We start from the raw sequence: 72,089 nt of genomic DNA, 5'->3' as shown, positions 1-72,089 counted from the left end.
AGAGAGAGAGAGAGAGAGGTGTGTGTGTGTGTGTGTGTGTGTGTGTGTGTGTGTGTGTGTGTGTGTGTGTGTGTGTGTGTGTCAGCTTTAGTTTATGACTGATAAAGCAGGTGTTGATTTTCCCAAAGCTTATTAATGATCAAATTATCCCTCATGCTTTTGTTTATGGGAAGTCTGCAGTTGAGATGAGAAAAGACAATAACTCAATTGCTCATTTCCCAGTCTTGTGTAAAGAGAGGAGCTTCATTACCAGAGTCATAAACCTGGGCCACTGGGTCTAGTGTTGTTTCCTAAGGAAGAATTGGATGGTGGAAAAATGGTATGAAGTAAAGGTAATTGTATGAAATATAATACAGTGTGTAAAGCCTTCTGTGGCTGTCAGAGGTCACAAGGAAGTATGAAATCCCATTTCCGCTGCAAAAGAAATTAGTTAATGTATTATTAACATGAAAAACAATTAGAGAATTACATTTATTTAGTTAATTTATGAGTTTAGTTAATATTATTTAAGTTAAACATTGTTAGTTCATGTTAATTCTCTTTTAAATAACTATACTGTAAAAAATCCTGGTTGCCTTAAATGTTTGACTGAATCAAATTAACCGTATGAGTCCATTAAACTTATGTTAAACTGACTTAAAACAGCTTGAGTAACTTAAGTTAAATTAAGTTAGAACATGAATAACTTAGTTTAAGAAGTTATAATGACCTAAAAACATATGCTGTCAGGACTAATTGATCATGTAATATGTCACAGTGTAATGTTAACAAGCACCGATTATAAAATTGCATTAGGTAATGTTGAACTATGATTAAGAAACGCCTTACAAAATTATTCATACTTTAATTAACATTAACTTAAGTGTTTACTGGTGTTACCCAGAAAAAAAGATCATTATGACATAGTAAAGTCCTATTTATAAATAAAAAAGTAAAAAAGAGAACAAACAAACAAATAATTAAAGAGATTTCAGTTACATTTAAAGTGCTAATTAAGACATTTTGAAAGAAATAGAATAGGCACTGTACAGTTTTACAGACATTTAATATCATAGTTTTGACTTTTTATCTAAAAATTGACTTATAGTTAAAGGCAAATTGATTAGCCCTCCTGTAAAAACTTCCTGTGAAGTGCTGTTTAGCAAAGCAAGGAAAGTTTCACAGTATTTCCTATTATATACAGTTGCAATCAGAATTACTAAACCCCCTGAATTATTAAACCCCCTGAATTATTAAACCGTTTATTGTTTCCCCAATTTCTGATAAACAAAGAGAAGATTTTTTTATAATTTAATAATTAATATAGTTAATATAGTAATAGTAATATAGTAATAGTAATATAGTAATATTTAATATAGTTTTAATAACTCATCTCTAATAACTGATTTATTTTATCTTTGCCATGATGACAGTAAATAATATTTTACTAGATATTTTGCAAGACACTTCTATACAGCTTAAAGTGACATTTAAAGGCTTAACTATGTTAATTAGGTTAACTAGGCAGGTTAGGGTAATTAGGCAAGTTATTGTATGTCAACGGTTTGTTCTAGACTATCAAAAAAAAAAATGCTTAAAGGGGCAAATAATTTTGACCTTGAAATGGTTTATAAAAATTTAAAACTGCTTTTATTCTTGCCGAAATAAAACAAATAAGACTTTCTCCATAAGAAAAAAATATTATCTGACATACTGTGAACAATTCCTTGCTCCGTTAAACATCATTTGTGAAATATATAAAAAAAAAGAAAAATCAAAGGAGAGCTAATAATTCTGACTTCAACCATATATATATATATATATATATATATATATATATATATATATATATATATATATATATATATATATATATATATATATATATATATATATATATATATATACTTTAAAAAGTTAATGAAACTTGATAATTAAAAGAATTTTAAATTTTTTATAAATTAATAATAATTAATAAAAATAATCGAAAAAAGTGAGAAATTAAGCAGATGCACTTATTGATTATACTAAAGAAAAAAAAGGTTGATTATTACAGATTTGTAAATTGATCAATGACACCAAAATATACAGTCTTCATGGCATAGATTCAACAAGGTACTGGAAATATTTCTAAGAGATTGTGGTCCATATTGACGTGATGGCATCACACAGTTGATGCAGCTTTGTTGGCTGCACATCCATGATGTCAATCTCCCATTTCACCGCATCCTAAAGGGGCTCTACTGGATTGAGATCTGGTGACTGTGCAAGCCATTTCAGTACAGTGAACTCATTGTCATGTTCAAGAAACCAGTTTAAGATGATTTGTGCTTTATGACATGGTGCACTATCCTGCTGGAAGTAGTGATCAGAAGATGGTACATTGGTCATAAAGGGATAGACATGGTCAGCAACAATACTCAGGTAGGCTGTGGCATTGACACAATGCTCAATTGGTACTAATGGGCCTAAAGTGTGCCTAGAAAATATCTCCACATCATTACACCAGCCTGAACCATTGATACAAGGCAGGATGGCTCCATGCTCTCATGTTGTTTCAAACCTCTAAAAGTCTTTTTTTCTGCTAAACACAAAATAAGATATTGTGACGAATAGCCCTTTATTTTTTAAAAAAGGTAAAAAACAATCAGCATTCTTTAGAACTTCTTCTTTTGTTTTCAACAGAAGAAAAAACTCAAGCAGGAGGTTTGAAACAAACAGAGGATGTGTACAGTAAATAATGACAGAATTTTCATCTGTGGATGAGCTATCTCTTTAAAATGGCACCTTTAGTTGTTTACACTCCCCTGAACACTTTCCAAAGGAAAGGCCCTGTCGTGTTTAGTTATATCAGGACTCAGAGTGCCATCTCAGGTGTCGGCTGGTTTGTGTGTCAGTGTGTGCTCACCCGCAGTATGGTGGTTAGCCACAGGAACTTACAATAATAACAGACCAAAACCCGCCGCACTGTCATGTTCACTGCAGATCATCTCTACGGCCGGGCTGGCATTCAGCAATTCAGCAGAGGAGTCAAAGAAATGGATCCGGCGCTCTTTTCTGCAGTCCTGGACTCTCCATCTTTTGCACTTGACATGCAGGGATCACCACATCAGACCTGAGCTGGTGAAAATCAAGAGTGGTGTGAATGTGCAGTCATGCTGCTGTAAGCACTAGCAGTGAGACGCTCTACAGGAAATGATAAATGGCACGTCACAACCTGTCGAGGCACAGGTCAAAAGCCTGACATGAGCCACTTCAGTGAATGTGACACACACACACACACACACACACAGTGCGATACATATGCACTACATACTAGTGTTCACTCATGAATTGCAAAGGAATATTATTATAGGGTTGAGTCTGCCTGGTCACCAGATTTCTAGGACTGCCATAGTGACTAGTCAACACTGCAGTGTGTTCTGGGGAAGAAATGCATAATTAAACAGGAAGCAGGGACCACTCATTTTGACTAGTTTGTGTTTGAATAGTCTGAAGATCAAGTGTGTGACTCATGTAAATGACCGAATGACTAATGTGTAAATGACCGCATGACAAACTCAACACAACATACATACCGCTACATTTGTTAGCGAATACAGTATAAAGTATGGTCGGTTGGTTGCAACACAGGCTCAATCTGAAAACGTAGCCCTATATACATTTCTGGAGATTGAGAATTATGTAGTCAGAAATACGTATGGCTGCATTTAGTCTTTAAAACAAACACTACGGGGCAGTATGACATCATTCTTTTCCTTACTTACCAGCTTAGCGCTTAAGCCGCCTTTCCACTGCACACGACATTCGGACAGGACTGTCGGAACACGCCCCCTTGTGGCAGTCACACAGAATTTTCAGTTTTGTCATCTCATGGTGTCCGAAATAAAGGAGTGCAAAAGCAAGAGCCATTACACCATGGTTGAATGAATGAATGAATGAATGAATGAATGAATCAGGGGTGCAAATTTGCTCTTGACAATGGTGGGGGCATACATCACTAGAGCTGCATTAAACAGCACAAATTTTGTTTCACACTTATAAAAAACATGAATAAAGTACTTATAATATAAAATAAAACACTTAATAATACGAATAAAAAAATTGCAAAAAAGTACCTCCCAGGAGGTATTTGGGACTCTCCAGAAATGTATATAGCGGTACGTTTTCAGAACAAGCCTTGGTTGGTATTGTTTGCAACAATTTTGGTTCTCAGAGAAGTGTAAATTTCTGCAGGTATTTGCTAGTTTTATGAACCACAGGAAAAAAAATAGCAATTTATAGTAAATTCTGTAGTGTTTTTTTTTACGTGTGCTGTACTGTATATTTGCTCAGTTGTGAGACATTCATGTAGTCAAACCCTAATAAAACAAAATAAATAGAAATACTAATGTTACATTAAGAAGAGTCAATAGAGACCCAGGTTATCGACTAGAGGCAGAACTAATGAACTAGTCAGCAGCTCCTAATGGGAGTAGATTGTTTGACTGACGTGTGAAGTGATTAAGCTTGCTAAATGTAAATGTGTGGTGTAAATGTAAAATCCTTACGTCTACATTTGCACTATATGTTTCAGGAAGACAACCACATATAAACATGGGAGTGAGCACCTAACTCTTATTATGTTCTGCATTTTAAACTGTCATAGGGTTTGAAATGTTGTCAGATTGAGCTATTAAAGTTATCCACTGATAATGTGGTATTATTTTCATTTGGATTTATTTTGGATTGTTATGGACTCATTCATGTCTCCAGTACTTGCTAGACAGAAAGTTAAACAAGAGTAAGCCAAATTTTGCACCTCTTTGACTTCTATTTCTTGCTTTGTTTGGTTGGTTATGATTATGATACAGATAAGAAACATCTCTGATATGTGTTAATATCACTTTGACTAGCTACTATAGTTATTCAGTTCAATTCAGCTTTGAATTCACTGTGTGGCATTTCTATAAATGCAGATGTCACTTGTCTACTTGCTTTTTTATTTAATTTGTAGCTTGTCTATCTAGTAAATGACTGAACGGTCTGTGTGTGAACAGAATAGAATTAAGCATTAAAAGGTGAGCTGAGAATAACCGAAAGGTAACTGCAGTTTGTGCAAAGTCTAATATTATTCCATAAAATAAGATATTTTTCTGCAATTGTAATAGACAAGAATATGAAAACAGGGTTAATTAGGTCTCAAAAATTAAAATTATGTTATTAATTAGTTTCACTCATGTCGTTTCAGTCTCAACCCTTTGAGACCTTCAGACACAAATTAAGATATTTTAGATTAAATCTGAGAGCTCTCTCATCCTTCATAGACAGCATAGATGTTCAAAGTTTTAAAAAGGAACCAAAAACATAGTCCAAAAAAATAATAAAAAATTTGAATATCTGTAAAAACAACATTGCTCGCCTTTGTCTTTTGTGTTATATCAGGGAGTGCGTTGACTGGCCCTAAAGCCTGGTTTATAATTCTGCGTCAAGTGATCAGCGTGACCCACGGTGCATGCAACACACGTAGCTGTGCATTTATACTTCTGCACGCTGTTTCTGTTGCTTTGCAATAACACTTTCAAAACACTAGTTGGCAGTGATGTGTTAATGTTCCAATTTGTCGAGTTTCTTCGCTGGTGTTTTGTTTTTCTGAACACTTCCTTTATGTACAAGTGGTTCAAACTCGCTCATTTTGAGGCAGGAACCGGCAGACGTGCAACAACTTTAACCATAAGGTAAACACAATACAAAAATTTCCATCTGGAGCTTCTTCCAGGACTCCACGCTTGTAAACAAACGCTCCATCGTGCTCGCGTGGCTCTCGGTCCCGCCCACCAAGCCGGCCAATCACAGAGCTTGCGCTACGCATCGTTGCCAGGTCTGACGGTCACTGCGAGGGCTATGCATCCATGTGTAGGCCACGCCGTAGCATACGTATAAATCAGCCTCAATAGTAATACCTTCCACTCCCCATAATACAGACACACACACTGACAACTTGACGCATGGGAGAAGATTTAGGTGAACAAATTCAATATATACTATAATTGTTTCATAGAACTAACACAAATAAACTCTAATGGTGAACTGGTTAATAGAGATTAGCAGATTTGAAGAGGCTGATTACCCCACCAAGCATTTTTGTTTAATAGATGTCTAATAGACATCCATTTATTCATTCATTTTCTTTTCGGCTTAGTCCCTTTATTAATCAGGGGTCGCCACAGCAGAATGAAACGCCAACTTATCCAGTTTTATGCAGCTGATGCCCTTCCAGCTGCAACCCATCTCTGGGAAACACCCATACAAACTCATTCACACTCATACACTAAGGACAAATTAGGCAGCCCAATTCACCTGTACCACATGTGTTTAGACTATAGGGGAAACCAGAGCACCCAGAAAAAAAACACGCGAACGCAAGGAGAACATGCAAACTCCGCATAGAAAAGGCAACTGACCCAGCCAAGGCTCGAACCAGCAACCTTCTTGCTGTGAGGTGACAGCACTACCTACTGCACCACTGCATCACCCTTACAGACATCCAAACATTGAATTCTTAATTAAAACAAGACTAAAACTGTCAGTGAAAACATAATAGATGCCTAACAGTCTACATGTATATATGTTTTGACTATTAGACAGATTAGATCGATTTCACCAACACAGGCTCATTGTGAAAATGTGTCCATGAATATGTTTTTGAGAACCAATAAATGTGTGCTTGTGGGTACATATGGCTCCATTTAGTATGTAAAAACGATGCTTTGAAGGAATACTTACCTTAGTATGGACGTCTTTCTGGTCTGACTGGTTTTCTCTGTAGCTCACCAAGAACAATGTGAGACTTGGGAAGCGGAGTAGATCAGGGTTCGAGTTTGGTGATCTAAGTAAAACCTTGTTAAAAAAGAAGGCAGTTAAGATACCCAGAAATGTACATGGCAGCCTCTAGTAGATTTAGCACAAATGGCATGCAAGACAAAACATGCTCCAGTAACAGATTTGAGATCATCAAAAACGTACATGGCGGCCTCTAGTGGATTTGTGAAAATAAAAACTGCAAGGCGTGGCACCCGATACATATTTTTCAGTTCTCAGAAATGTATCCCTGGGCACATAATTCCAATAAGTCTGGGTTGGACTTCACGTGTAGTCATTCATTGTATATTGATGACTGGTGTATTTTCGGAGCTCTTTTTTCTATCTATTTAGCCTTGTTTATACAAGATATCTATTAAGACACCTCTTAAACACACACAAAAAGCTTGCTAGTTATTAGGGCTGCACAATATATCATTTGAGCATCGGTACCACAATGTGTGCAACCACAATAGTCACATAGCAACATGCGATGTTGAGTTGGAATTACAGATGACCAGAAATCACAGGTCAAAACACGAAAGATCTGTGGAGACACTGCAGAATTGGATTAGAATTTGAAAGAGTGAAAGTTTATCATCTGCATGTGTTTTAAAGGCATGTGACTGTGTGAGCATTTTAAAGTGCATAAAGTTATGCATTAGGAAGTTGAAATGATTTATTTTATTAAATTATTTATATGATAAAGATTATACACTGCAATTTTACATTTGATTATTAATTTTTTGTACCTGAATACAGCTGCTCTCTCCAGAAAACCACAAAGCATGGTTTGTTTTACTTTAATATTTGCTCCAATGTGTTTATGACTGTAGTTTGATTATTATATGTGTACAGTTGAATTCAGAATTATTAGCCCCCCCCCCCCCCATTCATTTTTTTCCTTGTTTTTGTTTAACGGAGCATTTCCAGAACAAAAAAAATAATCAGAAATACTGTGGAAATTTCTTTGCTCTGTTAAACATTATTTGGGAAATTATTAAAAAAGAGAACAGAATTCAAAGGGGGGGGGGTAATAATTCTGACTTCAACTGTATATGCATATAATAAATTACATGAAAATATATTTATATTTCACTCCCCTATACAAAATCATACCAAGTCATAACAAATTAAGCTATTTAAGTCATCTTGTGAAATTATATCGCAATATCATGCCGTCCTACTAGTTATTATTACTAATTATTTATCATGCAGATTATCTCAAACAAAACCCTAACATATATTTTGAAGATTCAATTTCACAAATCCTACAACTTGCTTTAAAATCCAGGATCCATGTCATCCCTTAGAAGCAGCAACCTGCCAACCAGCAGACTGACAGAAACCTGCACACACAGACTCCTGGAAATAAACCAGACAATCAGTTTGACTTGTGCATGAATTTACAACAAGACGTTCACCCTTCAAGAAAAGTTCTCTATATGAAGGCGAAATGTGTCAAATCAGCCATGTTATTATTTAGCAAAAAAATAAAAATATTAATAATAAATTCTGCTTTGTGTGGCATATGTGTAAAAAGTCACCTTCAGTGAGTGTCCATCTGTCCCTCTCGGACACTCATATCAGAGATACTGTACGCATGTGTGTGTGTGTGTGTGTGTGTGTGTGTGTGTGTGTGTGTGTGTGTGTGTGTGTGTGTGTGTGTATGAGTTATAGAGTGTTAAGTATGCAGGGTGTTTATCAGCAGGCATTTGAACTCCCCTGCCCTTCCTGGAAACAAGCCACGGAGAGAGAGAGCAGTGTAAAATCTTAGAGTCATGAATTATAGAGCAACCCAAGCTTTAAGAGAATGCTGACTTGTTAGACTCTGATGCAGCACAGACACATCAAGTACAAGACAAACTGAAGCAGACTTTAAAGAGGTCATGACATGTGAAATCAAAGTTGCCTTAATCTTATGACATGTAAGAGGTTTTTGTTTCGGTAAAACACAAGCTGCAAATCTTACAATGGTCTTGTTTTTAACAACACATTTAAGTCATTTCATTTGCAGGGTAGTTTATCACCTTTTCATAAGCAGGGCAGTTTCATAAGCAAGGCAGTTATGAATTTATGACATGTGTCAAAACAGCCATGCTATAATTTAACAAAAAAAAAAAAAAAAAAAAAAATCACACTTAAACTGCACTAAAACTATAAAACAAAAAGATTTGTAAAGTAGCCTATGTTAAGACATGACACTTATTTAAGTAAAAAAAAAAAAAAGTTTGATTACTCTTTACTTTATATCATTGTTACAGGGTAAAGTCTAGATAGGATACCGCTGTGGATACGCACATCAATATATCATCAATTTGTGGCGGTATATAACAATAATTCATATTTTTACAGTACTGTAATGGATACAAAATTATATTAATTGGGTAATTTAATAAATAACATAAATAATACTTGGAACAACTACTGTTTTTACATATTGTGATGGTTGGTTTAAGGGCTGGGGTAGGGGTAGAAAATACAATTAATGGGAAATTTAATAAATAATATAAATAATTCTCGTTAACAACCGGCCGCAAACTAATCTGATTTAACAACAATGTTGTTTCAGTGTTACTATTTAACTGAGTAATATTAAATTCGTACTTACATAAGGGAAAAAGAGCAAAAAAGAGGTTGCCATTACAGAATAAAGGGCAAATGATTCTGAAGTGCTTTATTTGATAAAAAACAACTGTTCTAGATGTACTTTATCCCACTTATTACACAGCTACTTGCCTCAAAATCTAACAATTAGACACAAGACATTGTTCTGAGTGTAATGGTTGTTGAACCGAAGGTGCAACAGCACCTTCCAAAATTAATTCTTAGTGTTTCTTTATTCTAAGAAACAAATCAAATCACATGAAACAGCAATATACTGCACATAAAATGAAATAAACAAAAGAGATAAAATAAACAACACTTTCATGTTAAGGACGGTCTCATGTAATACATTCCATAATACAATACCATGATGGTATTGGGGAAAGTTGCTTTAAAAAAGTACCCATTGTGATTTGTTGAAAGTGCTCGTTGAAAAAAAAAATAAAATAAATAAATAAATAAATATATATATATATATATATATATATATATATATATATATATATATATATATATATATATATATATATATTTTTTTTTTTTTTTTTTTTTTTTTTTTTAAGGTAAATTTTTTTAAGGTATTTTTTTTTAGGGCTACGCTAATAAAAAAGAATTTTTCTATATATTTTCTTTTGCGTTTAACAAAATAAATAAATTCAAATACATTTGGAACAATAGAACAAATAAAAACCTTCATTATCATTATAGAAAACCCTCAAGTGACACATTAATGCAATAATATTAATATTATTTATAATATTAATAAATCTATGTCATACATTGCCTGTTTCAATATTGTCTGGAAGCCTCTGAGACTTTTTTTCCCTGTTTGTTTAAGGTTATGTAATGTCACAGCGATTAAAATGAACTTTGGTCTCTAAACATTCCAGGAATTATGGGCAAAGGATCTGTTTGAAGAAATGGAGAAACAAGCATTCTGTGTTATGAATGAGTTTGTTGTTGTTGTTTTGATTAACTATAATACAGCATGTGGGCCAAAAACAGACAAGCAATCTTTCAGATAAATTGAATCTTTCATCTGATCTTACACTGCAGGAATTACTTTGTCATTATAATTTTGATCACGAGAACAGTCTTTCAAGGCTGCATAACTACATTATGGTGCATTTTATTGAATTATATAGAAGGGTCAAAGAGGTTTTCAACCACCAATACAAACAATACAAGTTTATTTGATTCTTCTATAGATTGACTGTGTCCTGTTTAATACGCTTTTACTTTGATTTACAGAAGACACACAGTAAAATGTAACAATAGTTTATAAACTAAACTAAACATGCAGGACAAGAACCATTTGATGACATATTATTAGAACCTGTTTAATGGATTAAATGTGCAGCCTGTAAATACTATTAAATTGTCATTTTAAACCTTTATACCTTGCCAATATCCTTCTTTGACATTTTTTTTTCCAGCAATAATTTTTAAATAGTTTATGATTTTGTGTTTTATAACTAAAACAGATTGTTTTATTTATACTTCATATACAGTTTTATGCTGAATGATGATGGAACATGTTTTCATCCATATGTTAACGATTTATTTTTAAAAAAACATTTTTTTTAACATTGAAGTAGACACTCATATGCTTTCCACATGGTTTTATTTCATTTAATATGTTTATGTAATACAGGGATCATATTCATTCATTCATTTTTTTGTATTTACCTTCTTCTTTTCTTTCTTTCTTTCTCTCTTTCTTTCTTTCTTTCTTTCTTTCTTTCTTTATTAGGAACTTTAAGTCAATGTTTCAATATCTTTCACATTTACACATCGCCATGTTTTCCATTGCAAGCATTCAGGTGCTTATTTTGCATACGATTTGTTACATTTGACATTGTTGTAATAAATTTAATACACCTTGTGTTAAAAAGATTGTATGCCTTTCTTTGTATTTATTGGATGCATAAACACTCAACATCCTGTGTGTGCTAAACAAGTTGAGATGACCTAAAATAACCTAAAACCAGTCATCTACAATACATTACCAAACATCAGTTTTCATTATGCATTGTATATTTAGCAAAAAATAAAATTTTACAGCAAACCACTCAGTCATGGTTGTTTTTCAGATTTCTATTCATCCAAAAAATCTTGAAATGAAGTAGTTAATAATTTAGCAGAATTGTTTAACTAATGATGATGATGATGATACTACTACTACTACTACTACTACTACTAATAATAATAATGTTTAATCTGATTTGTATCACCAAGTCATCTAAATAAATTTATTTCTGAAGGATGATGTGACTCTGAAGACTTTGCATCACAAAAAAACAACTGAAAATGTCTATTTTTTACAGTATATGCAAAAATATTTAATTTCCAGTAATATTTCAGATACAATTTGTTGTATTTTTGATCAATTACATGCCTTGTGGAACATAAAAAACATATTTAGAAACTAAAAAAATAATATGAACAAAATGTTTATTTTACCCAAAACATGCTTCGTAGGTGGGTTAGCTATCCTTTCTAATGAACTGTGAAGAATGCGGCAGAAAATGAATGGCATGAATTATTTACGAGCAGTTAATTGAATAGCAAAAATCCATTGAGTAATGTGTGTTGCTGTAACACCAGTAGTGTTGGCTCAGCGCCTGACAGAGACTGCCAGAAATGGTAAATTGTCTATGTGAGACAGCCTACTATGTGTGTGTGTGTATGTGTTCTTGCTCTGTAGTGCTATTTAAATAAGAAAAGTGGCCATGCTTTGGCAAGTTCCTGGCCGTGATTAACGACTGTACAGATGGTTTGCAGCTGCCATTTACCATGGGAATTAACCTCAGTATTTACAATGGAGAGAGTGTGAACACCCTCATGCATATACACACAAATGAGTGTTTGATAGCTTAACTAGTTCTAACATGCTTTTATTTTTTTAACAAAGCTACCGCCTGCTACCTGTACTTTCGGCACACTTTTACTTAGCTATGCAATAAGAGGCATATCATATGACTTCTATTGTGTGAGTTATGTAATTTAATATGAGTGAGGACATTCCTACTGTAAATGTTTCTAAATAATGATTAAAGTTACTTCCGGGGGCAAAGAATAGCAAAATAAACATATATATGCTACATAAACTATAAATGCACTCAGTTGTATAGACAGTAATCCATCAAATGTCAGTCTGTAAAAATAATATTCACAACATCCATGTACTGCTATCATAACTCCAAATAAATGTTTTAAAAATTAACTCAGCACAGGATTTTAGTTCATTAAATTATTAAATAGGAAATCTAAAGTTTGGAATAAGACACTAAAAGGTCCAAAAATTAGTTTGGTCTATCAACAATATAATTTTGGCAGTTTTTAATCACTGGGATGTTTTTTTTTTTTTTTAATAGTTGCTATTTTGCCTCAGTTTACAGAATTATAGTTATAGTTCTAATACTCACATTTCATATGCCTTTCTTTATTAAAGGAATAGTTCACCCAAAACTGAAAATTCTGTCATCACTTAATCTCCATCCATTTTTTTTCTGTTGAACACAAGGGAAGATATACACAATAATGTTAAAAAACAGCCATTAATTTCCTACTATGTTGTTCCTACTATAGGTGCTTTTTTATGACACTCATCAGAATACCTTGCTTTTTGTTCAACAGAAGGTTATTCATAAATGTTTCCACTTGAGTGGAAGTACACTATTGGATATTTTTGGGTTAACTACCCCTTTAACACACTAGCTTCAGATCATCAGCTCATTACCAAAGGAGTAGAGCTCATTAACATTCCTGACCCTTCCAAATATGGTCAAAAGTGAGCTTTTCGTTTCAGGGGTAATGTCTTTGGTAATAAATGAGCATCTAAAAATGTTTATGGCAATGTTTTGAACTTATCAAAGTCACAAACTTGCTATGTAGGTATCAGAGAACAGTTAAAAAAAGGTTTGGTGACACTTTAGTTTAGGTCACAATTCATGGTGAATACAAACCAACAGCTAACACTACTAGCTTAATAAACTACTAATTAGATGTTTATTAATAGTTAGTAAGTTAGAAGTTACTAATGAACAGTTAATATCTTATTAATAGGAAGGTATAAGTCAGTGGTTAATAGCATGAGTTGTGACCTAAACTAAACTAAACTTTGACTCTTACCTTGTTTTGTTTGTTTATTCCTGTATGCTGCATGCCTTTTGACCATCTGCCTGTTACTTTGACTATGATTCTGGATTGCCTGTATACATCTGTTTGCTAAAGTGTTGACTGTTGCTTATCTGACCTTTTTAATAAATCCTGCATATATAATCCCAGGAGCTACGTTTTTCTCATTATACTGAATGTATGTGATTTACTTTGGATATTGCACCCTGAAAATGAAAAAAAATCTAACGCTATTCTTCAGGCATAAAAAAAACTGAGGGGAAAAATGATAACAAGAAGCGCATTTTTAGCATCGCTTTTAAATGCTAATGATGATATTAAAGACAAAATCTAGTAGCACATTTATCAAAAAAAGGCAATAACAAAATTATAAACTTTGTCAACTGATACATTTAATGTTTTCCTGGTTTTACAGACACAGTTTTTTAAACTTTGTCTAAAACGCATTTAACTGAAATGCAATAAGTGTCTTTCACTGATATATTTTGCACACTGGTAATATATTTTTTTCTTAGATATGTTTATAAAAGTTATGCCCTAGTTTAAATAATCATAGTTTAATATAAGCTCTGCACCCTGCATCTTAAATGTACTGAACAGGGAAAGAGACTGAAGGGAATAGTAAAGTTTTTAATATATATATTTTTTCAAATTTACTTTATTCTACACTCTCAGAAAAAAGGTACACTGTGGTACAAATAATGTTCCTAGAAGAACAGTTTTGTAGCTTTGCAAAAGTTGTACCTTATAAGGTACAGAAAAGACCTCTTATGATACTGTTCTGTACTTTTTATGGTACAATTGATATGAAGGTATACAATTGTTCACATATAAAAGGTACAAACGTGCTCTTTCATTCATTCACTCCTTTTCCTGTCGGCTTAGTCCCTTTATTAATCCGGGGTCGCCACAGTGGAATAAGCCACCAACTTATCCAGCACGTTTTTACAAAACGGATGCCCTTCCAGCCGCAACCCATCTCTGGGAAACATCCATAAACACTTATTCACACACACTCATACACTACGGACAATTTAGGCTACCCAATTCACCTGTACCGCATGTCTTTGGACTGCAGGGCAAACCGTAGCACCCAGAGGAAACCCACGCAAACGCAGGGAGAACATACAAACTCCACAGGATCGAACCAGCGACCCAGGGACCTTTTTGCTGTGAGGCAACAGCACTATACTGCGCCACTGCTTCGCCCTACAAACGTGTTGAACTTCTTTATTACAAATCAATTATGACTGGAAAGGCAAAGTTATTTATGAATGATTTCCACATTATAACATGAATCATCATTTAAAAGTATATAAAGAAACTAAAATTAAAAATTAAAAAAATAATTATTAAGCTCAATAATACAATAATACAAAAAAACAAGTATAACATAAAACTATGGGTATTGTAAACCAAACATTTAAGGCGTTTTGAATAAATGTTTGGTATGAATTTTTTGACACTGTTAAGGTACAAAAGTGTCTTGTCACTGTAGGGGTACCTTTATGGCTCAGATTTATTCCTTTGATGAAGGTACAAAATTGTATCTGCAGATTTAAAAAACCAAAGGTATATTTTGGTTTTCCATGGTACAAATCATGTACTTAAAGGTACAAACTGCAATGGTACAATTTGGGTTCTTTGTCTTAAAGAGCCCATATTATGAGTTTTTGAAAATTCCCCTCCATGTAGTGTGTAACACAGCTCTAAGTGAAGTGGAGTATCCAGCTAAGACTTAAATCTGTAAGAGTATTGTGTTTAAAACGGTTGATTCTTCTATAAAAGAGTCGACTCATAGTGCTTCAAACGAGTTGCCTTGATACCGAGTCATTAGTTGTTTCGCCATGACGTACAAACGAAACCAAGTTATTCACGTGCACGCGCAAACCCGGGAGATTTCAAACCTGAGGCCCCGCCCTCTGACGCAGAAACCCAGAAACACACACACCCAGAAACACACACACCCACAAACACACGCACACAAACATGCCGGTTGATTGAAGTCACACTGCAGATGGATATCATCAAGTCTCTACCCAAAGATGAAACCTCAGCATTATAACCAAGCAGTTGGAAACTACTGGAAACTTCTGCAAACTACATGCTACAAAGAATACTTCATCGGCGTTTGTTAAAGGAAGGATCAGTAAAGAGTAACTTACTGATGGACGTCAGGATGGGTTTTTTCCTCCATTTCTCAAGTGTAAGTACGTGCGATTAAAGTTGTTGCCTTGTTGACTCTAGCTTGCAAATGTATTTAGTTGTGTTTTGTTACTTGTAACCGCGTGTACTGTATCAGGTTAACTGGCTATATTCTCTTATCACGTGCAAAGTCACGTTAAAAACGCGACGCGTGCTGCTTTGTTTACGGAGCTCCGTGGACGAGGGTAGTGTGTGTGTGCGTGCGCGCGTTGTCGCCCGGAGGTGTGTGTGTGCGCGGACGAGGGCAATGTGTGTGTGTGTGTTTCTGTCTGTGAAAAGAGCAGAGTGAGACAAGCTATGAGATCTCCTCGACAGTTTTTGGAGTTTTTGCTCAATAAAATAGTTAGTCGTCTGAATTTTCAAGTCCATCGACTGTATTTACATTGACCCACTGGCAGCTTAAATCCACGCCTACACTATCGAGCGTGTATGAACTGATTACTTTTATATTGCTGATTAGCTGTTGTGCATTTCACTCTCTGACTGAAGGCAGTCGACCAATCGCAACAGGCTGTCATTGGTCCAATCAGCGCAGATTAGCTTCGCGCTAAGGAGGGGTTTGGGAACAAATGAATCACTGGACGATTCATACAGGAGTCGCTGGGATAATTAGGTAAAAATAAATGCAGATTATAAGACCATGAAAGTGTTTTTTGACCTTGCATACATATTAGACTGTTGTTGGAGACCCTTACAACCAAGATATGACCCTATTTCATGTATAATATGGGCTCTTTAAGGTACAATTCTGTCCCATGAAAAGGTACTGCCCCAGTGACAAGGGTTTGTACCTTCTTTGGTACAACATTGTACCATTTTTTTTTCTGAGAGTGTACTTGATTTTACTATTTATCTTTTCATTAATGTTTTTTCTTTTCAAGTAATGCATTTTCACTTTTGGCAAATTATTGTTCACTATTGGTTCATTGCAGGGTTTATATTTACGAGCAGTTATATAGTTATATAGCAGTTATATATATATATATATATATATATATATATATATATATATATATATATATATATATATATATAAAAATCTAGAACTGTTTATAGATTCTTCAATCTGTTTGTTTAATTAATAGGATATGTTTTAAACAGCCCAGAAGGACGCAAAGTAGGAATTAATGGTCCCTTCATTAAAGATAGTTTAATTATTAATTTTTGAAGCTGCTAGTTGACAAAAACAGTGCTGTTTTAAAATGTCCAAGTCATTCAGACAGGTATTAAGTAGAAGAAAGCAGGCTTTACATTTCCGTTTCATTGATTGTATTTAATAAGCAATAAAGTCATTGTAGACCGGTTTGCAATGGCAATTCTCCACTATTTAGAGCAAGGTAGGGCCCCAAAATTATTCTGCTTAGGGCCCCCAAATGTACAGGGCCGGCCCTGACTTCAGCTACTGAGAAACCCAGAAACGTGAAAAGGGTTCATTTCATTTTTTATTTTTTTTATTTACGAGTGCATATTATCCCATAGACATTTTTTCTTGTGTAGTTTAAACAAACCAACAAGCGGTTTGTCAAGCATCTAAACACATCCAGCAATTAGAAATGAATGCAAGAGAGCGAGAGTCCTTTATCTCCCTGCCACACTCCACAAACTCCAATGCAATCAGTCGCTCGCAGTGACTACAGCAGATGAGAGACGCCAGAAACAGAACAGAGCGAGGGACAGAGAAAGAGATGAAAGGGAAAGCAAAATGCCACCCATGCAATATAAATGCAGAGAAAGCTTGTAGCTGCTGAGCCTAATAACTATCGGCCCAGGCTCAGTCCTGCTTTGATGGGCCAATCTTCTAAAGTGAAACAGGTCAGGACGAGGAATCCACAGGGAATTAGAGAGGCTGACAATCTTGTCAAAGACTTACAAGTGCGCAAACAAACAAACACGCTCGCAGAAAGAATATACTCATCACACAAGGAGCCTGAGGGGGCAGAATACAGAGAAATAATATCTCCAGTGTGTGTCTGCTCTTATGGATCAATGAGAAACGTCTCACACTGAAGATTTAATCGTTTGTTGCCAGCACAATACTTGGGAAATATATAGCCCACAAGTCATCTGTGCTTCTTTTTAAATGAAATGATTGTTTTATGGAGCTTCGTCAGATGGAGTTTTTGTTCATGTATAAAATGAGCAGCGGGAACATTCTGCTAAACGTGTATTTTTGTTGTATGGAGCAATAAAAGTCACATAGGGGTGAGTGAATGATGACACACTTCTTGTCTCTGTTAACTGTCATTTTGACTGATTATTGGAAACACAGGTGAACTCTTTAACAAGATGGATTACCGGGTGTGCTAAGGAGTGCAAAGCAAATAAACAACATTGAAGGCAAAGTGCACACACAAACACACACACTAAATATCACTGCATTTAATCACAATCATAAAGCATCAACAGTTGCATTTATTAAAATGAAGATGTCTTCAGCATTAATGATGTAGAGGTGCATTTTAGTTTAAAACACATCCTGGATCGGTTGATTGAATGATTGAATCATTCATTTATTCATTAATTAATGACTTCATTCATTCATTCATTCATCCATCCATCCATCCATCCATCCATCCATCCATCCATCCATCCATAAATCCATCCATTCATTCTATTAGAAAGAGGTCTCAACCTCACTAAGGGTGTTTTACTTGTTCTATAAAATACAGTTTAACTATAATATTGGGAAAGGTGATACTAATTTAAATATCACAAATTTTTCTTCCTCCAATTGTATTTGCAACTTTTTAAAAATTAATTTAATAATGAACTGTCTTATTTATTTGTTAATAAGTTTATATATATATATATATATATATATATATATATATATATATATATATATATATATATATATATATATATATATATATATATTTATTTATTTATTTATTTTAAAAAAGCCTGAATTTATCTCACAATTTCAACTTTTCTCCTTGAGAATCTGAGTTTATGACTTACAATTCTTTGTTTATATCCTACAATTCTGACTTTGATTGAATTTGATTGTATTTTTCTGGGTATTGAGTTATATCTCACAATTTTTCGAGTTTCCAAATTGCAAATTTTATTTCTTCTAAATTTGAAATTTGAAATTCTGGCTTTTTTATAATACTCATATGTAGGCTTACAACTATGGTGCTGTATGTAAGTTTTTGACTCTTCTAAAGCATAAAAAGTACCATAATAAGTTTGCACATATTTAAAAACATGTTAAGTGAACACTCTTCTTTATCTAAAAAACAAGGCTGAAGTCAGTTATTTTGCTTTGAAAATGTGCAATACGTGCTGAAACATCGGTCTCTATTTTGATCATATAACACTTCAATGGCAGTTTAGCCAATTAGATTTTTGTTTGGTGTGCTTCATTTAGTCAGGAAGGCTCTTAAAGCATGCATTTGTGATCGAAATGCAACCTCCGGTGGAAAGTAGCAGTCTTCGAAGTGAGACACAGATTCAGAGTTCCACCTTAGGTGGTTATTCATTAGCAAATAACAAAAATATTACAAATGTAAAGTGATGTGGGTGAGCAGGTTAAATCGTAACCCCGTGTCATAATAACATGCCACGTGACGAGACTTGCAGGGATAAGCAATTTGGCTGTTTGCACCACATGAAACACAACAGAAATTTAAATGCAGCCATTCAGAAGCACAGAATATTGCACTCACTGCACTCCAACAAAATGGTAAGGTCTATAATCTACCTGTATTTGTTATATATTAAACCTCTTTAACATTAATAAATGTGCATACTGAATCACTGATATGTGTTGGCTGGTTCAATTTCAAATGTTTTTATTTTTATTTTCAAGATCTGAAGTAAACTGTCTGCTGCTGCTAGTATGGCAATAAACGGTATATAAAATGATAATAATGAGAGTTTGAATGTCATTTAACACTGAATAAAGCACATGAGGTGTACCTAAAGAGAACATTGTCAATTCTCTGTTGTCCAACAGCAAGAAATAGCCATTTTTAATATATAAATTTCAGGTGTTGGTTAAGACAAAAACTTTTAATATGGAAATATTCCTTCTTTCGTGTGTTATTAATTTTGTTTAGAACACGATTTAAATCAGCCTTTGTTTGTGTCATCAATCAGGCAACCTGCTCTAGTGTGTGTTTTGAACCAGAGATGCAATACATAGTTCAACCACTAGGTATCAAACTTACATACTTTACCTTTAACACAGATTATTATTTAAAACAATACTGTTTTGTCTATGATGTTATACAGCCTAGGGACTGTTGTTCTGCTTTTGCTGGTTTCGTTTTACTTTATTTACCTTATTCTCCGCAGACGAGCGGGCGCTGCCATTTGAATCTTTTTGGCACGAGACTTCCGGTCTCATTCACTTCCATTCACTTTTAGACATTAAAAACTGCTCGTTTCGCTGTTTGATGTTGCAAACTGATATTTTCTTGTTATATTATTCTACTTGATCTGTATAGTCATGCAAACATTTGTTTGTAGAGCAAGTAGTTTGACCGTTTTTTGCCGTTTATTATTCCTTGTCATTTCTTCCATAGGCGACTTAAACGGAAGTTCTAAGACAATCGCGAAAACAGGCGCACTTCCGCATTTTAGAATAAGGTCAATAGGATACGCGGGTCGGCTGTGTTGGATGTCAATCATTCGGGAATCGGGACACGGACTGACATGCTGTGACGCAATTGAGAAGAGCCCCAATGGTTGCGCTGCAGGATGGTGGGACACTATATAAGGAAAACTCTGCATTAGTTCAGGATAGTCGGATTTCGAGTGAACTTGAGCTGTTTGGCATTTTGTTTTTGTGTGTTTCTTCCCCTTTTGCTTCGATCCCTCATTGTTTGATTAACTTCTGTTGGTGTGCTTTGTTTGCCATGTAAATACTGAAACGTTTTTGTTTCAAACTCTTGTGAACTGGTGTGTGAACATTGTATCTGTGTAATATTTTAGACTGAGGAGAGGGAATAGGTAATCTCTGTCACATTTCTTTAGTTATACACACTAGGTTACGAATTTGTGCCACACTTGTAAGTTTTGCTTTGGAAAGAGAGAGTACTTTTTGTTTTATTATTAATATTATTATTATTTGTTCTAGGGGAAGAGATTAATGGGTTATTTTAGGGGTGTCCAAAGTCGGTCCTGGAGGGTCGGTGTCTTGCTGACTTTACCTCTAACTAGCTTCAACACACCTGCCTGAAAGTTTTAAGCATACCTAGTAAGAGCTTGATTAGCTTGTTCGGGTGTTTGATTAGGGTTGGATCTAAACTCCCCAGGACACTGGCCCTCCAGGGCAGAATGTGGACACCCCTGGGTTAGTTAGTTGATTTTTGTTTTATTTTATTTTTCTTTTGTTTGGCACAGTCCCTTCAGTAGTCCTCCTTATATCTGTTAAGCTTGGTAATAGTTTTTGTTTTTTTGTGAAATTGTTGTCTTAATTTTAACTACTTTTGTGTGGAACTTTATTTTTCCATAAACATTTAAAAATAGAAAGCTTGTTTATTATAAACAAGTTCACTTAAATAGCACTTTCGTGTCTTGTTGTTCCACATCTATTGTAAATGGCAGCAATTTATACAGCTGGCTTAATGTTTTCCTTTTCGTTCCCCCTTTGCCCATAAAAAGACAGAGGAGATGCAACAGAAATACTCAATTATAAGATACAAAGGCACAATTCTAATATTATGTCTTAAGAATCAATTATCAGAACATCCAAAAAAACTGATCAAATCATAAAAAAGTTCCAATTTTGTAGCCCTAAAGAACCTTTGATGAGCAATTCTTTAAACAACTCTTTTTTTCTTAGTGTGAATAGCTTTTATAAACCTGAATCTTTCAAAAAAAAGGAACGATTATTTTGATGTTCTTCATGGAACCAGCTTTGCCAATTAAGTTATTTTTTCCTTATCTGTAAGCTTTGCAATCTCATAGATGCTACAGGCTATGATGTTAGCATCCAAGTTGAATCCTCATGCAGAAACAAAGTTATTTAGGTGACACATTCTTTACACAAATTGGAAATTACAAGTTGAAACCATAATACAACATGACAGATTATATTGTCTATGCCACTTTATAACCATAACAGCTAATCAGCCCTTTAGCTAAATAGCTCTGTTCATGTGTCAGGGATTACAAAATGAGAAACCTATGTCAGAGGCAATGTGACTAAACGGAACACAATGCGGCACAATAAAACAAAGCAGGATGATAAATATTTCTCCATCCTCTCTGATGTATTGTGTCTCTGTCAAAACAAAACAGGAGCTACGAGCCAGAAACAGGAAACCGGCTGATGAGATTTGCACACTGTGCTGTTATTGGTTTAAACAATGGGGCTGAACAGATGAGAGCGGCCTATAGTCATTCTTCACTGTGAGGAGTACATTTTACACATCATTACAGTAAACAAGCTGAATTCTATAGGAGATCACAGATTAAATGTTAACACTAGTTAAAGCACCCATTATCACTATGAACTGGTGGCTCTTTAATGGCCTATTATTAATATATTGGATATTTGTTAGTATTTATAAAGCACAAATTCTGCATGAATTTATTTTACATACCAAATCCTAATATCTAAACCCAACTACTACTTTAATAACTATTAATTAGCAGCAAATTATTAATAATTTTTTATGCAAAAGTCAAAAAAGGAGATGTTTTATTAATATTTTTTTTAACAGCCAGAAGTGCACCTTAAAATAAAGTGGGACTGATTAAATAAATAAATAAATACATAAATAAAAAAAAATAAAAAATAAAATAAATAAATAAATAAATTAATTAATAAATACATTTTGTGGATAATATTAGATAATAATTGAGGACTTAACTTGATGTGCTTAAATAGAACAAATATAGTAGAAAATTATTAGGAAAATATTAAGTAAAAAAAAACAACAACTAAAAGACAATTTTATGTTTTATTAAATCTTATTTCGTTCTTTTGTAACATTTCTAATAGTATTTTTCAACCGTGTTGTAATTTTTCTCTCCTCTCGTGTTTTCAATAGGCTCCCTTATTAAAGTTATTAGATAAGGTATTTACAAAATTCTATAGACAGTTAGTCATATAGACATACTGTATTATAAGAAAATATACAGATGATAGATAGATAGATAGATAGATAGATAGATAGATAGATAGATAGATAGATTTTAATAATCCCATAGAAAACCATATTACAAAGGTTGAGTTTTTGATGCAGCTAAAGTTTATTTCAAGAGTTCACACTTAGCTGCTCATTGATAATAAAGCTAGTTTGGCATGCTGTCCTGGGAAAGTCCCCTGAGCTCATAAAATCCTCAAGCTCAGGGCTCCCTCCCGTTTGCAGGGCAAGAGGGGGGTTGAGCTCAGGTAGAGCTGCAGGTAGAGAAAGAGAATGAGAGGGGGTGTAAGGGGGGGATCTTTAAGACGAAGATGACTAAGGTAAGATGCTTTGGTTATTTAAACTAAGTTAGGAATTGTCTAATTGGTGGATCATACATAAGCTTACCTCGGGGCCAGCTTCACTTATTGTTTTTTTGTTTGTATGTATGTGTGTGTGTGTGAACTGTACTTAATATTCTTATGATACTTGGCATTAAATAAATACAATGCTATTGCCTATACAGTGCTATTGCCAAAAATATACCTAAACTAATTAAGATTTTGTACAGCCACTTATAGTTTGTACAATATACATATTTATATGAAATCTGAAAAAAATGTCTTACCTCTTTAAGGAATCAGAACTGCAAGGTGTGACATTGAAGAACAGGCCCATTGAACGCATATGATCTCTAGAATAAACCCACTTCTATGGAGACAGATTAGACTCAGTAATAATTTGCATTTGTGAAACGTATTTTATAAAAATGTATTTTTATTTTGAGCACGTGAAAATTTTTTGTGAATATAAATATTTTACGCACGTGAATTTGATTTTATGCACGTGAATTTGGCTACGCATGTGTACATCGTGTCTTTTGCGTGAATTTCTTTTGAGACTAATCTGATTCCATACACTTCAGCTGTAGAGAAATAAAACAGAAGAGAGGAACTGTTCTGTTTCTCTGGATGAAGTCGTGAAGTCGGTAGAGTATGTATCACTGAGCCAAATTTCCTCTCATACTTGGATGAAGTCCAGACTCTTTCCAAGACACATATTTCAGGATCTTGAGCTGTGAGACAGAACAAATGTCACCGACTAGCAGCACCATCAGCTCATTTTACCATACACATTTCCTTTTAAATTAGGCTGTAAAGTTTCCACAGAAAGGGCAAGTTCAGCTATTAGATGTAGTCGCTGCCAGTATTATTAGTTTATACTGTTTAGGTGGCTTTTATGGTAGATATACATTAAGTCTATATAGCAGATGGGCAAAATGGGCAGCAGTTATTCATTCATTAATTTTCTTGTCAGCTTAGTACCTTTATTAATCTGGGGTCGCCACAGCAGAATGAACCGCCAACTTATCCAGTATGTTTTTACGCAGTGTATGCCCTTCCAGTCACAACCCATCTCTGGGAAACATCCACACACACATACACTCATACACTACGGACAATTTAGCCTACCCAATTCACCTGTACCGCATGTCTTTGGACTGTGGGGAAAACTGGATTACCCGGTGGAAACCCACGCGAATGCTGGGAGAACATGCAAACTCCACACAGAAACACCAACTGTGCTGAGGTTCGAACCAGCAACCCAGCGACCATCTTGCTGTGAGGCGACAGCACTACCTACTGCGCCACTGCATCGCCTGGGCAGCAGTTAAGTTTGCAATATTACTGAGCCCTTGTGTGAATGAATTTGTTTACACTAAAAATGTATACCAGACAGACAGACAGACAGACAGATAAATAATTTACCATTTGGAAACCTGTTGAACAAAAATCAATATGCAAACAAAAAACAAAACAAAACTAAAAAATAAAAATAAAAGCCTTAAATTGCATCTGAAATTGCACTACATAGTGCGCTAAAAAAGTATGCAAGCCCAGAATGTCCGAATTCATAGAATTCTAAAAACAAAATGTGAGAAGTACCCGGATGACCTACTACTTCCAGCGAGATTCTGAAGTGCACATCAGATGGATGCTATGCTATCCCATGATGCACCGCGAGAGAAATCATGACTAGGAGTGAAGCATTGCAACCAAAGAGCTTAGAATGACCAAGAGGCGACACTCAATAAAACGTTCCATTGCAACAGCAGCACCCGGGAACAGCCCCGCATTCCGCCATTTTGGAGTGAAAGCGATCGCCTGTCCATTTAATCTTATTGCTGCCGCGATGGCAATCAGCTGCTTTGTTATTTATTTATTTAAAAAGTGTTGTCAGCGCAATAGCCTAGTGGTTAGAGCGCTGACATATGGTGCAGTAGCACTTCAGGGCGTCCCAAGTTCGAATCCTGGCTCGAGGATATCCCCCCCCCCCCTCTCTCCCACTTCATTTCCTATCTGATATACTGTTCTATCCTCTCAAGAAAGGCAAAAAGGCCAAAGATAAATCTTAAAAAAAAAAAAAAGAGCATTAAAGCTGAGAAACAACCTGAAAGACGACAATAACTAACTAACTAAATAACTAACTATCACAATCATCAGCACTTTCAATAGTTTATTTTACAGACTTACAATATGTTGTTGTTCTATTGGAGTTTTCTTTCCAAAATTGACACTGCGCCATCTAGTGGCTGTTTCCCAAAGTGCTCTAGAGTGTCATCTCTTGGTGATTCTATGCTCCTTGATGCAACTGACACAGGTAGGTCACATGATGATGACGAAATGGCGTACGTAGTACTCACATTCAAACTGTATCGATAGTAGCTTTCTAACGGTTTATTAGTATTTTTAAATTCAAATGCAGTTCCTACTGAGTAGTAAGCGATTTCGGAAGCAGCCTTAGGGGACGATCACCTCTAATGCGCTTTTCTATTCTAAGAAATGTGAGGCACACCACACTACCTTTTTTGTTGACAAAAAAAAAAAAAAGCACAATGCGCTTTTTATGTTGCTGGGCAACGACTAAATCAGCTGGGTATTGTGCGAGAGTGTTGCTGTTAATATTGGTATAGTTTAATATTAATAATATTGTGATATTCAAGATTTGTGAGTCATACAGCATCGGATAACTCATAACAGCAACCACAAGTCTCCTCTATCTTCGTAGTTATCATGACAACACAAATACTGCTGTAATCTTCTGAAACGCCGCCTCTACTTTCATTTGATTGGAGAATAAAACTGACTTAATGCACTTTTCGACGTAATTTTTTTTTCAACTGCGAGCACACAGCATGCAATGGCAAAAATGCAGGGTACAGCAGGCGGTTAGAATGTGAGGCACACAGGGCACATATATGCAGCATGCAATATGCTCATGGCCATTAGTAAATTATTCAAAAAAGGCGCCTCAACGCAAAAAGCAAATTCTGTGTGATCAGCCCCTTAGGGAGAATCATTTGTTGTTGTTGTTTTTACAGAAATCTCCAGTTGAATAAAAGTACATCTTTGACAAATTCTGCATCCTGTAAAACTAAAATATCTCTGTCGTCTTGTAATATGCACATCAGTCTTCAGTCAGTCGACCAGAATGCCTGCTGCATCTTAATACATTCCTCGTCTGAGAAGGGTGGAAAGATCTGGCTCACTCTTGTTGCTGTCCTTGCCAGCGATAAGCCAACCTTGGATAGTTTGGAGGGAATGTCAATCGTTTATAAATTGCGTTTGGCAGGAGGTTCTGATATAGAAGATAAAGCTACCCAAATGATCTCCTCACTTTGTAAAAACTCATTTTAAGATAGATGAAGCATCGTTCAAAGATGCATGAGAAGGTAAAGAGTGAGGAAAAATACTAATAAACTGTGTATTTATCTCATCTCAAGAATAATATTAATAAAAATAACAATAAACACAAATGAAAAATTTCATTTCATTGCATATGCATACTTTTAGTAGTCAAATCCGAAAAAAAATATCAACTATTCTGCAAATGCAAACAAAAAAGTGCAAAACTATTTATACTTTTCTTCTTCTTCAAAAAGAAAGTGGGGTATTGTGTCCATCCAATCCATTGCATGAAGAAGAAAAAGTTCACACCCTTATCAAAGAGCTGTGCTAGATTATCCCAAAATCGATTTCATGAAATCAGTGACATTTTGATACTTTGCTTGTGATACTGCAGCCACATAACCAGAGTTGGTTGTAATGTTTTACAGTAAGTGTTACTGTATTCAAGCCAGGATTGACTAATCGGGAGGACCGGGAGAATTCCCTGTGGGCCGGTCTGTTTTTTGGCCGCGAGGGCCGGTGTCCCTAGTTGCTTCCACTCTAAGAAGTAACACTTTTTTTCATTTATTTGTTTATTTGACCATAGCCTCACACTTTTTATTCATTATTTTGCCGCAGATCTGCTCTTTTTATTCTATTTTCACACAGCCCCATGAGCAAAATGCAGCTTGTAGGTTAATGATTATGTAACTATCATCATTCGACCCCCGACAGCGGCACCTTAGTGAAAATAAGAATTCTACTAATTAATATTAATGAATATTACACCTGCTCAATGAAAATCAGATGATTCACTACATTAATAAATCTGACATAACTTGATCAGAAATCTAAAAAGGGGAGAAAAATATTAAGCAATCAATAGAAAGTAATTCTGTGGTTAAAAGAGTCTTGCCGGTCACAGTGCAATATTTATGGTTTATTCCAATCGCATTAGCATAACTGCGTCATTGTGGTCCAGTGGTCAGCAAGTTGCATTGCGACACTGATGACCAGTATTTGAAACTCTTCTAAGTAATTATTATTATATCTTTTTTCTTTTTTATTGTTAAGACATATAAAACTGTTAGGGTTGTTGAACATTTAAAGTTCTAAAGCAGCTGTGTCCATGAAAAAGACGTGATAGTGTCATTAGAAACTGAATTAGAAATGACATTATTTTAATATAGTCAGTCGTGAACTGAGGTGGGCCGGTCTAAGGATTGAAACTCCAGGGCTGAAATGGAGTCCCACTCTGGCCCTGACTATATTTTAATTACATTTCTGGGGAACAAAGTAATTTAACATATTACATTTTTAATTTGTAGCATGTGATTACAGTTACTAAAGTCAATGTAATTGCGTTACTTACTGTACGTTAGAAATATAGTTTATAGAAGAAATCTTTTACTGCAGCGTCATTAAGCATGTGCTTTTAAACTGCTGGAGAACACGATCTAAAGTGCCAAAATTTTCTTCAGTTAAACAAAGAGAAAACTGAAGTCATTGCGTTTGGGAACAGAGATGAGGTTCTCAAGGTGAATGCGTACCTTGGCTCTAAAGGTCAAACGACAAAAAATAAGGTCAAGAATCTTGGTGTGACTCTGGAGTCAGATCTGAGTTTCAACAGTCATGTCAAAGCAGTCAGTAAATCAGCATACTATCATCTCAAAAATATTGCAAGAATCAGATGCTTTGTTTCCAGTGAAGACTTAGAGAAACTTGTTCATGCTTTTATCAGCAGCAGGGTGGATTACTGTAATGGACTCCTCACTGGCCTTCCCAAAAAGACAGTCAGACAGTTGCAGCTCATCCAGAATGCTGCAGCCAGAATTCTGACCAGAAGCAGGAAATCAGAGCACATCACACCTGTCCTCAGGTCTCTACACTGGCTGCCAGTTACATTCAGAATAGATTTTAAAGTATTATTACTGGTCTATAAATCACTAAATGGCCAAGGACCTCAATACATTACAGATATGCTCACTGAATACAAACAGATCACTCAGATCTTTAGGATCAAATAAACTAGAAGTTCCAAGAGTTCAGTCAAAGCAGGGTGAATCTGCCTTCAGCCACTATGCCCCCCGCTGCTGGAATCAGCTTCCAGAAATGATCAGATGTGCACCAACATTAGGCAAATTCAAACCAAGACTGAAAACACATCTGTTTAGCTGTGCCTTTACTGTATGAGCACTGTGCTGCGTCCGACAGATCGCACTATTATGTTTTTCGTTTTCTTTTTCATTCTTTTATAACCTATTTTAACTCATTTTAATTTGTTTTTATCTGTTTTTAATAATTTTTATTGTCTGCATTTTATGTTCCTAAACTTGTCTTTTTTATTCCTGTTTATGCAAAGCACTTTGAATTGCCACTGTGTATGAAATGTGCTATATAAATAAACTTGCCTTGCCTTGCCTTGCCTAAAGTAGTTGTTGACGAGAGCTGTTGCTTCGTCAACTGGAAATACAGACGTTACTTTGATTTCACTGAGCGTAAAAACAAAAATTTTGCTGTTAAATGCAGTCTATGTCCAGTCTTTTAAACTGACCAGTAACTTTTTCATGCAGTCGATGACAATGCTTGTCACCGGGGAGGACACCGGCGCCCAAAATCATGGCAACCCAACACAGCCTATAGGCTAAATTGATATATTTGTGCAGGATCGGGAGTGAAGGTACCTTCTGAATGGGAAAAGAAGTGTAGCTATTTAAGGGGCCGATTACATATTGCGTCTTTTGTTCGAACAAGTTTGTTATTTCCAATGGAGGCATACGGCTTGCGCACACATATTCAGAGTGCATATTGCGTGCTCGCATTTTCCAGGCATGACAGTTGAAAAACGTGAGTCACAAGAGAAGAACTGACCGTTCTGCTTCATACTTTGTATGTATACACACATCTCGGAAGACTAATTACCCCAGACAAACACAAAACACCCAAACACTGCAGTGCTTTTGTATACTATGGATCTCCATAGTTACAGGCATCCAGTTTTCTTCATGTCTTCTTTGTGTAAAAAAAAAAAAAAAACAGGCACAGTTTTGGAACAAGTGAATGATAAGAGAATTTTAGAATGATGAAAGAGTTTTGGATGAGCTCTTTAAGTCTTTAAAGCATATCAAGTTGCTGCGGTCAACCCACTGTAATGTTTTTCAGTAAATACTTATTTAATGAAAGAGCTGCAGTTTATTTTGTATTTTTAGGTATATTTTATAGGTTTTAAAATCTGATTACTTTTTACATTAATTAGTAATTGTAATCAGATTACAATTCCCCCCCCCCAACACACACACACACAATCTCACCAAACGGCAGCATAGAAAAGGTCCACGGCATTGAAACTAGAATACAGTAGCCTACAGCAGTGATTCTCAACCATCTGCCACATTCTTATATTATACCTTATTATATTCTGTCCTTATGTTCTTGTTTATAATATTACTTTGTTTATCGTAACATAATATGAAGTCAAAGATCTGTGCTGCATGTGACACCATTCTAGGTTTTGGCTTTTGCTTACATGGTGGCTCCAAACTGTCAAAATACCTCTCAAAACACTAAATATGGATCCAAAAAATAATACAAAATCGAACAAGATCCAAATTTTACAATATGATGTATGGAGGTTTCAGAGGAAGCTTGTAAATATGATTAAGGTTGAATACATTTTCTTTTACATGTAATAATGTTCTGACAGATTTTTCAAAACTATAATGTACTTAAGTGTGAACACACCCTTTAAGTAAACAATCTAATAGAAACCATCAATTTTTGCCTGCAAATTGAAATGTCCACCCCAAAGTAAAGTTAGTGTCCTCTACAGAATGTCCTCTGTGTCTCTGTTACTGTATTTGGCATTGGTTTTAATTCAGACTTACGTGCCCATGTGTGGTGAGACAAGTGCTTTATCCCCGAGGCCAGTCACATCTGCTACTGTGGACAATAAAGCTGCCAGTTACAGAGTTGATGGCGAACGTTGAACAAAAAAAAAAAAAAAAAAAAAAAAGAAAACATCAATGATCTGGTGGATGAGGAGGAAGTGAACTGGTCTTAAATAAAAGCAAATGAACAAAATCAAAGCCAAACAAATGAACCGATGAATTATTTTTTTTTTCACTTACCTTTTGAAAACAATCCACAATGTTTTACTTCTAGATTTTTTTTTTTTTTGGAACCATGAAGTGGCTTCAAAGACGTCCATGACCTGTGGATGAAATACCACATGAAGCATTTAAGAAACTGTACAACAAGGTTCATTTAAATTTTGAGGTGTACAGCCCCATGTTTATTTTTTCCCCAATTTCTGTTTAAGGAAGAGAAGATTTTTTCAACACATTTCTAAACATGATACTTTTAATAACTCATTTCTATTAACTAATTTATTTAATCTTTGCCATGATGACAGTAAATAATATTTGACTAGATATTTTTCAAGACACTTCTAAACAGCTTAGTGGCATTTAAAGGCTTAACTAGGTTAATGAGGTTTACTAGGCAGGTTACGGTTGTAAAGCAAGTTATTGTATAACAATGTTTGTTCTAAAGACAGCTGGGAAAAAAATTGCCTAAAGGGGCTAATAATTTTGACCTTAAAGTGGTTCATAAAAAAAAAAAAATGTAAAACTTTTTTTAATTCTAGCCGAAATAAAACAAATAAGACTTTCTCCAGAAGAAAAAAAATATTATCAGACATACTGTGAAAATTTCCTTGCTCTGTTAAACCTAATTTGGGAAATTATTAAAAAAAAAAAAAAAACTAATAGGCTAATAATTCTGACTTTAACTGTCTGTGTGGCTGTCCATTATTTCACTGGTGTGGTACTGTACTTCAAAATCATAGTGTCCACGTCTTGGCACCAATAAGGTTTTTGACCGGTATAACAAGTATATCAAAATTAATGAATGAACAAAATAGTTTAATAATTATTTGATTAATAATGTCATTTTGTAGGACTTTTTAAATTGAACTCAAATGTTTATGATAAATTATAAAAACTGTCACAATCACCAGCGATCTAATGCTGGCAGATCACTGTAAACACACAGATCGCATAGAACTACAAATCCACCATTATACACAGACTACTTATAAACCTTTTAAACACGCACATTGCTGAGTCTTGTAAAGTTTTGTGAACATTACGACGTCTTTTCTTGTCTTGTTAATTCACATTGTCTGCTGCCTGCCTTCTGACCTCTCGCCTGATATTTGACTATGACTAAATTTGCCTGCATACATCTGGTTGCCCCTGTGTTGACCATTGATCTGACTATTCTTAATAAACCTGCGTTTGGATTCGCACCTTCTAGTTGTCAGTGTCCACTTCACATGAAGACTCAGCCATGTGTGTGTGTTTGAGAGGTTTATAAATAGTCTGTGTAATTAGTCCTGAACAGCTTCAGCTGTGTCTGTTTGCAATCATGGGGGATCTAGGCCAAGTGTGTGTGTGCAGTGCATGACTGGATCTTGTAGTCCATATAATGACGGATTTGTAGTTCTATGCGATCTGTGTGATTGTGACAAAAACACACAATGTACTCCTGCAAGAATCCCTTCCCCTACACCAATAAGGTTTATTTTTATTTATTTAAATAATTTAATGATTTGTTTTTTCTTCCCTTTCTTTTACCTTTGTTGTGTCCATTTGTTTTAAGTCCGCTTGTGGTTAAAAAATAAGAAAAACAAAATGAAAATACCTTTGTTACTGAATTCCGACAATATATTTTGTTTTGACACACACACACACACACACACACACACACACACACACACACACACACACACACACACGCTAATTACATAACTACATTTTATTGACAGTGAACGAATCAGGCATTACTTTTTTCTGCCTTTTTTCCCCTAACAGCCAAAAACTGAAAATGCCATTTCTGCCAATAATGTTTGGTGGCGGAAATTTTGTGCTTGCCTAATTTTTAAGCTGATTTTCATTAATGATCCAAAAACAACCATTGCCAAGCACCCAAACCACTCAAATGAGATTTGTTTTAAAAACAAACTTAACATTATAAATCGGACTAAGCTAAGGAAATAATTTTCAACACTGGTTGCTCAAAATAAATAAATAAATAAATAAAAATAAAAATGGTCTAGCACTGTTATAGATCCAGAGCTGTGTGGTAGTCCTGTTCATTCTGTTTTTGCTCTTAATGCAGAGCAAATGCAGAGCAAAAAACAGAAACAACAGGCCCGAAGCTGAGGGCGGCAGCATCTCCTCACTTTCAAAGCTTTACAGTATGCATACAGTATCTGTTAACACACACATGCACACATACACAGCCATTTCTGTTTTTCAGAAGAACAGCTCTGTTTGCTGCTGGCTGTAATGTTGTAGAGAACACATCTTTCAGATCCAGAGGAAGAGGTTTGGCGTTATTCATTAGCTTGGCACAGGCTTGCTGCAGAAAAAGTCAAACTGGTGGCATTACTCACAGGCTCGCTGTCGAGACCCTGCACCAGTGTGATTTTACTGTGTGCTTTCAGGACAGCCAGCATATGGGATACATTAAAGCAACACCTCTGCATTTCTCATTGTGGCAGATTGAAACTTTACTCTGAAGTTGTTTTGTGGGTTGGTTGACAGTAGCTAATACACCCAAAATGATCATAGGTTTTTAGTTAATTTAAGTTAATTCAAACTAATTAAAGATGGGAAATATTTCCTAACTTCTTTATACGTACACTGTAAAAAATATCTGTTAGTTACCAGTTTACGTATTTTATGATTCACAAGTGTTTTTAGTTTCTTTACGATTTGGGAATTGCATTATGGGACCTTGATCTCTACTCTGTCAACTTTGAAATAATATAATGCATAAGAAGTAATATATAGAGAAATAAATCTGCAAAATAACAGAAAATGTACTGGAAGTTTATTACAAGGTTTTTGAGGTGTAATATAAAACACCAACCCAGACAATACATTGCTTTAAACCATTAAAAATGTTAACAAAAGTCACTTTTTCAAACTTTACAAGGTTAAAAATTGTTGGAAGAAAGATCAAAATCCCATAATGCAATTCAAAACCGAGGAAAAAAAATGAAATAAAAACAGGAGTCACAAAATTCAGAAAACTGCTAATTTACAGTGTATTTACAGTGTTATTTTACAGTGTATATATATTTATTTTTAATTAATTAACTTATGTGTAAGCAAAAGAAGATATATTGAAGAATGGTGGAAACCAGTAACCGTTGACTTTTATATTTGTAAACACAAATACCATGTTAGTCAATGGTTATCGGTTTTCCGTTATGAGTAAAAAAAAAAAGGACAAAAATCGAAATATTTGGGTGAATTAATCCTTTAAGATTAGTTCATTTACTGGTAGCTAGCTCCCTGAAACTCTCACACGTTTGCCCACTGAAGCTAAGCAGGCCTGTGCCCGGTCAGTACCTGGATGGGAGACCACATGTGAAAGCCAGGTTGCAGCTGGAAGTGGTGTTAGTGAGACCAGCAGAGGGCACCTAACCTGCAGTCTGTGTGGGTCCTAACGCCCAAGTATAGTGAAGGTACACTGTCAGTGAGATGTTAAATCGAGATCCCGACTCTCTGCGGTTGTTAAAAATCCCAGCATGTTACTTGAAAAAGTGTAAGGCCACTGGGCACTGTCCATCATGTGCTCCTAACCATCCCTATATCATAATTGGCTTCATCACATTAGCCCCTTTCACACAGTGATACCGGTAAATATCTGGAAAATTTCCAGAAAGACTTTACCGGTATTTTCAAAAAAGCGCTGTTCACACAGACGAGGACGTTACGGAAATTTTCCGGAAAAGAGCATTCACACATCCATTGCAAAATACCGGTAAATTCTGACATCATTCACCATAAATGAGCTTTAAACGGCTGCGCTTGTATTTGTAAACATTTGACTAAATTACAAACTCTGTGGATGATCAATATTGTGAACAACTTTCGCAGGATCACTTTCGCATGTCGAGATGTTCATAATATGTGCGTGTGCAGGCGCTCACAGTCTGTTTCACAGGCACACGCAAAGCTTGAAGGTAAACAAACAACGGCTTATCATAAGCATCTCATCGATGATTATTTACACAGTTGGCATTAAGAAGAACATATAAACGTGATCTGACTAACTTCTAGCAGCTAAATGTGTCTGGAAAAATATTCAAAGGCTTTTATTCTCACAAACCGCGTGGACGTAAATGCGTCTGACTGTTGTGATTGGCTAAAGCAGACGTCTCACGTCAGCACGTTCTAGACGTGCACGCGCTTATTACGGCAATCTTGCTTCTGCATTTACACAGCGCAGCTTTCCGGCAAATTGCCGGTAATGTTACAACTTCTCTTTCCGGAAAATAGCCAGAACAAATTTACTGGTATTTTCAAAAAGGACCTGTTCACACATACAACCTTTGCCTTCGGCAATTTTCCGGAAAGGTCTGTATGTGTGAAAGGGGCTAATGTCTCCTCTCCACCAGTCAGCCGGTGTGTGGTGTGCGGTCAGGCAGCAATATAGCTGCCATCGCATCATTCAGGTGGATGAGGAGATTCCCTCGAATGTGTAAAGCGCTTTGAGTGTCCAGAAAAGCACTACATAAATGTAAGAAGTTATTACTATTAATTATAAAAACATATATCACAGATGCATTAAATTGGTCAAACATGACAATAAAGGCTAATTTTGTTCATAAAAGAAAACCAATTCATTACATTGTGTGCAAGATGATAATAAATGTTTCTTGAGCGCTAAATCCCCATTTTAGAAAAATTTCCAAAGGACTTTGAAGACTTTAAAATAAACCCAGGCTCATTGCAAATATGTACACAGGTGTACATTTTTGGGGACAGCGAAATATATAACCGGAGGTATGTCTGCTTGGAGTTTGGTTTTTGTAATTCCACCAGAGGTCACTTTGTATTCTTTTTGATGATCTGAAATTTCCATTGTGCGTCCTCATCTCGCATAAATCCACCAGAGGGGGTGATATACACTTCAACAACTTTAACTCAGCACCGTCACTTAACCCAGCCGATAGTGTTTTCAAAAGCAATCTAGAAAAAAAAAGCCATCGCGGCCACGTGATTTCACCTTGTTTTCAGCCTGTTGTTTATTTATTACATTGTTTTGCTTTTGTTTTACATGTTTTCTGAAACCGTTCTTCACTGGACTCAAACCCCGTTGTGGCGGTCAACTCAGCTTCACATCCAAACTCTATCAATGTACATGGCGAGGTTCTGGGCAGACTGGTAAAGCCATCCGTAATGAGGTAAGCGGTCAGCGATAGTGCTTAAAGGAACAGTCATAACGCACTGTAGTGTTCATTTAAAAAATGAAAGGCAGCCAAACGTACCTCTGGCTACATATTTCGCTATCTAATTCTGCATAAATAAAATGCTCTCTATAAATGTAGACAGGGGTACGTATCCACAATGAGCCTGTGTTGCTTTAATTAGTTAAAGTTATGGTAACTAATAACCTTAATTTTCTGAATTTGACTGTTATGCAATGATGTACACCTTTTGTAAAGCTGCTTTAAAACAATAATTAGTGTGAAACTTAAATGGCTACAAAGAATTCAGCTAGAATAAACAAGACAATAAAATCTTTTAAATTAGTTTTTACTCAAATAAATGCCTAAACTCTTAAACTGCTTCACTTATTTGAGACTATTTTTATAGCTGCACTGTAGATCCTAAGACATTGCAGGAAAATTATCCACTGTAGGGTTGACTCTCAAACTCCTATAAGACTCCGGAGCTATGAAACAGAGCAAACATACCTCCGGGCACACATTCAATCCTAACAGACCATGCGCAGAGCCATCCAGCCACATACAGAGGTTAAAATAGACCTGTATAATAGCCATCTCAGTCGGCTTGCTGTCCGCCCCACACTGCATTAATATGTACATATTTAGCCCACATATTCAAGTCATCGGGCAGCGTTCAAGATGAATAACAATCAAACGCAGAGGCAGCAAGGCGCAGCGCAGCAGCAAGCGTCCCATGGTCTTGACGCTCCTTAATTAGTGTGTCCTTCATCCGGATTTCCTCCAGGCCTCTGGTACCCAGAAGGCCCTCTGCAGATTAATTACAAAACACCAGCAATCATATTGATTCCGTTCAGTCCACAAACAACACTTCTGACCTTGGGACAGGAAGGATTCGCAACTTTTGCACACTGACCTGAAAGCAGTGATATAGTGATATTATAAATCTATTTCATTAGACATTCTGTTGTGTTTGGGTGAATTTGACCCACATACAGTATGAGTTGGAAAAACTGGTTAAACTGCTTGGAATTTTGTAAGTATTTGGTATTCAGGGCTATGAGTGTCAATGAGTTTTGGGAAGGCTGCACAATTTTTGCCAACCCAGGGTCATTCTGAAAGCGTACCGGTGTATATATATATTTTGGAGAATACCAAATACATCCCAGGAAGTATATTTTTTTGCAGTTATTATTTACGAATGCACCAGGGGCGAGTTCCATTCGTGCCTGTTCTCACATAAATCCATCAGAGGCTGCTGTCGACTGACTGACTGACTGACATCGATGGACTTATCCTCCTCCTTCGCTAAACCCAACCAACAGTGTTTTCAAAAGCCCCAATTGACCCGCTCACCCACTTCCTTAAACCCAATCAACAAGGTTTTTTAAAAGCAATCCAGAAAAAGAAAAGCCCTCATCTGATCTTCAGCATGTTTTCAGATTTTACTGCATTCTCACCCTGTTATTAATTGTTTATTTTATTTTTTGGCTTCTGTTTTTGTCTTACCCACTTTCTGGAACCGTTCTTCATCAGACTCAAACCCTGTTGCCGTGGTCAACTCCTCTCTATGTACATTAGAGTTTCCTCAACTCAGGCTCATTTTGATAAACGTAGTCCTGTGGACGTTTCTGGAGACTGCGAATTATGAAGCCGGTGGTATGTATGGCTGCATTTAATTTTTAAAGCAAACGCTACGGAGCAGTATGACGCCGTTTCTTTTCGTGCTTAATGGCTGACCACTTACCTCCGTATGGAGGCTTTCCCACTGCAACCAGTTTGTCTGCAGTTTGTCGGCGGACTTGAGATGCAGAGAGGAGTTGACCACGACGACCGGGTTCGAGTCCGGGAAAGAGTGGTACCAGAAATCAGTTAAGACAGAAACAGAATCCAAAAAATAAAGTGAACAAGTTCATAACAGTGTGCGAATGTGGTGAAATCTGAAAACGTGGTAAAAATCAGATGAGGGCTTTTCTTTTTCTGGGCGGCTTTTGTAAATTGTTGGTTGGGTTTGGGGAAGTAAGCGGGTGGGCGGGTCGTTCGACAGTAGCTTTTGGTGGGTTTACACGAGAACAGCACAGGTGCGAATGCAACTCACGAGAGATATGAAAAAGCACACACAGCGGCCTCTCGTGGAATAGCGAAAAAAAACTGCAAAAATATGTACCTCCCGGTACGTAATTCACGGTCTCCAGAAACTTCCACAGGTCTACGTTTTCAGAATGAGCCTGTGTTGAGTTTTCTAATGTTGATAAATATAGTTTATGACCTTCATTTATTTTCCTTTGGCGTAGTCCCTTATTTATTAGGGGTCGCCACAGCGGAATAACCCGCCAAATTCTCCAGCATATGTTTTTCACAGCGGATGCCTTTCCATCTGCAACCCAGTACCGGGAAACAGCCATGCATGCTTACAGTCCTACACACACACATACACTACAGCCAATTTAGTTCATCCAATTCACCTATACGGCATGTCTTTAGATTGTGGGGGCAACCAGAGCAACCAGAGGAAACCCACAAAAACACGGGGAGAACATGCAAGCTTCACACAGAAATGACATTTGACCCAGCCAAGGCTCAAACCAGCGACCTTCCTGTTGTAAATTGACAGTACTAACCACTGAGCCACTGTGCCGTCGGTTTCTAGCGTTACAGTTTTTCTCAGTCACTTTGGTCCATTTCTCAGATCAGAATTAAAATTCTCAAAACTCCCTGTTTAATCTTCTCATCATTATGTCACTTGTGCAGATCAGAAAAGCAGTTTCTCATCCCTTTGAACAAGTTGCAAACGCTTGTGTATATGCATATAAATGATCATGTGCAGTTCTCTGATGTTTCCTAAATTATCAGCTGCTTATGTCATGTTGATCAAAATGCATTATTTAGCTCTCTGCGGAAGTCTCACCCCCAACAACATTTAATATCTTGTTCATAGAAATAAGTCTTTACATGCAAAATGGCTGAACAAGATGTCTTAAAATTGAGTCATAATGCATTTTTCTATACATTTCCATTAGAATTTTTGTTCTAAGTCTGTCTACAGTTAGTAAATTTCACCCAGGTGAATCTTGGTTTTGTCAAATGAAGGTGCATCTCAAAGCAGTTTGTCCTATGTTCACATTTCTACTTTTGTTTTGTTTTTTCTTTGTGTTATGCAGTGCTGTCTTTTTATTTTTGTATCACAATGACATGATCTGGCAACAGTAAAAACAGCAAAATAAATAAATAAATAAATAAAAAAAAGCCATAGTTTACATACATCTAAACACCCCTCCGGTGAACAATGTTATATTGACAACAAGACTAAGTAATTCGATTCTCTTTTCTGTACACAATGACTTGTCATTCTGACGGCACTGACACGTTCAATGACAGAAATTTATATTTGAGATATGAACTAAGGATTCTGAGCAAGAGACCATCCATAATCCATGGTGTTTTGCTATTTGTACATGTTGATTTGAGAAACAAACTTACTGTTTTGCAAATTTCAATTCTGATCTGAGAAATATACCCAAGCCCAGATTAAGAATTCAGAGGCGCCTGGGCACAATGTCTTATAGGCCCCTTACCTAGCTGCACCCCTATAGTTGAATAAAAAAATAAGATTAATATAGTATTTTTAAATAAAATTAATCTATAATGTATTGCCCACATTTTTTAAATAAATGATATACAGTACATATTTTTCTAGCTGGGTGAAGCAGTGGCGCAGTAGTGCTGTTGCCTCACTGCAAAATGGTCGCTGGTTCGATCCTCGGCTCAGTTCTTTGTGGAGTTTGCATGTTATCCCTGCGTTCGCGTGGGTTTCCTCCAGGTGCTCTGGTTTCCCCCACTGTCCAAAGACAGGTGAATTGGGTAGGCTAAATTGTCCGTAGTGTATGAGTGTGTGTGAGTGAGTGTGTGTGGATGTTTCCCAGAGATAGGTTGCGGCCAGAAGGGCATCCGCTGCGTTAAAAAACACTGGATAAGTTGGTGGTTCATTCCGCTGTGGCGACCCCAGATTAATAAAGGGACTCAGCCGACAAGAAAATGAATGAATGAATATTTCTAGTCTATAAAGATTTAACTTATTTTAAAAGCATTTAAAGCATACTTTGATAAAAAAAAAGTAAAACAACTAGTGAAAATAAAGGATATTATATTCACCTGTTTAAGTTCAATAAAGCAGTACTAATATATATATATATATGTAGTGGGGAAAAAAAGGAGAACGTGTTCATCAGATGCTGGATTCGAACCAGGGTTATGACCGATCGCGTCAAAACATGTTTGCAAGCTACGCCACTCACACTGCTATATATTGCGCACTTCAGTTATGTTGTCTCTGTCAAACTGTGATGGGCGTAAAACGCTTAACTAGCTTATTCGAACGAGATGCACTATTTGCACTTGGCCTAAATAGACACTCCAAAATCTGCCTTTTTTTTTTCCTCTCGCACACGGGCCCATAACATGCCCATAATGCCCATTGGTTAATCTGGCCCTGAATATACCAAAGCGACTGAAAAAAAACTAATTATATTTTATGAGTGTTACTATCATGGTGTGTAGTAGTAGTGTGAGTGACTTGGAGTACCTACTGTATATTAGCATGCTTCTCTGCTTGTGGGAAAATTTGTTTGATATAAGCATTGGTTCAACATGTGACTTTCTAATCACCACCTGCTTATGATTGTGTTTTGTCTGTGTAACACAAGTATAATGAGGAGTGTTAGTACTTAATATATATTAATAAAATACGGTTGCTTACCGTAAAATTCAGCCAATTCCTTTATAGTTTTTACCATATTTTTAACGATTAAGTTCTGAGAACCACAGCTGCTTTTTGCTTGTTTTTTTTTTAACCAAATGTTTTTTTTTTTGAAGAAATGATGGGTCACACTTTCTTTTGAGGTACAATTTTCGCACTTAACAAACTATTAACTATGACCTTTAGCGCAATACACTTGTAATTTTCTGCTAATAAATATTTATTAAGGTAGTAGTTGAGTTTATAAATCAGATATGATGAATGATGTAGAATACGATCATGCAGAATATGCACTTTAAGTACTAATAAACAGCCAATTTCATTATAATATATAGATCATAAGCCACTATAGTTAATAGTGAGAATTGGTAACTAAACTAAAGTCTTGTACAGAATGTCGTATTAATAACAGATGCTGTAGACAGATCTTATTGCAATTAATGCCCTGCATTAAATAAAGCCTTGAACATTTCAAGCAGAATGTATATATTTACATGGGCAAGAAGCCAGGGTTCTGGATTCAGCATGCTTCTTTTTAAAGGCTGTATATGTGGATATACTATGTACAGGTGCGATGCAGTAAATGAGTCACTCTAGCCTGATGCACAGCACTGGTGCATTGGACAGGTGGGGCAATAAGTGGGCCAGTTAAATTTGAGACAAAGTCTGCCAAAACCAGCATGAAAACGGGGACAGCTGCTGTGATGACATCACTGGCCCCGTCTGCTCGAAGTGTGCCAATCGACCATTAAATCAAATCAACCGCAAACATGGCTTCAGCTTAAAATACATGACTCAAACTGATCTGAAGCATTGAGCATTTTTCAAAACAGTATTAGCCTTTCCCTCTGCGGGTCAGTCCAAGCAGGAGTCATCCGGAAAATATGTGTCTTTTCTGTAGACCTATAGACTCTACAGTCTAGATGAAGGACGTTCTCAAACTGATCACAGTGAGCATGGGGCTAAGTAGAATTCAACATTTATTTAGCTTTTTAACAGCCAAAACTCAGTATCAGAAGCTTTATTTTTAACAGTATGATATTAATTTTAATACTTTGAAAGTTTCTCCAAAAATCGGAGCACAAGGCTTGCATTGCTAATGCTACAGATCAACAGCTGGGATGCAAAGAAAAAGAAATGAATGGGAACATTTGCTGCAGTATTCTCTGAAATAACAAAAGAATTAAAGAAGCAATAAAGAAATGTTGGATTGAACTAAAGAAGTAAAATAACAAAAGCATGGATGAGAACGAAGATTATATTAAGCAAAAAAAAAAAAAAAATCAATGAAGCAATGAAAATGAATGAACCAATGAATGAAAGAAAGTATAAAATAATTAAAGTCCGTGTGAAATCTGAATTTTGCAATGTTTATTTTAATCTTCAATCAAGGTCTTGATTGAAGTTGCCATTTTAAAGCCACCTAAGTATAAGTTTTCAGGTTCCTTTTAGCCAGCAGTTCTTTTTTAGTGTGAATAACAGGTTCATAATTTAAAGAATCATTCAAGAGTTCACACTTAGCTGATGATTGATTATAAAGCGAGTTTGGCATGCTGTCCTGGGAGAGAGCCATGAGCTCATAGGATCCTCGAGCCCAGGGCTCCCTTTCGTTTGAGGGGCAAGAGGAGAGTTTGAGCTCAGGTAGGTCTCGAGAACTCCCACCTTATTTAGAGCTGATTACAGATTATGCATTGCTATATACCGATATAGTGCTGGTTAAGAGCTCAACTATAGTGCTAATTTAGATTGATCATTTAACTTATGAGGAAACCGGAAAACCCACACGAGCACAGGGAGAACATGTAAACTTCATACAGAAATGACAACTGGTCTGTTAAGTATATGAACCAGTGACTTTCTTGCTGTGAGGCAATAGTACTAACCACTGGGCCACCGTGCCGCCCTATAAAGGGAAAGGTGGAAGGTGGGAAGGCGAAGATAACAGAAGTAAGCAACTATAGTGAGTTAGGAAGTACCTGATTGGTGAATCATGCGTTAGTTAATGCTGGAACAGCCGTGATCAATCATAGGCATGTGATCCTCTACAAAATAGTTTTCAAATAAACTTCACTGTTACAATATAAAGAATGCTTTGTGAAAGCATGTTAGGGGAAAAGACATTTCTAGGAGGTAATTATACAAAGCCATTTTAAGATGGAGTTTCACTCCGCATTAAAACTGCATTTGAGAAGGTGTAAGATGAGATCTGTCCACTGGTTAGTCTAGTTATCCATTCCAAACAAATCACCTCTTGAGGCAAAATCCCTATATTGGATGCACATCAAGGAATTTATTCAGTAAATGTGTCTTTCTGCTGAAGTCAAGCTGTATATTTGATTAGCATTTTATTAGGACATTGAAAGAGTAAATATAGAAAAATTTGACATGACCAAAATTATATCCAGCAGCTCTGAAAATAACCATTTGTGTGTGCATGTGTGTGTGTGTTTATTAAAATTCATATACATATGTATGTCTAAGAATATCCCAAATCTAGACTAGTTATCAAATACACAATAAATGGCTTCACATATGAAGTCTCTAATCTGTCAGTTTGATGACTAGTTTTGGGCTATGCATAGATATCTATTAGATTTTCACTGACAGCCCAAATTTAGCCTTGTTTCAGGCTAAATGTCTATGTTTAGACATCTATTAGACTTCTTTTAAACACAAAATGCTTGCTGGAATATGTGTAATGTGAGGTCGCTCTCTCACAATGTCTAACACGACAAGCAAATGTCTGTCCAGTACAAATATATTTGCATGGTTGTGAGTTCTGAAAATGTATGGTTGTTACAAATGACACTTCTACAAATAGCCAAAATGAGTGTAACTATTGATGGCTTACTTGCAAGACCAACAACTCTTTTTTGGGGGGGACATATGTTGTAATGTAGCATAGCATTCATATGGGTTTGTGCTCTTAAATTTTTTTAAAAAAGTTTTAGTTACACATTTTAACCAAGTATCAAATCACAGTCTACAACAGTTGGTATATACAATAACCATTCTCAGAACAGACATTCTAATGCACTCTGTTAGTTAGCTGGGAGAATTTTCTTTACTTAAATAGTGCATTCCCTGTTGGATTGGAGAATGTTCCACTAACCTTCCTAGTATGTTCCCAGAAAAAAAAAGTTGGTGTAACTTAATTCAATTATGACACATATTTCCTCTCATTTTAATCATGTTATTTAAATGTAAACTTAATTTTACATTAACAAGAACCAGTTTCATTTTACAACAAAAGTACTTAACAAGAAGGATTAAATAAGAAAATAAAAAAATATATATATTAAAAAATAAATAAATAAAAGAGAGAGGGTACATAATTATTAATTTACTAACAAATATATTTTTCAAATGTAGTTATTAACAGTTATTAAATGTGATTTTAGTACAGAAAATAGCACCATGAAGAGATGTTTATTTTTTGTAAACTTTTTGTGCATTTGTGTATGTGAAATTTACATAATAATAGAATGGAGTTTATAATAAAGCCAGCATCTTTTAACAAGCGATCCTTAACATAATAACGTTTATAGGATAAGAAAAATGTTTTTAAAATATTATGAGCAATGAAACTGAAACAAAATGGATGTAAATTAAATTTTAAGCCAATCATTTTCATTTCAAATCACGTTCATTTGAATTAACATTAACAAAATAAAACTCAGGCTTATTCTGAAAATGCACCTCTATGTACATTTCTGGAGAGCACCAAATACATCTCAAGAGCTATGTTTTATTGCAGTTTTTGTTTTCACGAATCCACCAGAGGCTGCTGTGTACACTTTTTGAGATCTAAAATTTCTCTTGTGAGTGTCATTCGCACCTGCTTTTCTCTCGTAAACCCACCAGAGGCCGCTGTCGACTGACTGACTGAACCCAAACCCAACCAACAGAGTTGGCACTGATTGACCCAATCACCCACTTCCCTAAACCCAACCGACAATTCTAAAAAAAACAATCCAGAAAAAGAAAATCCCTCACCTGATTTTTACCACGTTTTCAGATTTTACCACATTCTCACCTTTTATATTTACTAGTTTATTTTATTGTTTTTGTCTTGCCTGCTTTCTGGAACCGTTCCTCACCAGACTCGAACCCTGTCATCATGGGCAACTCCTCTCTGCGTCAACAAGTCCACCAACAAAACACGGTGAGCTAACTGGACATACTGGTAACAGCGGGAAAGCCATCCACACAGAGGTAAGTGGTCAGCTGGTAAGCGTGAAAAGGAATGACATCAAACTACCTCATAGCTTTCATTTTAAAAATAAAATGCAGCCATACTGTATGTACTTCTGACTACATCATTTGCGATCTAAAGAAATGTATAGGTCTACATTTTCAGAATGAGTAAATGTTGACAAAATCTCAATCACTTAATTAGGAAAAAAAGAATTTTAATAAATGTGATTCAAACTACTTTAATAACGTAGATTGTTTTAATATATGGAAAAACAAAACTTTTAATATTTTAAATAATATGAACACGCAGCAACAATCTTTTGTTGAGATGTTTTAATGTTACATGTATGCAAACAAAACCACACAAATTACTTCTATATAACAATTAAATTACAATTAACATTGGGACAAAGACACCTCTGCTACCCAACAAGTCAAAAAAAGGTTGTTGTAGCATAAAATGAAATTAAAAGCTCTAACCAACTTAAAAAAAAATATTATGACTTTTGAAAAAATAATATAATGTGCTGCTTACTAATAGTCATTAAGGTGTGAGTTTGGTTTAGATATTACGTACAGGATGTAGAATAAGACAATGCAGAATTTGCACTTTATAATTAATAATAAACAGCCAAAATCTTAATAATGGGCAGGTGATATTCTACTAGTTAATAGTGAGAAACATTACTTACCAACAAAATTTGTACTCAAATCTTTTGAGGGAATGTGTTTCCTCATATGTTCTGAGTAATCTGAACTTATCAGGTTTTACACTTTGTAACCCAACAGGCATGCGACAATATAACTGCAGTCTGCTGTCCTAAAGAAAGCCTAATGCTTCTGCCGTGAGTCATAGAAAAGCCCCGGCTATGACAATATAGAGAAGTTTGCTTGTAAATCAGAGAGTTTCCCCAGGGAAAAAGCCTTTGATTTGTGTGCGAGAGGAGGACGGAAAGTGAGGGAGGCAGAAAGAGAGGGAGGACAAAAGATAAATTATTCAGAGGACATTAACATGAAAGGGTTGGGGACAGGGTGAAGCCGAACGCTCTGATAAAGTACCGGTGCGGATCACACAGGCAGAGGGTCATTGTGGGCCCTGAAATACAAAGACTTCTAGAGGCCCTGAGAGATCTGCTTTATGTCAAGGGGAAATAAATCCTGCCCCACCTGTGAGATGAATTATTGATCATATTGTAGTAGTATTGTCTGGCTACAGGTGTCTGACTAAAAGCCTTACTGTAAATACAAAATATCCGTTAAATGACGGTTGGTGCATTTCGTTATTCACAGATGTTTTTCATTTATTTACAGTCATGAATTGCATTATGGGTCCTTGATTTTCTTTACTTTCGATATTGAAAGTTCAACTCTGCAGGTTGACAAAGTCACTTTTATTGATATTTTTGTAGTTTAAAACAACTTTTTTGGAAATTAAAAAATATTTTTTAAAAAGTTAATAATATTTATTTATTTTCCTTCAGCTTTCCTTTTCTAATTCCGAGGTCACCACAGCGGAATGAACCATCAACTATTCAAGCATATGTTTTATGCAGCGGATGACCTTTCAGTCACAACCAAGTACTGGGAAACACCCATTCAGCCTCATACACTACGGACAATTTAGCTTACACAATTCACTTCTAACGCATGTCTTTGGACTGTGGTGAAAACTAGAGCACCCGGAGGAAACCCACACAAACAGAGGGAGAAAAAGCAAACTCCACACAGGAATGCCAACTGACCCAGCCAGGACTCAAACCAGCGTCCTTCTTGCTGTGAGGCAACAGTGCTAACCACTGAGCCATCATGCTGCCTTACTCAACATTATAATAACAGTAAAATAACAGAAAAGGACTGGCGATTTGTTAACAGGTTTTGTATCATAATTTACAACACCAATAAAGACATTATATCACATATTTATTGTCAAAATGCGAATAAAAATTATTTTTTCAAACACTTTTCAACATTAAAGTTGGAGGAAACATTTAGGTCTCAAAATGCATATATACAGCATATATAACCCATAACAATATGTTGAAATAAGATCATTAAATACAATTAAAACTGAAATTAAATTTAAATAAATTATTAATTAAATAAATAATAATCAAATTCAGCTACATTCAGCCATTGACAACATTTATTGTTTTAATTTAATTTAGTTTAACATGTTAAAAATAACTACAACTGAATTGATATTAATCAAAAACAGACACATATATATAAGCAATTACCTCTCTACAATTTCTCTATTAATAATGGCTAGAAATAATTGAAAGTCTAAAAAAAAAAAAAAAAAAAACTACAGTTTTGAAAAACAAAACTCTGGATAATGGCAGTTTGCAAAGACTGTCCACTTTATTCACTCAAATAATGCTTATTTTATATTGATTTAAAATAAAACAACAGTTCTTCACTATTTTGGAGGAAAAACTTAATTGTTTTATGTTTAATCTACTTAAATGAGTAGAAATCAATAAGTTAACTTAATTCCTTCATGTTGTCTCAATTCAAATTGATTGTGTGGAACCCAGCATTTTTTACAGTGCTGTAATGAAAATATTCTTCGGTAGGCATCTTGATATACAGTATAGCATATATTCCTTTAAAGTAAATTATATTTGCTCAAATATTTGTAACCCAGCAACACAGGCTCATAGTGAAAACGTACCCCTGTATACATTTCTGGAGAGCACAAATTATGTAGCCAGAGCTACGTATATATGCATTTCGTCTTTGAAACGTACGCTACGGAGTGGTATGACGTAGACGATGGCTTTTGATTCGGTTTGTGCTACCAGCTGACCCCTTATTGTAACTCTGTGTGGACGGCTTTTGTGCTGTTACCAGTTTGCCAGTGGCTCGCCATGTACGTTGGCGAACTAGAGATGCAGAGGAGTTGACTGCAATGATGGGGTTCGGATTTTGATGAAGAACGGTTCTAGAAAGCAGGTAAAACAAAAACAAAAGACCAAAAATTATTACGAAGTAAATAACAGTCTGAAAACATGGTAAAAATCCGCCAGGGATTTTCCTTTTCTGGATTGCTTTTGAAACGAGTGTGGGTTATATTTAGGGTCGGTCGGTCAGTTAGTCGACAGTTGCCTCTGGTGGATTTATGTGAGAACAGCAGGCGTGAATGGCACTCTTGAGGGAAATTTGAGATCTGAAAAAGAGTGAACACTAGTAATACAATTAAATTAAATTGAACTAGTTAAAAAAATTAAAAAATCAGTTCTATTCAACAAACATATTACAATAACCACAACGCCTGCAGTCGGTTTAAAAAGCCTTTCACCTTTGCACAGGCTAATTGATTCTTACAATGCTTTCTTTTTAGTTGGAAAATAAATGTGCAATGTTTTCACCCTTGCACTATTGCATTCTGAACAACACCACTCAAGCACAACATCTCTGTTCCTCAAAAATCTCTCAGTGCTGTTTGTAATAAACAGATCGCTCAGGGGGTTTCATATCTGTGAGCCCAAACATCGCTGAACATCTCATTTTAGCAGCCGCTGATGAGGATGTGATCAGACGTGATCGCCGGGGACCAATTATGTATATTGTTTCATCTTTAATGTTCATATATTTGCTCTCTGCAGGCATATTTGTGTAAAAATCCATCAATATCATTTGACATAATGCGACCTACAAGCTTGTTTGTGTATCATTAGCAGTGCTTTTCTCCTCTAAAGGCCACATTAACTGAAAGGCCCGTGTGCGATGCAAGCCAAGAAGGAAATCAATAATGAGGCACCACTTGAATATCAAAATATCCTCCACCGCAGACACCATATAAAGGTCCCAGTAAATGAATTCATGGCCGCATTACACAACAATATGCTTTAAAAGTGGTAAAACTACAAAGAACTGTGGATCAAAGACAGCCCTAATGAGTGTGGAGCTTACCGCAAAGTGGAACAGTTTATTTATTCGCTTGTGAGGGAAAAGAGCCATAGCAATGTGCATTAAGCCAGTGTTTTAGTGACAAACTGAATTTATTTGCTAAAATCATGTCGTCTTGTTCATTTATCTTAGAACGTTTTAGCTCTAAAACTAATCCCCAGGAGGATTTTCCATAAAACAATTCATCCAAGCTGGATCGCAAGATTTATACATGAATGCTTGGTCAGAATAATCTAATTTGTGGTAAAAACATGGTTGTTACCACAAGTAGTAGAGTAGCTGTCTCCACAGGGAGCATTAGCACAACATACTACTTTTCCCTGGATTGAGTTCTGAAATCTAAAGGGATGTGACCACATGGCATTCCGTTCTATTAGTGGAATGGTTGCACTGGACTTAAACAAACCATAATGCTAAATAAGCATACATAAATCTGATGAACAGTCCTTACAAACATGACAAGCTCAGCAACAACACAAATTGTGTTAATCCTAAACAAATCATAACAGGGGTCCGTTCTTCGTACCTCGCTTAAATGATCTAAGATTATTTGGCAGATCCTGGATCTTTTAATCTTGATAACTGATCTCTCGCTAATTTGGTTCTTTAAACAAGTTCGCGAATCAGATTAGAATGTCTGGATGAACTGATCTGAGATCGCTGCTTGTGTTATGAAGGACAGATCTATCGATCCTCAAAATCATGATCAGCAATGCAACGATTGGCTGACGGCACAGCAGCTTAATGACATCATCTGATTAATATTCAATTATCCATGTGAGCAAAATTACATCAAATTAGCAGTAAACGGTTTGTTAAATATGACACGCAAGAACTTTCCACATTTGTTGTGAGCTGCAGGCTTTACACTTTCATTTGTCAAGACAAGAGTATTCATCATGTATTTCAATGCAAATCAATGTATTTCTACATTTAGAAAAGATTTTCTTTATAATAGTAGCCGTTTTTTAATCGGTGTAAAGAATAACTGGTTGTTTACAAAAGCATTTTCATATTGGTAAGTGTCTGCAACTTTTGTGAAGCATCAAATCACTGGCATATTAACTATCAAAACATGTTTATGACTGCTGAAATGTATTATTGCTTTTTAAAAAAAAGTCACTTATTGTGCATTCCTATTATACAACTTGTACTAAAGCGATTTAAAAAGTTCATATCAATAAGTTTTCTCTTTGCACCACCAGGTGGCAGTCTTTGTACTTTCATTTCGAGGGTGCAGATTGCATCCGTTTTATTAATATGTATAACTTTATTTATTTTATTAATGACTATAACTTTATATATATAGTTAAAAAATATGTACCATTTTCCCAAGTGTATATAACCACTACTGTAAGAAAATATCAGAATTCAGAACATACTTTCTGTATTATCTTTGCTTGAACTGAGCCGATCTAATCCTGTTTATATGAATTGAACCTGCTCCCGATCAGGTTTGACCTAGCAGAACTGTTGCCATGACAACAACTCTCGGATCAGCTTTAAAGAACGAAACGATCCTGGATCGTGTCAAATCGTCAATATCCAAATCCAGCTAACTGAGTAATCCACGTACGAAGAACGGACCCCAGGTCAGGCTTAGTGAAGTTGAAACAAAATACCTAAATATAAAACCATCAATAAAAGCCCGATATCTTTTATGTATACTGTTATGATTTATGTTTTCTTTCTGTTTTTTTTTTTACCCTCCTCTCCTTTTGCTCAGCTCTTAGGTTTCTTATTGGTTTACCATTCTGTCCATCATCATATGACGTTTTCGGTTCCACCAATCCCAGGACAAGCCGCAAGGATTTAAAGCCTCGACAGACCAGTGTGCGTTGTGACCTCTGCCTCAGCGTACCATTTGTGCTCCACGCAATGTGTTTGTGCAATGCTTTGTCTATTCAGTGATTTATTATTTCAGTTTACTTTGGTAATTCCAGTTTGCTTGTTGAACTTCGTTGGCTTTAAGTAACATAATGTGATGGTTGTTGTGTGATTCTAAACTAAGCTTTGACGGACTTATCCGGTTTGTTTTAGTTAAGATTGGCGTTTTGTTAGATTAGTTTGAGTGTTTGCCACCCGTGTACTTTGAGTTTTGTTGTTTAATTAGTTTAGTTCGGCTGTCGTTTGCACTGAAGATCTCGGTTTTTATTTGTGTTTCTTTTTGACGCCTAGTTTAGACTTTAGATCTAAGGATTGTTTTGTTTTGTTAATTTCTTATTAATGTTTATATGTATTATAATTATTAATGTTTATTTATTTTTCCCCCATTTATTATCATTTATTATTTTCCGGACATTTACCGATATTGCTGTGTGAAAGGGGTAATATATGAAGAATACAGGATAAAAAGCCATAATATTTTATAATTTGGAACATTCCAGCATATCAGGCAGGCAGGAGAGTAGCGGTAGAATGATGAGGGTTCTGGGGTCTCAAATATGAATATGGCATAAGCACCGTTCCACCCCCATATTGTGTGTATGCCACATTTATAAATGAGATCCCAGAACTGAACCTTATAGCAGTAGAAAAATGGCCTGTTCCAATGCTTTGGTTCATCGTAGTATGCACACACTGCAAATAAAGAAATAAAAAGAGGGAAATAAAAACACATTTATGGTGATTACCCATGCATTAAATGATGTTTTGGTTTTGTTCACAAACCAATGTTTTGTCCTACTCTCATTCAAGAAATGGAGAGTTAGAAGCTCCAGGAAAGTGGAAAAACATGTTACCTCAGATGCCCTGGTAATGAAAAGGAAATGAGAATTCATACCACCTCCATCAACCTGTCTGTATCTGTCACCATCTGTGTCCGTACATCCCAAAACATCACCGTTCCACACTTACCACACTGAGCTGAAGGGAATGGTTTGTTTGCCAGTGAATGCTCCCTAAAAAACCCACTCATCCTGTCGCCATGACAACAGCAAAAAACACAGCCAAAAATGGAACCGAAATCCACAAAAAAGTCTCTAATGGCTAACAGACCGTATCTCTTCTCTTAGCTGGAGGATCAGAGGGAGCTGACAGGAATTTAGACAATAAATGCTGTCTTCATTTCCTATAAGGCCAGAGGGAAGCATGTCTGAGCCACTGAACTTCAGCTGAGGAGGAATTTATACAGTCTAACCTTGTTCACCTTACATTCTCTAGCAAAGACTCACTTCTACAGCGGCTCTTTCATGTTTTTGAAAAGGTTCAGATGGTATACGAACCTTTATTTGAGAGGATAATCACCTAATCGAACATTACTAACTGTTGGTAAGGTCAAAAAGCAAAAGACGTCTGCCCTTCAGCGTTGGCTTCCAGTAAATTGAATCCATGAGCAAAAAGTTCTGATACAAGATGTCTAATTCTATTTTTTCCATGGTCTGATACTTTATCCAGAACACGAGTTCACCTTTAGTACAGGTCCTTGACGGCCTTACCGCAACCAACAGAAAGCGTGACAGTAAATCAATACTAATCAATTCTTCAGTCTGTTAGGTAATAACAAGCAAAGGAGGCACTCTGAGAAATATGGCTTTCAGACCTCTTTAATTTGTCATAATGCAAGAGAGGAAAAAAGCAAACAAGACTATCTGTTCCTGAGTTCCTTATTCTGGTCGTTTAAAGACACCAGAGACAGGATGGCTGGGTAATTTAAAGGGGCAGCCGTTATATATATATATGGGCTTTGGTTAGGTGAATCCAATTTGGAAATTGCAATGGAGGTAATTGGATTTTGAACCTGTCCAGCTCAGGTGTATTTGTGCATTTAATCTAGCACGAGTGATTCTATCTGCTGACCAGAGCGGAAGGTCATAAACCTCACTTTGGTTTGAGATACTTGTTAGGAAAAATAAATTAACCGGACTCTAATTTCGACTACTGTAGATTTGCATTTATTTACAAAAGAACAGTGTTTAGCATTCCCAGCACTGTGAATTTAAAGGGATATTTCATCCCCCAAAACAATTCTGCCACCATATACTGTACACACTCTTGAGTCATTAAACAACAAGGAAGATATTTTGAAGTAGCTCGCACACATTCTTACACTTCATAGTACTTTTTTTATCCAAAAACGAAAACCGTTGGGTTCCAGCAACCAGCATTCATCAATATGGAGTTGAAGTCAGAATTATTAGCCCCCCTTTAAATTTTTTCTCTTGTAAATATTTCCCAAATGATGTTTAAAAGAGCAAGACAATTTTCACAGTATGTCTGATAATATTTTTTCTTTTGGAGAAAGTCTTATTTGTCTTATTTAATCTTAAAATTGTAGTACACCCAGGAATAAATATTGTATCATCCTTTATTGCCTTACTTTCTTCTGCAGACCATAAAACAAAAAGAACAAAAACATGAAAGCAGTCCAACATTAATTTATAATCTAAGCAACACAAGCATTTTGGAAAGTGGTAGCAACAGTGCTTCGTTCTAAACTAAAGATTTGATAGTAAAGCATTAAACACATAAAACCTTAAAAATAATTAACACATAAAAAAATAAACACATAAAACCTTAAAAGCACACAGTTATAATGGTAAATATCAGGTAAATTTCCAGAACGACTTTACCGGTGAATTCATAAAAGTGCCGTTCACACAGGCAAGGATGTTACAGATTTTTTTCTGGAAAAGACCATTAAGACATCCATTCCAAAATACCGGTAAATTCTGACATCATTAACCAGAAATGAGCTCTAAATACCTGCGCTTGTATTTGTAAACATTTGACTACATTACAAACTCTGTGGCTGGATCAGTATTGTGAACAACTTCGATGAAAACATATAGAGAAACACTTTTGCATGTCGAGATGTTCATAATATGTGTGTGCTGGTGCTCAACGGCTGCTTTACGTACACACGCATCAGAACTTGAAGGTAAACAAACAACGACTTATCATAAGCATTTTATCGATAATTATTTACACAGTTGGCATTAAGAAGGAACATAGAAACGTCATCTGACTAGCATACATCAGCTAAATGTGTCTGGGAAAATTTATTCTCATAAATTGCGTGGATGTGAATGTGTCTGACGTTCTGTTCTATGAACGTGGTCTTTCCGGCAATCCTCCCTCTACGTTCACACAGTATAAGAAAAATGTCTGTGTATTTGTGTATACTTTGGTCAGAAGAGGTCAAAATGCGTAAACAATAAATAAGTGATTTAAATGTTTTGATCAGTGTTAGGCAGGATCTCTAATAGTTTATTAGTTATAGTTACTAGTTAGTTCTTACAAATAGTAAGCGAGTTAGTAACTGACTTACATAATTGTAATTGTAACTAATTATCAGGGAAAGTAACTATTGCTGGCTGGTCTTCCATCCGTAATCATTTGCAAGCCAATCAGATTGTTCCAAAATCACCAAAAATATCCCAACTAGCATTACTTACCCTAACCTGCTAATATTATGAAGCAATATCCTCTGCAAGCTTCTGCTGAGTGCGCGCACAGCCAAAAACAGGCTATTATACTTAACACGCTCGCCAGAAACACAAGCATTTCTCATGTGAGATTGCCAACTGTGCAGAAGAATATCAAATATCGCAAATTAGAAAAGGTTGGTCAGCTAAATTATGCTACTGTATGTAATGTTTATTCAGCAATAATTCTCCAGTATTGATAGCAGAACCGTTAACTTCAGAGCTTATCGATACTTTGGTCTTTTATAATGTAGCACCGATACCGAGATTCGATACCGAGATTCGGTACCCATTCCTAGTTACACCCTGTTTACAAACATACCAATCATCATCGCTGGTTGGCCCCAGCCAAAAAACACACACCCCAGAAAAAGAGAGGTCCTATGGCTGAGAGAGTAGCTGCTCGCATTAAAACCGTTTCAGTGTTTACGAATAACATGCATTTTATTGTCAGTAATGGCAATGACATTGTAATGGAGGGAAGAGTCACTCATTTGATTTCTCGTTACTGAATAAGGTATCACTGTTTATTTTTAATGCTATTATTCCCATCATTTGTTTTCCTTGATTCAGCGTGACTAAAAACACACAACTATATAATCATCTCAAAGGCTGATTCATTTTAAACAATGACTTTGGTTTTAAGGGTGAGTTTATAGTAAAAATATGTTGTTATATGTTCATATCATGTCCAACTAATACAAACACATAGTTCATTGAGAATCGGCACAAACAGCTTTCATTATCGCAGAATGATGATTTCTACGCCATTACTATTTAAACCGAATTAGAATTGAAACCATTTTTTTTGCACAGCTTATTAGTGTACTAAGACTCTGTGTAGGGCGACGCAGTGGCGCAGTAGGTAGTGCTGTCGCCACACAGCAAGAAGATCTCTGGTTGGCTGGTTCTATCCTCGGCTCAGTTGGCGTTTCTGTGTGAAGTTTGGATGTTCTCCCTGCCTTCACGTGGGTTTCCTCCGGGTGCTTCGTTTTCCCCACAGTCCAAAGACATGTGACACAGATGAATTGGGTAGTCTAAATTGTCCGTAGTGTATGTGTAACAACCGGGGAGGGAGTGACAGATACAACTGAGGTAAGATCCAATATGCAGGTTCATTCAGCGTCAGGCAAGCAGTGGTCATACAGGTGCAAACGGGTATATTAAGGCAGTCCAGAATCATAAACGGTAAACAGGCAAAAGGTCGAAAGGCAGGTGGCTAAACAGGATAACAAGGATACAAGGCTAGGTTCAAACACGGAGAAACAAGACAGGGAGAAACGCGTTGTAATGTCACTATATGCGAACAAGACTCTGCAAACTGGAAGCGTGAATGAGTGGCTTATGTATGGTGTGTCTTTGATAAGGTTCAGCTGGTGAGTGTAATCAATCTAGATGTGTGAGCATGGGTGTCAGGGAGAAGTGCATGTATGAAAATGTAGTCCAGGAAAAGGCGGAAGTGTAGTTCATGGTTATAGTGGAAACCAGCGATCTCCGGAGAGCGATCACTGGTTATCGTAACAGTATGAGTGTGTGTGTGTGAATGTGTGTGTGGATGTTTCCCAGAGATGGGTAGCTGCTGGAAGGGCATCCCCTGCGTAAAAATGTGCTGCATAAGTTGGCGGTTCATTCTGCTGTGGCGACCCCGGATTAATAAAGGGACTAAGCCGACGCGAAAACGACTCTGTGTAGTAAACTCTGCTCCTTCTAAATGCACACACTGGAGGTTAATTAGAACCAGCTTTGCTGACAAAATGTGCATGAAAATATCCCATCCTACCAGCACTGCCTTGTGAGCTCAGTAAATATTTCACATTATCAGGCATAGATCAGCAGGATTATACAGGAATGAGGAATATAGCTCAGAGCACTTAATATCAGACACAGTTGTTAATCAGATGTTTAAAGCCTTTATTTCCCCCAAAAAAATCCTCTTACACACTAGGCCAAATCATTTATGCCTTTTAACAGATGTTCCATACGCTTCTTCTAGTCATTTGTTGTATCTGTGAAAAAGTACTAAGTGCCTCATGATAAAGAGGAGATAAAAAGTAGCCTGCCGCTTTCTAGTGAGCGTCTCGTCCAGCATAACTGCATTAGATGAATATCAGGTCCCTCAGTACAAGGCAGGGTCGACGGGAAAGAGCCCGTCACATCCCAGCTATGCGGTCGAAGAGTTTTAACCACCAATGAAGTGGGGCAGCACAGGCGCATTAATCAAAGCAAAAGGTCAGCAGAACAAGCCAATTTGCAGACAGCTCAACTAGACCTCTCTGGAGAAACAGATAGCCTACATCGCTCTTCTGTGAAACACACCGAGCTGAACGAACAGACTAAAACACACTTCGGCCTGTGAGTGCCTTAGCGGTGTCATTCCAGGGGTATTTCACACACACAAAAAAGCTGCTTTGCCTCATTAGGTTAAGTGCTCTACCGGCGTCTGATGTGGAACAATTTAGTACAGAGGTCAGAAAAACAACTAAACAATAGATTAGATGATTCTTGGAAAATCCTCAGCTATTGATAAACTGTGGGTTCATTCTTGCAGAAGATGGACAGTATTTATCAATGTATGTTATTTACATAATTAAAAATAATTGATAACACTTTACAATATGGAACACTTAGTTAATGTTAGTAAATGTATTTAATAACATTAACAAACTATGAACAATGCGTGTACAGCATTTATTAATCATAATCAACATTTACTAATGGATTAATAACATTAGTTAATGCACTAAGTTAACGAAAGCGAAGAACTGCTCTTTTTTCATTAACTAACATCAACAAAGATGAATAAATAAATGTTCATTGCTTGTTCATGTAAGTGAATACGTTAATTAGTATACCTACGTGTCCAATATTATTAAAATGTTAAAATCCTATTTGTGGTAAAATGTAAAAAATAACACCCTACATCTACAATAAAATTAAATATAATACAATTAAACACAATGTTAATGAAAACTACTCAAAGTTTTTATTTTGATTTGACATAAAATTTGGGGAGCCTGTTCATCAGCTCTAAAAAATAATACCCTATATCTAGACAATAAAATAAAGGTAACAAATTACAAGCAATATTAATAATTAAAAACAAGTAAATTCATTAACTGCCCAAAGACGGTTCAATCCGATTCAATCTCACACGAGTACTGAACATAACCAGTGCGAATCGCAATACTGTTTTTTTTTCCTTTACCAGCAAAAATATTCCATATATCAGACTTTAACAATAAGAATACAGTTTGTTTGGAGTATTTTAAGAATTATTATGTTTTACTTCATATAATCAGGATCCATTTTGCACCAAGTATAGCGTTATTGGTGGAGTCGAAAACTTATACAATAATCAAATATTGCTCTTATCATGAAAAAAAGTTTTAACGTTGTTGTTCATGCGAGAATGTAGTTGTTTAAAACTCAAATCTGAGGTTAATTTACAAAGATGGTGCATATTTTAAAATGTGCTTTGACAATTGCTGAGATGTCCACCTCCAGGTCATGACCAGCACTCATCATTCCTGTATCCACTGAGGGCAGTCTTACCTTAGCTAGAAAAACGGATATTTGCCTCTGACTTATGCCCCTGGCTAATTTTAAAATGCTAATTTTAATCACGTTGGACTTAATCAATATTTTTCTCTTTTTTAAATTGTTCAAAAATGTTAGCTAAATTCTTATAATAAAATTTATTAGATTTTATTAGACACTTTGAAGTAATTTTAAAGCAAAAAAAAAAAAAAATTTCCTTGAAATCATTCATTCATTTTCTTTTTAGCTTAGTCCCCTTATTAATATGGGGTTTACCACAGCGGAATGAACCACTAACTTATACAGCAGTTTTTTACCCATCACTGGTAAACATCCACACACACCCATTCACACACATAAAGTACACTATGGACAATTTAGCTTACCCAATTCATCTATCCCACATGTCTTTGGACACAGGGAGAACATGCAAACTTCACTCAGAAACACCAACTGACCCCGTTGAGAATCGAACAAGCGACCTTCTTGCTGTTAGGCAAACATGCTACCCACTGCACCACCGCTTTGCCTGCCTTAAAATCATCATTTGCTAATGCACTCTAAGTCAAATAAAACAAAAAAATGAAAAGGTTATTCTGATGTAATCTAATATATTTATTACTTTATTGGCTTTAAAATAAGCTGTAAGATAAAATTAGCATGTACAAGCTTGAATTGCATGTTATCCAGCAGGTGCTTTGACAAATACAGAACATGTGCTGCTGACAGAATGGCGACTTGCACTTCAGTGCATAATTTAAACTTCACAGGTATATTTTCCATCTTTAAGAAAGATGTTAGAAATATATGAAAAAAGTCAGTTTTGTTGTTATGTTGTTTGTGCGTGAGCCTTCTGCATTCCAGTTTAATCTGTCAATGGAGTAAAATTTCAAATCGAAAAACACGATTTTTGCTCATCCCATTGGCAGATTATTGTGCTTGTTTTAAGGAAAAACTCACTTATTCATTCTTTTTTTTTTCTTAGCTTAGTCCCTTGTTTATCAGGGGTCATGTCAAAAGAATGAACCGCCAACTATTCTGGCATATGTGTTACACAGCGGATACAGACCCATACACTCTCACATTCACACACGTACTCATACACTTCATCCAATTCACCTGTACTGCATGTCTTTAGACTGTGAGGGAAACCAGAGCACCCAGAGGAAACCCATGCGAACATGGGGAGAACATGCAAACTCCATCCAGAAATGCCAACTGGCCTCAAACCAGTGACTTTTTTGTTTGTCTACACTATAAAAAACAAAAGATTAGATGACTTTACTTAAAATAAGTGAGTAAACCAGTAAATATTAAGTTGATTAACTATTGCCCCTTTCATACAGAGATACCTCTAAATATCCCAAGAATTTCCGGAACGACTTGAATTAAAAAAAGCGGTGTTCACACAGGCAAGGACGTTCAAGAACTTTTATGGAAAAGACCATTCACACATCCATTTCAAAATATCTGTAAATTCTGACATCATTAACCAGAAATGACCTCTAAATGGCTGTGCTTGTATTTGCAAACATAGAAGATGTCGGGCTTTTGTTGATGGTTTCACTTTTATTTAAAGCTTTAGTATTCATGCAGCTGCTTTGTCCCAGAGACATCCAAAGGCAGAAGTGCGAACCGCAGCTAAATGTTTACACATTTAAAATTACAAATTCTGTGGATGGGTAAGTATTGTGAACAACTTCGATGAAAACATATGGAGGAACACTTTCACATGTCGAGATGTGTGTGCTGGTGCTAATCGGCTGCTTCACGTGCACACGCATCAAGCAACTGGGTAGGGTTGCACCAGCTGTTCGTAAGTTCTTTCTTAAACTGGAAAATAAAGTCCACAACAGGAGCTTAGTAACTACTAGCTATAGTTTGTAATTAAATTTGTTCTCAGTTTCATTAGCACCACATGTTTTTAGGGCAATCTGTAGTTAAGAGGTCGTAAGCTCTCTGTAAAGTCATGCGTAGTCGCATTGAATGATGTAATATAAAATAAAAAGCATTTAAATCTTTAAAGTGCTTTAAAATTCTGCAACTAATGCATCTATTTATAACTGTACTGTGGAAATTAAATGAAAAATTACGTCTTAATAGTAAATTCAATTACAGTCAGTCTTTACACTAAACATTTTATAGTCTTTTTTATTTCACTTTGTGAGAGCTGTAATAGCAGTTTCAGTCAATTGTTCATGCAAAGACAGACCTTACACCTCTCACAGTATGCATGTGAGAAGTGATTGCAAAGTTCTTTTGCCCTTTAGGATTCCAATATCTATCATTTAGTTTTGACAAAATAAGTACAAAAAGCACAAAAGCAAGGCATGTTAAGGTGCTATAATCATTTGGTGAGAAAAATGATATAGAGAAGAAATTTAGGGTGGGATGAAATGTAATTCTTTGTGACTTAATATGCTTAATGTAATTATACTTTTACTACTACAGTTGTGTTCAGAACTAGGAAATTTATTTGTTTGAAGCATGTTGATAAGGAAAAAATATCCTATATTGATGAAAATATTTTAGTACTGTCACTTGCCTGTTATAAAATATAACTGGAACTCGCATACCCATCAGTAAATGTGCAACTGCGCCCCTGCATGGGTTTACTCACTCAAGTAAAGTCAACATCTCGCTTCTAAGCCAACTAGTTTAACTCAATTAATGTAAATAATCACTTTTTTACAGTGTGGAAAAGGCGTCTTGGTTTAAGAATTTGTAGATATTTTTACTAGAAACAAGACGAAAACTCTAAAAAGGCATGAATGAATTTGTTGTACATGTCTGAACAAAGAAAGCTGGACAAACCAAAAAATTTTTATTTATTGCACACACTGTAAAAAGCAATTACTTAACTTAAAAATAGTCAGTAAACTCATTACTTTCAAATGATTAAGTTAAATAAACTATGTTCCTAATTCAAAAAAAAAAAAAAAAAAAAAAAAAACGGAGCTACTTTAATGTTTTAAGTAAAATCTACTTGTCACTTTTAAGGCAATGGATTTCACTAAAACAGCACAGCTGGTTCTGTTGTCCTGAAGTCTCTCACTGTAGGTTTAATGATTCAAACACAATGCCGTACTTCTGTAATCTCCATTTAAAACACGCCCTTGCTTTACCTCACCCTTGAGACAGTTACTCAGGATAAACTTTCATTTTATGTAGAAAGCATTTCTTTGTAGGTTAAATAGAGCCGTCACTCCACTGAGCTGCCATGATGACACATTATACTGGTTGTTTAAACAATATCTTATTGTATTAGTAAGTGATCAAAAGCATACAATAGAAGAGCTGTGTTTGGCCAGAGGCTGAATTAATAAAGGCAGTGTAAAAGAGGCCTCCACATGATGCAAAGGTGTCAGGATGGTGAAAAATACAGTACGAGGTGTTATATTTAGCTCACTCCACAACCCAGAAAAAATGAAATTCCCAATGAACTGTCACAACCTCTTTTCTCTGGGTCTCAGAATAGGCCAATTTACTGAGCCTGGGGTGGCAGTTCTGATGAGCGGAAGGTAGAATAGCTCTTGCTTCATCTTACTTCAGTGCCACTCATCCCAGTTCATGTTTTCCGGCTATAGAGTGAGAAATGTGGATGTGTACTATGCAGGTCAGAAGTTTGGGATCAGTAGAGATTTTAAAAATAAAACTATTCTGCTTGGGTAGTCTGCATTTATTTGAACAAAAATACATTTTAAACTACAATTAAAAAAAAAGTTTAAAATAACTTTTTTTTTGTACTGAATTCAGTTTAACTATTTTTTATTTTTATTTCTGTGATTCAAAGATGAGTTTTCACCATCATTGCTCCAGTCTTTGTCACATGACACTTAAGAAATCATTCCATTGAGATGACTAACTGGTCAAGAAATCATTCTGTGAAACTGTGTTGCATCTGATACACCCCCATCCTCATTTTCCTACAGCATAGTCTCTATTTCAATGATCGCCACAGAGGAATGAACCGCCAACTTATCCAGCATATGATTTACGCAACAGAAGGCATTCCAGCCGCCAATTCTGGAAAACACCTTTTTACAGTCATTGAAAAACACCCATACACTCTTACTGTACATTCACACATGTACTTATACACTACAGCCATTTTAGTTCACACAATTCACCTATACATCATGTCTTTGGACTGGGGGAAACTGGAGCACCCGGAGGAAACCCATGCGGACTTGGGGAAAACATGCAAACTTCATATAGAATTGTCAAATGACCCAGCCGGGATTTGAACCAGCGACCTTATTGCTGTAAGGCGACAGTGATAAATAATTAAATAAACAAATAAATAAAATGTAAAATACCTAATGAAATATAAAATTAAATACTGTACAACACACACACGCACGCACGCACACACACACACACACACACACACACACACACACAGTTAAAAATTAAAAAAAAAAAACATTTTGTGAAACGGACAATTAAATATTGACTCAATAAATGACTTCCTAATAATTAGCCCCAAAAATTCACTGTATTATTTTTATCTGAAGGTCTCAAACTAAAATTACCAAACATATTAAATTGAACATTAACAGCCCTGTTTACTGTGCTGAATATGCACTGTCCTGGAAGAGAAGATGGTGCTCAACAACTTAGGTGACTTCATCAATGCATTTTTTTGTGCTTTTGGATTATTGCATTTACTCATACAATGACTTTCTTAGCATGTTCACATGGTAAATATTTGAAGTAGATGCAGTTTCATGAGCTTAAAGGTCCTCTTAAAGATTTTTTCCCAGTTTTTCTTTAGATTTTTGTAAAAAAAACAAAACAAATAAAAATAAATAAATAATTCTGTTCTGGAATCGTCTGTGTCAAAATGGTTAAGCAATCCATTGTTTAGATTTAATGGTGTTCGACATTTTTAATAAGTAAGTATTTGATGTTTAATGTTTATGAACGGGTTTAAGCAGTTTAGATTGTTTATATTACCTTTTGTAGAATGGTAATATTCAGGTGACATTACACTAAACAATGGTTAAAGTAACCTTATAAAAAATATTTACATTTTATGGTGTTTTTGACATTTTTGCAGATGCTTGTAAATGTCTTAATTACGCTTCAGCTTTGTGTACATTATGGGACATAAAATGCATGACTTTATAAGGGATACTTTGTAAAAATGTTCATTCTATTTGTTATTTTAAAGTGTTTTCAGAATAGTGACAGTTTAATAAAAATTCTATTAATAAATGTGGCAGTGTTTACTGTATCGTTATTTTGTATAAAAATCAGTAAAGTTGTTTTAGAACAGTAAATCTACCAAAATACATTATTAAATTAGGTGAAACCAAAAGCTACAACAATTTAAAATAGTTAATTGCACGAATTAAATGGTTGTTCAGACTTGATGGTTTTTCAATTGGCTCAACATATTATTTCTCATTAACAGGCTGTTGCTACAATTAAAAAAAATCTGCTTGGCAATTTATTTTTTATTTGGGCCAACTGAACATTTAGATGTGACCAGTCAATAGACAATATTGAATTTGGGCAGTACATTTTTACAGTGTATAAATAATCATATTTAATCATATATATATATATATATATATATATATAACATAATTGTAACTATTATTCAATCAAAATATTAAGTAGATTATTTTAATATTTATTTGTGTTATTGTAAGTAGTTCTTAAATTATTATTATTATTATTGTGACTTATTATATTATAGTTTTTATAGAGCAATTTCTGGTGAATTGTTTTGAAAATCAGGTAAACTGTAAAAATTATATATACTAAAAATTTTATAATTATTCATAACAATATTAATTTATTAATAGTCTATATTACATAAATTACAAAAAAGTAAAACAATTTTAGAAATTCAACATGATACTCAGGAAAAAGAAAGTAAATATATTATATTTATTAATTGAAACATTTATTAATTCATTTTTTTAAAATGGTTGCTTCCACAAATTCACCTCCAACTTCCACATCTTCAGGTGATTGTGATGTGACTTCTCTGCCGGAGAACAGATAAATCTTCTGCTATCCAGAATTAGATGGTTTGTCTCAGTCGGGCATCTCAGCTGAGACCAGTCCACTATGGGTGACCCTACCGGTATCTGTGAAGTACCAGTGGCGAAGCTCTCAGCATCACTGATGCACACAAGCCCTCACAGCACGTCAAGCTGCAAACCATGTGAGGGACCCTAACCTACCCTAACCCAACAGACATCGAAAATCACCTAAACCTATCGAACACGTCCAGCGAACGACCAGCAACACGAGAACAACTGCTCAAAAAACCTTAATGAATGCGCAGGAGCCTCAAGTCAACAACACCAACAATAATCAATAACGAAACAACCAATTGATGAAACAAAAGTGTGTTAAAAGCATGCTCTAGCAAAGGAAACTTACTTGCTCTACAACTATGTACAATATATACATACTCAGGCCTGCAGTGTGGTTTGGGACACTGTGAAGACTCAGTGTCTGGGCCTTTTTCTTCTGGGCTTCTCAGGCAGCGGCTCTTCACTGATGTCCACATGGACACGGGGAGCGATGTTGTTTGATCTAGATCCACATCTGCTTTCTTTAATGAGGATTCGTCCATCTGCCTGCTCCGTCTCCTCCATTACAGGACACCTGAGCGCCTCCCACAGACGCTGCTTGATCTCTAGGCCCAGCTGGAGGCTATAGGGACGACTCTTCAACATGGGCTCGACCACAGACCGGTAGATGTCCTGGTAAGCCTGAACGCTGTAACCATGGATGGAGAGCGGCTCCTCCTGCTGTCCCACGTCCACTGAAGACACTGAGGATGTTGGACGGACGTGGGGAAGGACAGCTGCGTTCTTTAGGTGACGCTCCTCCAAACCTGAGGCAGACATACAGCTGTAACTGTGATCTAACCTGATCACAGCTGCAGGATCCTGAACAGATGGGACGCCTTCCAGCCAGTAGTCTTTCAGGTGTGCTGGAAGTGCCCTGGTCCTTCTGAGACAACGCTCCATGAAGATCAACTTCCCAAATCAGACAAAGTGATGAAACTTGTCAAACTGGAGAGTTAACAGAGCTTGAATGATCAGACTCAGAGAGTTGTGTTGAATTCCAGTGTCTACTCAAGTTGCCGTGGTGACAGAATACCGATTGTAAACAAATCTCAATTAAATGTAAACAACACTTGATCTGCAGAAAGTCAATCAGAGCAGTAGGAAAGTTCTCCTCTATTGCTTTTCTATTACCAATTATGTCTTTTTTACAGTATATATACAGTATATATAGTTAGATTTGATTCAAATCAATTAAGGTAAGCAGGAATCCTAATAATAATTATACCCATTTAATTATTGTACAACCCACAACAAAAAAATTGTCCTAATTTATTTATTTCTTTTTGTAATTATTTTCATCAAAACTAGTGGAAATTTAACTTCAACAAAAATTCAGATACTAGATTATTTAATCATATTTTTGCATTAATTATTTTATTATATATTAAATTAAAATATATGTATGCTTAAATGTATGTTTTTATTATATTTATATTATATTATTTAATTAACTGTATAATTTAAATTTATTTTGTATTTTGTTATATATATATATATATATATATATATATATATATATATATATATATATATATATATATATATATATATATATATATATACACCTGCAGCTGACATCAGAACAGCAGAAACAGTTGATACTTCACACGTCACTTTAAAGCTACATGAATTATTCTCTAGTGTAATGTCTAAAGTGATGACAACTCACATTTTAAGATTATAAGGCTGAACGACATGAAATGCCATCAGTCAACAGAGATTTCCCATTAATTTCTCTGTAGTTGGGAGATCACAATAATTAACCCCTAAAAAGCCAAAGCAGCGCCAACACTAACAGATTACTGTTGAGTTTGTGATAAGGAAAAACGCTAAAAATGTCCCATCTTGCACTTAATACACTACAATTATATGATATAAATACAGCACTAACATACAATAGACAGAGATTGATTTATAAAGTCATTTACTGTTTAATAATGATTTGATGAGCCGTAGTTTAAAATTACGCTGTTTTTATCCTGTAAGGGCTTATTCTGCGGTCTCTGTCACCATCTTGTGGACAGACAACAGTCTTTGGTCTGCTCAATTACAGGTTTATGGATGCCGACGTGCTTTCTCTCAGAGATTATAAATATTTTAACATAGGCACTATCTTTATAAATAAACTGCACAGTTGTAATCTAAACAACTACATTCTCGACTAAAAAAAGCCTCAATAGCACATCATGTTGTCCAACAGCAGCAATATTTGTCAAACTGTCGAATGTCCTCTGCTTGTTGCTGTATGTGGGCACAAGTGATACACAAGGGTGAAGGGTTAAGAGGCTGGACAAGTGCTGTTATTTGCAGAATATCACTCGGCTATCAGCCAATCAGGTTCAAGAACCAGACAGAACTGTTGTATGTGTGTGTGTGTGTGTGTATATATAATTATTAGCCCCGTTTAATTATTAGCCCTCCTGTTTATTTATTTTTTTTCTAAAATTTCTGTGTAACGGAGAGAACATATTTCTAAATATAATAGTTTTAATAACTGATTTATTTTATCTTTGTCATGATGACAGTAAATAATATTTTACCAGATATTTTTGAAGACTCCTCTATTCAGCTTAAAGTGACATTTAAAGGCTTAACTAGGTTAATTTGGTTAACTAGGCAAGTTAGGGAAATTAGGCAAGTTATTGTATAATGATGGTTTGCTCTGTAGACCAGGGGTTCCCAAACTTTTCAGCCAGTGACCCCCAAAATAACAATGCCTGTGACTCCCAATATCCCCTGAGGTGGTTATAAATACAGAAAACTTGCATGCAAATGCGCACACACACCAATAGACCCAAGTCTATTCTTCGTTTATTTATGTATGTAAGTGCTGTAAATGTGCCGAAAAGTTTAACCTGGTATTATAAAATCAATCTGCTGCATCTGACGCTATTGCTAAGTCTTTAATATAATGATTACCCCAGGGGTCGCAATCCAATAGAACTATTAACTATGAGCTACTATAGTAACTATATAGTAATTTTTTTTCTTTTAAGTAGGTTATGGATAAAATATGGTAATTCTTATGGTTTAATAAAAATAAATAGATACTTGGAAATCACCAGGCGACCCCCCCTTCATTGTCCCACGACCCATTGGGGGGTCCCGACCCCCACTTTGAAAACCACTGCTGTAGACTATCAAAAAATATACAGCTAAGGGGCTAATAATTTTGACTTTAAAATGTTTAAAAAAAATAAAAACTGCTTTTATTCTACCCGAAATAAAACAAATAAGACTTTCTCCAGAAGAAAAAATATTATCAGACATACTGTGAAAATTTCCTTGCTGTGTAGACATCATTTGGGAAATATTTAAAAAAGTACAATTGAAAGGGGCACGCACGCACTCACAAAATAAATAATACAAATTTAATAAAATAACAAAAAAATAAAAATAAAAACATACCTACACACACTTACATAGATGCTTACATACAAACAGAAATGCTGTTATTATGAACTTTCCTTACATAAAAGAATCCTAAAAAGTCAAATGTAAAAAAAAAAACAACAACAAAACAGTCAGCATGAATGATTGAGTACCTATAACGTTCGAGGTTACAGAAGTAACCCTTCGTTCCCCGAGGAGGGGAACGGAAGTGCCATGAATGGGAGGATTCGGATCAGAAGCCGCTTATCTGGAGAGTATTGAACGGGCCAATGAATGAAATTAATTGGCAGCGTAAGCTTGCGCAGGTGTGCGACATCTGCAATTATCTCAGCATATAAGCACACCTGAAGCCAGCAGACGCCATCCTTTTAAGCTGAAGAGACTTTCAAACAGCTAAGGGACAGTCATTATGGCGACGGAATATGGCACTTCCGTTCCCCTCCTCGGGGAACGAAGGGTTACTTCTGTAACCTCGAACGTTCCCCTTCGGTTGGGGAACTTCAGTGCCATGAATGGGAGAATATGGAAAGCGCCATAATGACTGCACCTTACCAACACCCCCGATGAGGAGATAGTCAAGCAAGCGTGACGCACCCACATCATGGGGGGCGCGGTCCTCCAACGTGTCCCTGGCCCTAATTTATCCTACTTCAACAGAAGTTTTACGGATTAGATATATTTTTTGGGAAGTTGTGAGCATCTAGATAATTCTAGGAAATACGACAGTACGTTGGGAAGCGTGCAATCCCGATAGGGAGGACGCTGCGGAGGCCATCCGTTACCCAAGGGGGGGATAGATGGCAGAATTTACCTATGGACTAGCCCTAAAAAGGGGGAGTACGCATAGCAAAGAGTGGTTAGCGGAGAGGGAAGACACGGGTCCGCCCAGGGGGGGGACTTAACCGTGGCGGAATAAGCATATGGGATTGCCTAGTGGGGATCACGCATAGCAGGCACCTATACCCAAAACGCGGGCTGACCAGCGGGCAGACCTACAATGTAGTGGGCCAGCAAGTGACTCCTCCGCTGAGTCAGTGCTGGGGGCCACGGAGGAATCTGCAGGGCTCACCTGACGGGGAACTTTACTGACAGATAAAAAAGGCGCACGTACCTCCGTGTTAGGGAGAATGGCGCAGCAAGCGTGTTTCAACACCCTACCGAGTTGTCTCCTCAATCACCAAAGGGTTACCTAATACCCTTGAGGAAACCGGCTCCACTCGCAGATTGTAAAACCTTGCAAATGTGTTGGGTGTCGCCCAGCCCGCAGCTCTACAGATGTCTGTTAGAGAGGCGCCGCGTGCACGCGCCCAAGAGGATGCAACGCTCCGAGTGGAGTGTGCACGTACTCCCGGGGGACACGGCTGACCTCGACTCGAATAAGCGAGTGAAATGGCATCCACAATCCAGTGGGATAATCTTTGTTTCGATACGGCACTTCCCTGCTGCCGACCGCCATAACAGACAAAGAGCTGCTCAGATGATCTAAAATTCTGAGTACGGTCCACATAAATGCGCAGAGCGCGAACTGGACAAAGTAAAGAAAGGGCTGGGTCTGCCTCCTCCGGGGGCAGCGCTTGCAGGTTCACTACCTGATCTCTAAAGGGGGTGGTAGGAACCTTGGGCACATAACCGGGGCGGGGTCTCAGGATAACGTGAGAGTAATCCGGCCCGAATTCCAGGCACGAGTCACTGACCGAAAATGCCTCCAGGTCCCCGACCCTCTTGATGGAGGCCAACGCAACCAGCAGAGCTGTCTTCAGGGACAGAAATCTTAGAGATACTGATTCGAGTGGCTCAAAGGGATCGGATCGCAGACTCGTGAGAACGAGGGAACTGTCCCTGAGAGAGTAGGTCCTCTCTCAAAGGGATCCGCCAGGGGAGGGCCGTCGCGAGGAGTGAGAGCTCTGATATCCAGGTCCGGTTGGGCCAAAGGGGCGCAACTAGCAGAACCTGTTCCTCGTCCTCCCTGACCTTGCACAGAAACTGCGCGAGCAGGCTCACTGGGGGAAACGCATACTTGCGCATGCCCCGAGGCCAGCTGTGGGCCAGTGCATCCGTGCCGAGAGAGCCCTCGGTCAGGGAAAAAAACAACTGGCAGTGAGCGTTCTCGGGGGAAGCAAACAGATCGATCTGGGCCTCCCCGAATCGCGCCCATATCAGCTGAACAGACTCGGGGTGGAGTCTCCATTCTCCAGGGCGTAACAGCTGTCGTGAGAGCGCATCGGCTGCACGATTGAGCGTGCCTGGGACGTGAATGGCGCGCAGCGATTTCAGCCGCGGGTGACTCCAGAGGAGCAGACGGCGGGCGAGCTGAGACATGCGGCGAGAGCGCATACCCCCCATGCGGTTGATATACGCCGCCGCCGCCATACTGTCCGTCCTGACCAGCACGTGTTGCCGCTCCAGCACCGGTAAAAATCGGTGGAGAGCGAGGAACACTGCCAACAGCTCTAGGCGATTGATATGCCAATGCAGCTGGGCACCCTTCCAGAGGCCCGCAGCTGCATGCCCGCGACACACGGCCCCCCAACCCGTGTTGGAAGCGTCTGTTGAAACAACAACATGGCTGGACGCCTGTCCTAGAGGCACACCGGCCTGTAGGAACGAGGGGTCGTTCCAAGGGCTGAGGGCGCGGCGACACAGCGCAGTAACCGAGACCCGGTGTGTGCCCGCGTGCCATGCGCGTCTGGGGACCCGATCGTGAAGCCAGTGCTGAAGTGGTCTCATATGGAGCAACCCGAGCGGCGTGACGGCGGCTGCGGATGCCATATGCCCCAGGAGCCTCTGAAAGAACTTCAGTGGGACCACTAGTTTGCTGTCGAGCTCCCTCAGACAGTTCAGCAACAGGCGAGCGCGTTCCTCGGAGAGGTGCGCTACCATGGTGATCGAGTCCAGCTCCATCCCGAGAAAAGAAATCCTCTGCACGGGGGCGAGTTTGCTCTTTTCTCGGTTGACCTGAAGCCCCAGTAGGCGGAGATGCCGAAGCACCTTGTCCCTGTGCATAATCAATTGCTCCCGCGAGTGGGCTAAAATCAGCCAGTCGTCGAGATAATTGAGTATGCGAATGCCCGCGAGCCGAAGGGGCGCTAGGGCACCCTCCGCGAGTTTGGTGAAGACCCGCGGAGACAGAGAGAGCCCGAAGGGGAGGACCTTGTACTGCCACGCTCGACCCTCGAACGCAAACCGCAGAAATTGGCGGTGGCGTGGAAGAATGGAGACATGGAAATACGCGTCCTTCAGGTCTATGGCTGCAAACCAATCCCGAGGACGAACGCATTGGAGAATGCGCCTCTGCGTGAGCATTCTGAACGGCAGCTTGTGCAGACAGCGGTTCAAAACGCGCAGATCTAGGATTGGCCGTGACCCACCGCTCTTTTTGGGTACGATGAAGTATGGGCTGTAAAACCCACTCTCCATCTCGGCTGGAGGAACCGGCTCGATTGCACCCTTCGCCAGGAGGGCAGCAATCTCCTCTCGCAAGACAGGGGCGGACAGGGGGTTGACCCTGGAGAAATACACGCCCGTAAACTTGGGGGGCCGTTTCGCGAACTGAATCGCGTAACCGAGTCTGATTGTGCGTATGAGCCACCGCGAGGGGCTGGCCCGCGCTAACCAGGCAGGCAGAGCCCTCGCTAATGGAGTCATCGCTACAATCGCTGACGTACCAGCGGTGGGGCAGCGCGGAGTGGGTGTGCTGATCCGGGAAGCACGAGGGTCCCGCGGAAGAGCTGGAGGAGAGCGATTCGCTCTGGCTCCGCACCCTGACTCCGGAGAGGGGGCTGGAGGGCTGAGGAAAGGGAGACCGTCCCCCCAGCGCTCGTGAGCCACTGGCGAAGCACGTAGAGTCTGCGAGCCGGAAGGCAGCGCGTCCCGGACTGGCAGAACTCGTGCAGTCACATCCGGGGAAGGGAAAAAGTGCTCTTTTACTGATGTTTTGGTGGCACTGAAAAGTACCGTTGTTATCGGGGCCCCGCCCTCCAGCGGGGAAAGAGCAAGTTTCCTCTTCTCCGGATGGCCTGTCTCAGGGACGCTTCGCGGTCCGTTTACCGGACTTAACGGCGCCCTGGGCAGGAGGGGCTGCCTGCTTTCGAGGTGAACGCCGCGCCCGCTTGGCCGGAGGCGCAGGCGGGGGCGGGGCAGCACTCGTTGGCGGGCGCCCTCGGCGAGGAACAGCGGAGGTGGATGGCTCGGCGGGCGGAGCGGGCTTACGGCCACGTCGATAGATGACATTGCCCATCGCATCCGACTGCTCTTTCACCGCCTTGAATTCCTGGGTGAATTCACCGACGGTGTCGCCGAACAGGCCAGCCTGGGATATGGGCGAGTCAAGAAAGCGAACTTTGTCAACGTCGCGCATATCGGCCAGGTTTAGCCAGAGGTGGCGTTCCTGAACCACAAGTGTGGACATCGTCCTCCCCAGCGCACACGCGGCGGACTTAGTAGTCCGAAGAGCATAGTCGGTCGCGGTGCGCAGCTCATGTAATAAGCTTGGGTTGGACCCGCCCTCGTGCAGCTCGGCCAGCGCCTGCGCTTGGTAGCGCTGGTAGGTGGCCATCGCGTGCAAAGCAGAAGCAGCCTGGCCCGCAGCCTTATAAGCTCTGGCTCCGAGGGAGGCAGACAACCTACAGGCTTTGGACGGGAGGCGGGGCAAACCCCGCCACGTAGAGGCGCCGCGCGGACAAAGATTGACCGCGATAGCGCGCTCCACTGACGGGATCGCCTCATACCCCCTGGCAGCTCCGCCGTCAAGGGCGGTGAGGGCGGAGGCACTCGCAGCACGGGCAGAGAAAGGTGCCCTCCAGGACTGCGTGAGCCTACTGTGCACTTCCGGGAAGAAGGGGACGAGAGGCTTCGAAGGCTTCGCCTTCTGGTCCTCTACGTAGCACCCATCTAGTCGGTCCGGCCGCGGAGCTGGGGGATAAACCATCTCCAACCCCACGGCCGAAGCAGCCCGGGAAAGCACGGCTAACATGTCCGCTTCAGG

The sequence above is a fragment of the Danio rerio genome, chromosome 5 (assembly GCF_049306965.1).
Source record: "Danio rerio strain Tuebingen ecotype United States chromosome 5, GRCz12tu, whole genome shotgun sequence".
NCBI lineage: Eukaryota > Metazoa > Chordata > Actinopteri > Cypriniformes > Danionidae > Danio > Danio rerio.
This window is presented reverse-complemented; position numbering follows the sequence as displayed.